The following is a 72,089-nucleotide window of genomic DNA, read 5'->3' as shown; positions in this document are numbered from 1 at the left end:
ACACAGCGAAACCAGGGCGTCGACGAAGCATATATAACATTCTGGAAGAAACCAACACAGGATCAAATGTTACGATAGAGCTTCATAAAGAAAGCAACAGAATACCAATCAAGAAGGTAATGAGACAAGGTGATACAATCTCCCCAATGATATTTACCGCGTGCTTACAGGAGGTTTACGGAGGCCAAGAATGGGAAGAGTCAGGGATAAGAGTTAATGAAGAGTACATAAGTAACCTGCGTTTCGCCGATGACTTTGCATTGCTGAGTAACTCAGGGGACAAATTGCAACACATGATTGCTAATTTAGACAAGGAGAGCAGAAACAGACAAGGAGAGCAGAGAACAGCCCTTCGGAAAAGGTAGTAGTGCACTTGAAGTTGAAAAAAAAATTCCGCCATATCCACGAAGTGAATGATGATGAGTGGGCAAAGCTCCGGAGGTAAACCTGGTAAACCATGAATCCTCTGTACATTTTGCCCACTCGATTTTATTACATCGCTCCCCCTAGCGTACGTCGCCGCACTAAATCGAACGATTGCCTTCAACCAATGACACGCGCCATATGTGACATCATTCCTATTTCATAAGATCTCGCGTCTTTCATCAACTACAAGTACCGATTTCTAGTTTATAACATCTTGCATTTTTTCATCATCAGCTACAAGTACCACCATCTAGTAAACACTACAAGAACTAAACGAGAGGTGGCTACATACAGGAGACGGTACCGCCATCTAGTGAACACTGCAAGAACTAAACTAGAGGTGGCTACATACAGGAGGCGGTACCACCATCTAGTGAACACTGCAAGAACTAAACTAGAGGTGGCTACATACAGGCTACAGGGGACGCACAGCCCACGCCCTAAGGAGCATTGCCCCTAAAACACTATGCATACTTGGGACAGGTAATAACGTGGAGCTGAACTACAAGAATAAAGTATCTAGAAATACAAGAATGAGATGGAGCACATTTGGCAAGCACTCTAAAATCATGACAGGTAGATTGCCACTATCTCTCAAGGGAAAGGTATATAACAGCTGCTTCTCGCCGGTACTTAGCTACGGAGCAGAGACCTGAAGATTCACAAAGAGGGTTGAGCTTAAATTGAGCACGACACAGCGGGCGATGAAAAGGAAAATTATAGGCGTAACCTCAAGAGACGAGAAGAAAGCAGAGTGGATCAGGAAACGAACAGGTGTTAAGAATATCATGGTTGAAATCAAGAAGAGGATACCGACATGGACCGAGCATGTAGCGGGTAGGCAGGATAATCTCTGGTAATTAAGGGTAACTGACTAGACTCCCAGAGAAGGCGAGCGGGTTAGGGGGAGACAGAAAGTTAGGTGGGCAGATGAGATTAGGAAGTTTGCGGGTGTAAATGGCAGCAGCAAGCACTGGACCGAGTTGACTGGCGGAACATGGGAGAGGCCTTTGTCCTGCAGTGGGCGTAGACAGGCTGATGATGATGATGAAGCTTATGACGGTGTAGTTTGGCATTAAGTAAGAATATGTCCTCACATTTATATTTTGTTTTTACTGATTACTCATTTGAAACAATGTTGCATATGTTAACGTTCAAATCTCTTTTCTACTCATGAAAAAAAAACAAAATTTGAGGCCTATGTCGCCTCAAAAAAATGGCTCATTAAAAATGTTCTCGGTTCACATTTGAATACAAACTGTATTCACCTGAGTGAGAAAGTGTACATGTAAAATCATGCTTTGATGGTGAGCATGTGGAATGTTGGCCAATAACTGAACGGTTTCATGAGCAGTACGAAGCTTCACAAAAATCGAAGGTATATATATTGAAATATTACAGATTACCTGGAAAGTTAGGGTTCTCTATCCTATTGTAAGGTATATATATATACCTTACAATAACTGCGGTCATCCTGACCGCAGTTCCTGGCCGCATTTTAAAGCGAAGATGAACGCCGTATGAAAGGCTTCATGCGGGATACGTGCACTATTTCTGCTGCCCTGTAGCGGCGGTCCGTCGGAAGAAGAACGGGTGCCACGCGATAATTCACAGGAGACGTTTGCTCCAAGACAGTGTAGGGGCCAATAAAACGTAATTGAAACTTCTCGCACAGTCCGGGAGTGCGAATGGGTGTAAGAAGGAGGACTTCGTCGCCAGGGCTGAAAGACACGGCACGATGAGAGGCATCATATTCAAGCTTGCGATCCTGTTGCTTGGCTTCAGTGTTGACGCGAGCCAGCTGGCGGCAATGAAGTAGACGAGACACGTATTCTTCACTTGATGATGAACATGGTTTGACAGGCGCAGAGAAGAACGAAACATCGAGGAAAGAAGAGGGGAAGCGACCGTGGACGAGGTAGAACGGCGAGTAACCGGTTGTGCGCTGTACAGAGGTATTATAGGCAAAAGTGACAAATGGCAAAATGGTGTCCCAGTTTCTGTGGTCGGGTTCGATATACATCGCAATCATATCTGACAGTGTACGATGGAAGCGCTCAGTCAGGCCGTTCGTCTGAGGATGGTAACTGGAGCTTGTTTTGTGTATAGTGCCGGCTGCCTTGAGCACTTCTTCGACGAGTGTTGAAAGAAATACTCTTCCACGGTCGCTCAGGATTACACGAGGAGCTCCGTGTCGAAGGATTATTGCTCGAAGGATGAAGTCGGCCACTTCCGAAGCTGACGCAGAAGGCACGGGAGCTGTTTCGGCGTAGCGGGTCAGGTGGTCGACAGCTGTAACTATCCAACGATTGCCCGTGACAGTCATAGGGAGCGGACCATGCAGGTCAATGCCAACTACCTCGAATGGTTGCAGGGGACACGGGAGCGGTTGTAATTGTCCACTTCGAGTTGATGTAGGTAGCTTGCGACGCTGACAAAGGGCGCATGAGGCAACGTACTTCGCGACACAGGTGGACAAGCCCGGCCAGTAGTAGTGACATCTTATGCGGTCATACGTTTTCTGGAAGCCCATGTGTCCAGCAGACATGTCGTCGTGATATGTCTTGAGGACTTGAGCCCGAAGAGAGCGAGGTAGAACGGGCACCCAGCGTTGGCCATCAGGGTGGTAGATATGACGGTACAGGACGTGGTTGCTGAGCTTGAATTGCGTGAGCTGTCGGCAAAGACGGGCGTTAGGGGGCCGGCAAGTCCCGTCAAGACGGTCCATGATGCGGCGACAGTAAGGGTCAGCACGTTGGTGAGATAAGAACAAACCACACTCGCTCGGAGAAGTTGGGTCCAAAGTAGTTAATGACGAAACATGTAGGGAAGAGACGGCCGAAAGCTTCTCGTGTGCGGAAGTGGCGGGTTTGTTAAGCGGGTCCGAAGATAGCGGGCAACGCGAAAGGGCGTCGGCGTCTTGATGCTTGTTTCCCGACTTGTATGTGATAGTGAAGTCGTATTCTTGTAAGCGAAGAATCCAGCGACCAAGGCGGCCGGACAAGTTCTTGATTGTCGAGAGCCAGCACAAGGCGTGATGGTCCGTAACCACAGTAAAGTGGCGGCCGTGGAGATAAGGTCGAAACTTTTGTATCGACCATACGACCGCTAGGCACTCCTGTTCGGTGATGGTATAATTCTTTTCAGCAGGGGTCAGTGCACGGCTCGCGTATGCGACGACTTTCTCACGTGAAGATTTGTCTCGCTGTAGGAGAATTCCACCAATGCCTCGACCACTAGCGTCTGTATGCAGGAGCGTAGGCGCGGTTTCGTCGAAATGGCAGAGGACTGGTTCGGATGTGAGTGCACACTTCAGTTGGGCAAACGCCGCTTCACATTCAGGAGACCACACAAAGGTGACGCCTGATCCGAGCAACTTGTGCAATGGTGAAGCTATTGAGGCGAAGTCTCGAATGAATCGGCGAAAATAAGAAGCGAGGCCGAGGAAACTGCGCAAATCTTTGGCTTTTTCAGGACGCGGGAAGTGTTGGACAGCGGAAATCTTGTCAGGATCGGGACGAATACCGTCCTTGCTTACGATGTGGCCTAACACTTTAATCGTCTTGCTCGCAAAACGGCACTTCTTGGTGTTCAGCTGAAGGCCTGCGTTTGCAAGGCACGTAAGAACTTCGTCCAGTCGTTGCAAGTGCTGAGGGAAGGTTGACGAGAAAATAACGATATCGTCTAAATAGCACAAGCAAGTCTTCCACTTCAAGCCTCGTAAAACTGTGTCGATCATCCGCTCGAATGTTGCTGGAGCATTGCAAAGGCCGAATGGCATGACGTTGAATTCATACAGCCCATCTGGTGTTGAGAACGCTGTCTTTTCTTTGTCATCCTCGTGCATGGGTATTTGCCAGTAACCTGAACGCAGGTCTAGGCTTGAAAAGTACTCAGCACCTTGCAGTGAATCCAAAGCATCGTCTATGCGCGGCATGGGGTAAACATCCTTGTGGGTAATCTTATTAAGTGCTCTGTAGTCAACGCAAAACCGCACGGAGCCATCTTTTTTCCTTACTAAAACAACAGGGGATGACCAAGGACTCGCTGAGGGACGTATAATGTTCCGTTGCAGCATATCGGCTACATTTTGTTCAATGATTTCACGCTCGGATGAAGAGACGCGATATGGTCGACGGCGTACAATGGAAGTGCCATCGGTCTGGATACGATGCCTAATAATGGACGTCTGTCCCAGAGATGAGGAATGGGCATCAAACAATCTCCTATGCTTTTGTAGCAATGCAAGCAACTCATCTGTCTGTGAAGAGGTCAGTTCTGGACTAATAGTCGCAGCAAGAACAGAAACGCTTGATGAACGTCCAATAGAAGGAAGGTTAGAACACGCTGGCATAAGCGAGACAACAGAGACAGGTTGAGATTCAGAAACGCAAGCCATTGTGGTGCCTTTAGGAATGAGAATTTTCTCAGAAGTCTGGTTCGTAGCGTAGAGAAGTCCGGAGCCATTGTGGAATCGCGCTAGACCTGAAGCAAAGGCTATACCTCTTGCGAGACAGCGTGCAGATGGTTGGACAAACACGTCGCCAGAGTCGATCACATTAGAAGTGATGGCAACTATCCGCTGATGACCAGGTGGTAGCTCGGTCTCTTCAGCAGCGAGCAAGCGAACGGGTTTGTCATCCGCATACAGGGCATAGTCAGTTTCCATCATATGAACAACATTTTCTTTACAGCAGATGGAAGCGTTCGCCGTAGACAGAAAATCCCAGCCTAATATAATCTGGTGGGCACACGAATTCAGCACAGCAAATTGTACAAAATGAAGAATACCAGCTATAAAAACACGAGCGGTGCACATAGCGGCAGGTCTAATGGCGTCCCCTTGAGCAGCCTGCAGTGTAGGTCCATCATAAGGGGTGGTGACTTTCCGTAGACGTGAGCACAAAGAACGATCAATCACAGACAAAGAGGCACCAGTGTCTATTAAAGCGTCCACGTACACACCTTCTATTAAAACAGCTATCGTATTATATGGACGCACTGGAGGAATTTCTGTCTTTTCGTTCGATGCAGCTTTTCCTCCAAAAGCTGCAGAGGTTAGTTTTCCGGGCGTTGGTTGTTGAATTGCGAAACAGGTCGCAATGGAGACGTGGAACGGCGGAGGGGTGAGGGTGAGCGGCGTCTAGTAGAGCGGTAGGAACTGGTTGGCTCAGATGTCGAAGTTGGAGACGGTGAGCGGCGTAGCGGCGGATCATAAGGACGACGTTGGAAAGCGTACCAGTTTGTCCCATCATCCCGTCCGTAGGTGTCGAGTCCACGACGCTCGTCCTGCTGACGCTTCCGACAGACGCGTGCAATGTGGCCCCGATAGCCGCAGTAATAACAGATCGGACGATGCGGCCGACACGGTGGGTGAAAGGGCTGGCTAGTCACACTCGGAGTTAACGAAGCCAGCGGGACAGGCGTCGAGTGTGCGGGCATCGGTTGTACCACGGGTGGTGAGCCAGCGAGGACTTGTGCGTACGTCGGCTGGAGTCGAGGTACTGGAGAGTCTACAAACGCTGGCCTGGTCATGGACGCCAACTCCTCTTTGATAACATCCCGCAAAACATTGTTGGAGGGGGGAGGTGGACTCGGTGTCATTGAGAGGCCGAAAGATTGCAGCTCTTCCCGTATAAGCGCCCGGATCATGGCACGCAATGAGGCATCAGTCGTGGTAGTGTTTTCAGAGCTGTCCGGCGGTAACCGTTGGGATTCAAGTTCCTCCAGGCGTTGGCACGTGGCAACAACGTCAGCGACCGTAGTCGGGTTTTGAATGACCAAGGCATTGAACGCGACCGTGCCTATCCCTTTCAGTAGATGACGAACTCTCTCTGATTCAGACATGGACGTGCTGAAACGGTGACAGAGAGCAAGCACATCCTCTATGTACGATGTGTAGGACTCACCGCATTGTTGCTTGCGAGAATCCAGTGCCTTCTTCGCGAGAGCTGAACGAACCGCCGGGGTGCCGAAAATTTGGCGAAGCTGTTGCTTGAAACGTGTCCAGTCCGTAATGTCCGTTTCATGATTGAAAAACCATGTTTTCGCTACGCCCGTGAGGTAGAAAGAAACACGGCGAAGCTTGGTAGGATCATCCCAGTTGTTAGTGGAACTCGCTCGATTGAACTGGTCCAACCAATCTTCCACATCTTCACCTCGAAGTCCGGCGAACGTGGGCGGCTCACGCTGGTGCGCGGTGATAATCCACGATGGATAGGCTGTGGTAGCCGGGGCCGTGGAGGTAGACGCAGAAGCGCCGGTTGGCTCGTCTTGAGGCATGTTACCGCACACCTGGTACAAACGACGACCTGAGCGCAGCTCCAGGAGGCAGATCGGGCTGGGAGAGGACGGAAGATCGTATAGCACGCTCCACCACTTGTGATGTAACGGTGAAGGCAACCTTTATTAGGCCCGGAAGACACGATGAAGCGACCACGCCCAAGGCACAGAACTCAGACAAGCTAAGTCCCCACAGCAGAAGAAGATGACGACCACTCTTGATGATGAATATGTGTAAAGATAGATGATGTGCTTAATGAATGCCTACAATATATATATATATATATATATATATATATATATATATAGTGTATGTATATTGTGTGTGACCCTCGAACCGATGTCCATATCTCTGAAATAGAAAACTGCGGATGTGGCTTCGACTCGCTGGCTCGTTTTCAAACGGAGGCGCCTGCTCTACAGCAGGAAACAGGACAAAAAGCTGGCCCTCAATGCAAATGAATAACATAAACTATTAGGCGAATTTAAAACCGAAATTTCACACCTTAGTTGTAAAACATCTCTTCTTTTCATATGAAATATCTAAATAAACCCATTAGGTACGTATAGAAGTGGCACAAAATTGAAAATAATTTTTTAAACAAGAAACGCATTCCTCATATTTAGTTGAAATGTTGAGCATGCGAAATAAATGGGGACCCTTAAACTGCGCCTTGAAGAGTTGAACGCGATAGCGATATTCTGTTGTTATGGAGTATTTAAAACACTTAGTGTGTGAAATGTTTTCGAACTTGCTAAGCACCCACTACGTTGAATTGAGGGTGCAGTAGCGTATGGGCCTTTTGTAGCGGGTGACTGGCTTTACACTATGAAGTAATTATGATAATCCGTCGTTCTGACACCTGATGGCAATGTACGCATGTACCACGTGTTATTACAATAGTTCATCTTGTATATTAACGCGATAGCGTTAAAGAGCTCACGTCACGGACAATTCGCTGCCGGCATCGGCCCCGTAAGTTGTGAGCAAAAAATTGTCTGTGTCTCCATAACCGAAAAATCAAGTTACCTATAAGCGGCGGGAGGCCACTACTTGTTCACGCGTGCGTGTGCGATCACACTGAAAAAGCCACGCATTCGAAGAACAAAAAAGTCTTCGAGGTCACGAGGCGTGGTATTTTTTTTTTGCCCTGCCACCCCTCCCTGCTTAGCTTCCAGCGCTTTCGTTGGGACGAGAGAGGAGATAATAAAACAGGGGCATGCGACAAATCTTTGTAACTTCATTCGCACTAGACGAATTCCTAAAAGTTTTGCAGCGTTGAGTTCGTGAGGCAATGAGCTTTTCTAGGAAATTCATTCCATAATTACTTGAAAAGGTGTTTTAGGGCCTTTTTAAAGCATTTTGTTTGACAAGTGTTACGACGAAAATGAGCCCATTCGCCGACGATAGCGCGCGCAGGTCCCATCTACTGTGCGCGTGTTTGTGCGCGAGCGTGGGTATTTAAAAAACCTACGAATAAGTATGCCCTTAGCGGCTGAAGGGTGCATTAGGAGCCGGATTTCGCTACAGCGTTCAACTCTTAAAGGCGAAGCTTAAGGGTCCCCCAATTTTCGAAGCATGCACACAGGACTCTTGTGTTTGTAAAGCATGAAAGTTACTTTCACTGCATTTCTAAGCTGAGGTGGTTACTTTCACTGTACTAACAAGCAGAGTAGCAGCAGAGTTCTGTGTGGTAGAACACCCGCTTGCCACGTGACTGACCCAGGGTGTATCCTTACTCAGACCCAGAATACCTTATTAGTTACGTTATTTGCATCTCTCTCAATTTTTTCGTCACGCAAAGATGACAATTTTTTGCTCTCGACCAACGATGCCGCAGCCGACACTGATGGCGACATCGGAATTTCTGCGAAACCAGTTCTTTAACGCTACCCTACGAAAATGTATTTCTGTCCATTCGTTAGCCAGCCCCACCAGTTGGATCACCCGAGAAATCGAAGAGAAACCGGAAGACGTACTGGTTGTGGTAGCTCACTGAAACAGCTCTAAATCAATAACGACGTGAACTTTTGAAGGGGACATCTCAGGAAAGAAATCAATATAAATTAGCACCAGGAGTACCCTGGATCAAGCATGGCCATCTGGGAATGAGGTTATGCAGACGCGTAATCAGCTATTTCTTACCGCGTTGTGGTGAACCCACGTGGCGTGCTCTGACAAGAGTTCAGGACGCAAACAGAAATGACGGAGAGTTCATGGTGTGCTCCACTCGCAAGGACGCGTTAACTTTAGGCAAGGTGCGCGTGAATAAAGCAACATTAACTCAACCAATGCGCCACTTCGCAATTGTTATGATTCCGTTGGCACAAACTATCCTGTTAGATTTTGCTCCAGGCCTCTGTTCAAAGCGAAGCAAAACTGCTCTCAGGTAAAGAAGCAAGCATTGGCTATAGTATACGGCATGACATGATTTATGGACTACTAGTAAAGCAATCACTTTCTTTTGACGACTGACCATAAACCGCTGATGCATTTGTTTAACCCAGGAAAAGGCATATTTACAATGACTGTGGCAAGAATTCAGAGGTGTACTCTTCTGCTTGACAATTACACATACGCATGGCAGTATAGCAGTTGAACAGTAGACTCAAATTTTGATGCTCTAAGTCGCCTGCCGTTACCGAACAAGCTGGTACGAGCACAGATAATCCGGCTGAGTATGTCCGGTACTCTGAATGCTTGAAAACGAAAGTGGTTTGTGTTAGAGGTTGGTACAATTTACAGAAATAGACCCTCTGCTGCAGCAAGTGAAATTCTCAATTAAGGCTGGCCAGAATTTTGTCTGAAGAGGATAGTTGCTTCCAGTTGCACTTGAGCCAGAAAGCTTAGCTCACTTACTATCAAGTTTTGGTCTACTGGGGACACCACAACGTGCTTCCCATGGCTCTAAACCAACGCATATTAGACTTGCTTTATGATACGCACTAAGGCATGGCAACCATAAAGAACATTGCAAGATCCATGTTTTTGTTTCCGGGTCTATACGGTGAGATCAAGCGATTTGTGCCTGGATAAACAGCTTGCGTACAGGCTGCGACAATGCCTCCAGCACAAACACCTGTACTATGGACAACGATGGGGCCGAAGAGAGCCCGGTACACATCGACTATGCAGGTACCATTACTGAACCCATGATATTGGTGCTTGTGGATCCCGAAACGAAGTAGAAAGAGGCAGTACCAATGAAACCTGCAATATTAGAAGTGACAGTGACAGTAGAGGCCCTAAGGGTCATGTTCGCGAGGTTCGGTCATTCTCGTATTTTTCGGACGGTTAATTGACTTCAGTTCAAGGGTTTCCACCTAGGGAATTTCATAGCAACAAACCAAGCCAAGCACAGCGCCTTGTCTTCCCCAATCAAATGGTTTAGCAGAGCGAACCGTAAGAAGGTTGAAGGAAAGCTTGAGAAAAGCAAACAAAATTTCGCCGCAAACCCGGACATGAGGATCTCTGTTTTGTTTCCAACGCATGCCAGTGAAGGAGGGGAAGTCTTCAGTGGAGCTTTTGCTGGGATCTCAAGAATGAACGTATCTTGACTGCATTATGCCGGTCACTGAGGCTTTTATAAAAGAGCTGTGCAACGAACTAGAACAGCGGTGGCTGGTTAAACAGCGTTTTGGCCGCAAAACTGCATTATGCCAGCCGCTGAGACTTTTAGAAAAGAGCTGTGCAACGAACGAGAACAGTGGTGGCTGGTTAGACAGCGTTTCGGCCACAACAACTAGATATCTGCTCGTCAGCAGATACTCGCTGATACGTGCGTGGGCAGCAGGCACAGTGCATAATCCAATTGGACACAACTCGGAGAAAGGAATGGCGGCATTTTGACTAAGTTCGATGGCGTGATGTTTAGGTTCACCAATCGTACGACACCGATACGTGATCTGCCCGTTAAGAACTTTCGGGTGAACGGGCAAGAAATTCCCTGAAAAATCAACCTTTGCGGCACTCAACGTGACAGCGCCATGCTCCACATCGTAAGAACTTTTAAGAAGCTAAGAAGTTGCGGCATCGGAGACTACCATCATCCTCACAAGCAGAGAGCGCGGCTCGCCCGGTTCGCGCTCGGGCTACGAGTGAACACGGGTTTGCGTGATTCCATATCAATGTGGAATAAACGACGTGTCATAGCTGTTTTGTTGAGCTAGTGTCCTACGTAGGAACAATTGGTTACCTGAAAAAATATAGCAAGATTTTCTTCAGATGAACCTTTTTCGTACGAATGTAGTAAGTTTTAAGCAATACAGTAATATGCATTCGACTAGCCAGAAAAAGGCCTATGTGCACAATTTTGAATAACTTTGAATTAGCCCAGAATTGTTTTTGTGTTGTCAAAATGGCGTCAACGCATGTACTTCGCGCACTCCGGACTTTTTTTTTTTGGCTTCGATTGGCTTTTCTCACTCGCGTTCACTTATTTTTCTTCTTCTCTTCCTCTTTTAAGACTTCACTTGTCATCCCATGCAGCGTTGTAAAGCAGACATAAAACCATCACCACAAAGCTTGCTTGCCTGCTTGCTTGTTCCTTTCTTTTTTGGCTCTCACCCACTAAGGGGGATTGGCCAAGAAGCCGGTGGTTAATGCAAGTAAATACCTATAGATTTTCTAGATTAGGGGAATATGATTACTGCGTTTTGACTGTGAAATTGATTTGGCGCAATGTAAAAAAAATAAAAAAAATAAAAAAGGGGGGGAGAAATAATAGAATTTGTTGAATATCTGTGGTGGAATCGTTATATGAAATTCTCCTGAAAGTTGAATCATTGCAGTGTATCAGCTAAATAATAAGTGGTAGTGTGACTAGTAAAATTCGAGAGCTGATGGCTGACTCAGCAAGGTAATCTTCTTGTGTTCACAAAGCAGCACATGCTCTTTTCACCCCTTGCTTCGTCTTCGTCCTCGCCGCTTTTTATTGAGAGAATCGAAACCATGATTAGAATAGAAATGCAGCAAGGAATCTTGTATTACTTCAAAGTGCATCGTTTCGGTAAAAATGGGGTGCACTTCTTGGATGAAATTATCCGTAGTATGAATTACTTTGTAATAACTGATTTCTCGTAAGTATGAAGTGATTTTTAAGCTTTGGGGGCGATTCGTTGATACTAGGTCCAATATATCTCAGGATTCAGGAGTTGCGCGCGTTGGTTCGGTTACCTGTTGGAGAAGGTTAATGTTGAGCACGAGACATCGAAAAATTGTATTGCTTCTGTATTTCTTGAAGTTGATGAAGCTTCAATGAGGCACGTAGAGCTGAGTCAAAGGAATGAGTCAGAAAGGGAAATATGTATGTTATGTCGTTCATTATTAGGTTGATCTTAGACTTTATTACGCTTACGGGTGAAGTATGTCAAGAAGAAACTTCATAAATTGTGTGTTGAGGTGTTGCCTATTTTAACGTATATAGCTTTACATAGAACCAATCGGTGTCTGGATGTATTTGGATGAGTTGACGAATTCAAGCAACTCCAACGGTTCACAGTACGCTGGCACTCGAAACTCTTTCGGGAAAAGGCACTATACCAAAAGGCCGCCACTTCTCCAGCTTTCGTATGATTGTGCAGTGTTCTCAAAAAAGAACTGGCTCTATTTTTTGTGCACTGATTTGACGTTCATAACAAGACTTGGCACTTGCACCACTAAATACCGTACTTAATTATTATAATTGAAATATTTCTGTTTCAACTTTCAAAAGGTGATGGCTGTGGCGCAGCGTTTTCCTCGTACTCTACTTTGCACATGCTCCACTATCATCCTGTGTCTTTAGCGCACTCCTTCTGTAGGATTAACAATGTGTACACAATATGTCACGAGTGACAGCCGGTTTTAGCGTACGTTGTATTGCAAATATTTGCGAAGTATTTTTTATATAATGTTCCATGAGTCAACAGAAGTTCTACTAAAATGTGCTTGCAAGGTGATCAAGTCACCTTATTCTCGTCGATTATTTTACGTATCTGATTGAAACGACTATGTTTGCCGATTGCTCTAGAGCCAGAATGCATGTTACATCGTACACCATCCAGCCGATGACGTGGGTGTCGGTCTTCACGTAGCCTATCCTCAGGTAGGTCTCTATCATCTGCACATAACAGTGAAAAAAACACTTCAACGGGCCTCTGTACGACGTCCTAATTTTCTAAGTAGACATGCGCCTATACTCACAATTTCGACACAATAAAGAGAGCCAAAAGCGAAGCGCTACGAGCCACGGGTGCGTTTTGAGATGTGAGTGCACCACATAATTAAAATATATTCCCGTGCTCCTCGGCGGGCCTTTCCCCTCCACAGCGCTTCTCTTCACTTCGAAAAATGCCCAACAACTCAAAGATACATAAAGAAGTAACAATTGGGCAGGCACTTTCCAGTTATTTCTTCCAACCTCGTGCTCGTGTTTTGGGTTGTTTCCAAGGCCAGTACAGCCCGAGTTTCGCAAGTCACCATTCTCCTTTCTTTTGACATTAGCACCTGCACTTGGTCGTATCCATTCTCTCGAAATTCGATGTCGTTATGTCTTATAGGTGCATTTTACGTGTACGTACTGTAATTTATTCATGCTGAACGTTATTTTTTGCCAACTACTAACGCGGATAACTTTCAAGCAGCGAGCCATTGAGGCCACACATGCTACACCCATTCGTGCGCGCCCTTCGCCTCTTTATCAGCGATCGTTGCGTAATACCGATACATGCGGCGCGTTTCCGATAAGACATCGCGCCGCGGACATTTCCGTGTTACCGGCGATGACTACAAAGTAAGCCTGCCAGGTTCCTTAGGCCATCACTATTCCGCTAACCACCTATCGTAGATTAGACTGGTGGGGTTTAACGTCCCAAAACCACCATATGATTATGAGAGACGCCGTAGTGGAGGGCTCCGGAAATTTTGACCACCTGGGGTTCTTTAACGTGAACCACCTATCATCCCTCCATTTGTAGATAGGTAGAGATGCTGGAAGTTGTACAGGAACATGCCTACTTAGGAAAGATAGTAACTGCAGAGCCGAACATTCAGATTAAAATAAATAGAATAATAAGAATGAGGTGGATCAGATTCAGCAACCGTCCTCAAATCGTGATTGGTAACGTGCCGCTAACTCTCAAGAAGATGGTATATAACAGCTGCGTTTTGCATTTACTTACCTACAGAGCAGAAACCTGGAGGCTTACAAACAGAGTTCAGCTGAAATTGACGATGACGCAGCAAGTGGTGGAAATGAAAATGATTGGTGTAACCTTAAAAGACAAGAAGAGAGAATAGTGGGTCCGGAAATATTACGGGGCTAAAGATATCAACTAAAATCAAGAAATGGGCATGGGCAGGGCACGCAGCACGTAGGCAGGGTAACTGCTTGCCGTTTAGTGCAACTGACTGGATTTCCAGTGTATGCAAACGCCCGAAAAGGAAACGAAGTTTGCTAGGCCGATGAAATTCGAAACTTCGAAGGTATAAGATGGCAGCAGAAAGCACTAGACCGCCTTAATTGGCAAATCATGGGACAGGCCTCCGCCCTGCAGTGTGCGTAGTAAGGCTGATGATGATGGTTTTGATAACAAAACAAGCACAGCGTTGCTTTTTCTCCAGCTACCGCTTTCAGTTAAATAAACAGAAATCTTTTATGTTGGGATTCAGCCTCCAGAAAGGACTTGACATCTCGCTCTGCACCCCTAGTTGGGTTGTCAATCGCATCTTATGTACCTGTAGCACGGACGAACTTTATGCTAATATTTAGGGTTTAGATTTCATTGAGGGGAAACCAGCAGCTCCTAAGTACGGCGAGTAAAGCGTGGCCTAAGACAGAGTACAAAGCTGTGGCGCATCATTATTATAAAAAAATGTTGCTGGAGCTAATGCTTTTGGTCAATTGGCTTGCTTTTCTTCATGGTTTTCTTCTCACACAAATGGCTTCAGTGACGTTAGGGGCATTTCCTATTCAGCAATATTTCAATGGCTTCAAAGCTCCATCTTTGCAGTGAACTGCCGGAAGCTGAAGGCAGTGATTGAGTATTTTATTTTGCTTTTATGTGCTCCTATTTTTGAGAAAATGGAATTTTACACAACATTGACATAGACCACAAGTAGCAGTAACAAGCGTCGTTTCAAATATTTTAAGTTGTTTCATGAGTTGCATATCAAGGTAAGACTCCGATGTCACTGTTTGCACTAGCAATGGCACTCCCGGTACATAAATCGCTTCACGGAGAAAATTTTCACTTCGTTCTTAAGTGCTAATCTTTTTTTAGTTTACTGTATAGCTGGCGCGTGTTTTAAATATACTATAGTAGGATGGTTCTCCATTCTATTTTTTTAAAGTTCAGTTGATGCTCAGCACCAGTCGAGTAGGTCTTTCTCATCTCTCGGCTGTTTACCGGGGCATTTGAAATAGTGAACATTTGTGAATTCTTGGCGCTCAGTTGAAGTAGCAAAAAACGCAAGTGCGGCAAGAAGGCATATTGAGGCAAATGTGATACTGCCTAATGTGATTCCAAGAGCATGTGATTAGGCTTTCTGATTTTACGATAATTTGAGGTGTGACACCCTCACTAACCGGAAAACCACGGAAGCCAGTGCGTGGGTGCGTTCTTCAACAGCCGTCCCAAAAAATCCTCTATTCGCGCTCCATTTTATTTCCACATGTGGTGTCAGCGTAAGCTCTTGTCACATGCCATAGTGATGTTATCATCAATGATCACTCAATGCTGCGCACTAGTGTGGCTCCGGGAAAACCTGCCGCGCAACGTTCTGCCTCGTCGCTATCATTCCTCCTCCTCGGGTTTTTCACACTCACACGGTCTTTGATCAGGCGCTGTGTTCTGCGTTCACTCTTTTTCACCTTCTGCGTGGCGAATACGAGCATTGGTTGCTATCTTCTTGCTATTCGGCACATAGAATGGTTAGCTCCGCGTCTGAACAGGTTCTATCACCTCATTCACTTCACTGGTTATGATAATGCCACCACCACTCAATGAAGAAGGAAGAGAAATAGCTACGCTTTGAAGCTTGCTTATTATGGGGGATCTTCTGCTCGGAAAACTAGATGCATAATCTAAGAGTCCACTGTGGCGTTCATCGCAAAAAGTGACTGTTCAACCACAGTGACAAGGAGCGCGATCAAGAACGAGGATTCACTGACGCTAACATTGCGGCTCACTTGTTCCCATGGTGGGAAACTTTTCGAGGCATTATCTTTTGCTCGCTTTCATCCTCATTCGCTCTAGAGGTTGAGGCAACGACAGCACCGCTCAACACGTAAAATAGTGCCTAACAAGAGAGCTGTAAAAACACCGTCGTAAGGCTAGGTCTTCAAGTAAACTTTTTTTTTCTCAAAGAAAGCAGTTATTTCATGTCAACATGCGCCCACAACACCCTGAGAGAGAAAACGGGCAATGGAGTACTGCCAGTATGCAGTGATTTGCAGTACATATCTTTAGAAGAACGTAATCTGCCACTTTTGGAACAGATCCATATACTGCTTCTCATTCTCATTACCAAGGACGACTTCTCAGCCAGCCATATTACTGTGTCATTTGATACCTTACGTGACACAGGCCGAGGTTGAGCCGTTTCGCTTAGCTTACGGTGAACAATTCAGCTGGCGCACCGGAGAAGATACGCGGGCTCCTGGAATGACGTGTAATTAGTGGGCTGGCGTTGACGCCAGTGAGATCGCTCACTCACCAGTCCTTTCATTCGTGATTCATCTGTCCGTTCATTCATACATAGTTCGTCAGTCCATACGCCCATCCATGATTCATCTAACCATCCGTCTGTGTTCGTTCGTTCATTTATTCGTGGTTCATTGCTGCGTACATCCATCCATCCATGGTTCGTTCAAGTTACCGTTCATTCTTCGTTCATTCACTCGAAATTCATTCGTGCTTCGTTCGTCCGTCCTTGGTTCACATTAGGTATATTCTGCCACAGCGGAGCTAAGCCACTGATAATATCTAAGCTCCTGACAATCCAGCCATTTTCCCATCATCCCTCAATAATGATGCCGATGAAACTAAATTGGCCCCGTATCTGCATGTAATCTGCAAAGTCGTCGAAAGACGATAGTCTTGCGTGTAGAGAGAGTTCACAAAACATGTAATGGATGTTCTGCGCAAGAAAATTGGTGAATGGTATTTCGGAGGCGCTGCGTTAGAGTGCCTCGAGCGTGCAGCGAAGTCGAACGAAGGCATCAAGTCACGTCACACGTGAAACATGAGCGCCATCTGGTACTTTTTTTTGGAAACCAAAGTGCGTGGACTTGAGACGGGCGTGCGTGCCCGTTTCAGAGGTGATAAGTTGTAGATTGCAAGGCGACGGGTAGGGGCCACCACCGTGTCTTCTTAGCGAAGCGTTGGAAACACTCGCCTTTCCGTGCAAGCGTTGCATGGTTAGCGCAGCGTGATAAGCGCTACGGTCCTTAGAATTACTTATGTATGTCTGTTCTAGTAAAATACTTGAGTTGCTTCACAGCTTCTTTTCTAGTAAAATACTTAATAAAGTTGCTTCACAGCTGCTGGGACCGAGGGCCGTGAGTTCATTGACGTATGCATGTGGGAGGTAGTGGCCAGATACTGCACCAGGGTGGCCAATCCTTCTCTGGTGAGGGAGTGCGTTACCGGTGGTGGTCACCGGTGAAGCCGCACCCCAGGCCTCCTAATATAGTTCCATCCCCACGCGGATTTTTTTTATCCGGTTGGTAAGTGCGCGGAGCCGGGATTTGTACCACGGACCTTTTGAGGGCGAGGCGGATGCTCTAACCACTACGGCATCGCCGCCATTGCCTCAATATTGATCATTAACTCCGTGGATGCACTGTGATTTTCATTTTGGTCGTGCAGATTCATTTGCGTCCCTACATTTGTTGTGTACACGCTTATAATCAGAAAGGCAGGTACACTTGGCGCACGTTCAAACTGACACTTCCGGCCACCGAAAGTGCATGAAATCTGATTGGGCGGTGGTGAAATCAACTGAAAGGGCCTTCTCGCATCAATCGCTCTCGGACCGATTTTTGTGGCGCCTGCTGCCGAATCGGTCACCGAGGAGAAATAGGAGCGCTGGTCAAGAAATTAAAGAAAAAACAAAAATAACGGCATATCTACGGAGTGCGTGATGATGAGTGGGGCAAAGCATATCAGTCCGCCCGCGCCTCCGGCCGTCCTTGCGTTCTTGCTTCCATCCGTCCTTGCGTCTATCTGTGCGAACGTCCATGCGTCAATTCATGTGTCCGTCCATACATGCGTCCATCCATCTGTCCATGCGTCCATCCGTGCGTCCATCCCTGCGTTTTTCCGTTCGTCCGTCTATGCGTCTGTCTGTTCGCCTGTCCATCAACCCGTGTGGGTGTGCATCTGTCTGTCGGTCCATATGTCCGTTCGTCTAGTCAACACTCTAAGTATCGCCATTTCGCATCTTTTCATCATATATTCATCATATAGAAATACCGCCATTCAGCGGACAATCCAAGCAATAAACGAGAGGGGGCATGGCTGGGCTATAGAGCAACGGCACGCGCGCACTCTCTTACGACCTGCGCTTCATGTTCGGTTTCCACCCTTCACCGCCGCTAGTTCATGGCACTGCGACCCAACCTCGCTAAACCTTGCTAAAACCAAGCAGGTTACGCCCAGCAAGTTTAACGTGGCAACTTTAGTGCTCAAAGTGCGTCCTTCTGTTACTAGTTTTTCAATGAAAAGCATTTCTTAGCGAACTTCAGCGAATTTAGGCTTATTTATCTATCTATCTGGCCGCTCACGACTTTTAGCTCTCCTGGCCTGCTCAATTATATTATCAATATTAAACTTGGTACGAAATAACATTACTTTAGGACCAGCATAAGTCACTAGTTCTAACAAGAAAATCATAATATGTATATTATGAATGTCATGATTTACATTTATTGGTCTTTACATTTTTAATGGTCTTTAATTTACATTTATTGTGCTTGGGGTGGCTTTATTCACATGTGATATTGAAAAACAGGTATAGTGTGACATGACTGCATAGCGAACTCGAGTGACAGACCCTTACGTGAAAATTATGACATGCATGTTATGTTTTTCATGGTATGACTAGTCATGACTACACGCCACGTTCATGATCGTTTCGTTAGCTTCACTTATACGAAATTTAGTATTACGGGACGTGAATGGATAACGAATGTATATGGCCGGTGCTATCACGACAATCACGACGTGAGTGTCATGTTAAACATGACTGCATGCTTCACTCATAGCATGCTCGCGGCCGTTTAGCTAGCTCCCCATATAACACATTTGGTATTACGTGACGTGAATGGACGATTAAGATAAATGACACATCCAAACATAGTAATCATGATATGCGTGGCTTGTAAAACATCACTAAATGCTACGCTCAAAGAGTACTCGCAGCCATTTCGCTAGCTCCACATATACCTAATCTGGTATCACTTGACGTGAATCAACGACGAAGGCAAATTACACGTCTAAATATGATAATCAGCCCCACCGCGGTGGTCTAGTGGCCAAGGTACTCGGATGCTGACCCGCAGGTCGCGGGATCAAATCCCGGCTGCGGCGGCTGCATTTCCGATGGAGGTGGAAATGTTGTAGGTCCGTGTGCTCAGATTTGGGTGCACGTTAAAGAACCCCAGGTGGTCGAAATTTCTGGAGCCCTCCACTACGGCGTCTCTCGTAATCATATGGTGGTTTTAGAGCGTAAAACCCTACATATAAATCAATCAAACATGATAATCTTGATATGCGTGTCATGTGAAACATGACTACATTCTATGTTCATAGCGTGCTCGTGGTCGTTTCGACATATACACATACACGAAATTTGGTATTACGTGACGTGGACGGACGACGAAGGCAAATGACACGTTCAAACATGACAATCTCGATATGCGTGTCATGTGAAACATGATTACATGCTACGCTCACAGCGTGCTCGGGGCCGTTTCGCATGCTCCGCATATACTAATAATGGTGTCAGGTGGCGTGACTAGACGACGAAGGTAAATGACATATCTCGACATGATGATCATGGCATGGAAGTCATGTACAGCATAATATATGGCCACCTGGCAACGTTGTGCTCAATTTAAAGTCACATATCGACCTTCATCTTCATGTTTTGTATGCCATCGGTCCCGACAGTACGTGAGATGGATCTGCCAATTTTTTTTGTTAAGCATGGGATTCGAGGCAAATTTTATTAGAGATTAAGGCACTAATACACGTCTCTGTAGCCTAGTCAATCACAAACAACTATCTTTTGATTTATGGTTATTGTGCGCGGGTTCCCGCCTCAATTCAAAAGAGTGCACGCGTGCAGCTTCTCTACTCCGGCCTCGTCCTCCTCCTCCTCCTCCTCCTCCTACTACTACTACTACCACCACTACTACCACTACTACTACTACTACTACTACTACTAATAATAATAATAATAATAATAATAATAATAATAATAATAATAATATTATTATTATTATTATTATTATTATTATTATTACTACACTTACTGCTACTACTAATAATATTATTATTACTACATACATACATACATACATACCATGTATACATACCACAGGCCGTGGGTCACGGACGCGCGACCCACGGCCTAAGGAGCTTTGCGCCTAAAAGGCGGCCAAGCCGCACTCACTTGTGACGTGGCAGTGCAAGTAACTGAATGTTGTAACCAACGGAACTTTAACCCACCCTGTGCCTACTTCACGTCCATATTTCGTAAAAGAGGTGACCAAGCTTGTAATTTACGTGACCAACCTCGTCATTGTCTTGCAGAGCCGGATGAACTCACTAACGCCGCTGGCATCGGTGTTTTTTTTTTTTTGGTCTTCATGGTTTACAAGACAGCGACTTGCCAGCAATGTAAGTACTACTGCTTCTTCTAGCTTCGCGAATTTGAGAATCATCGAAGTCTAGACCACCTGATAGCGTAGTGGCGTTTGCGAGCTGCGACAACACCCGGGCGACTGCATCCATCTCGCGTTCGCCCCGTGGTAGATGGCATATTCGTCGGCGTGGAGCACGTTTAGTGCAAACGACGCTGCGTTTCGGCGGCAGGGGAATTTTTGTCGCTGTAGAAAGTGGATGCTTCAGTGTGAACTAGCCGTTACAGTACCCGTCTAAATAATGTGTGTGGAACTTCGAGTATTAGAGTATTCCAGGGGGAATAATGTCAGACGTACATAAAAAATATATTGTGTGCCCTAATGCTTTGTGCATCATTGCACCGCTTTTCCTTTTGACAGTCCAGGGAATCATGCCTGTCCATTACTGTTTTCTAATACACAGTGTTGCGCACCAATTTGTTGAGAGACGCGGCAAAAAGCCGATCGAGTTGTTCCACGAGCGTTTGTAATTTCAATCCGGCCGTTAACGATGAATCGCTTTCAGACGCCGATGCGGGCGCCTCGTCACTTGGCGTAATCGACGCCGAATTAACTTGAGTGTTTTGGGCTTTTTGTTGTTCTGCTGCCGCAAAATATCTTCGCTGTCTTTCCCTTCCTAGTAGGCTGACAAGTGTCGACGCGCGTTGCGCGTCGCGCCAGCCGCGGCCGCCAGCCGCTTCGAGATGGGCCTGAAACATTTTTTTTTCCAGTTAGGTCATGAATTCAGGGGTGGCCGCGGCAGTTCAAGGAATACAGGAAGGCGTTCGAAAAGAGCCATGCTGATAGGAGAGGCAAAGGAGTCACAGAATGGAGTAGGGCAAAAGTCAAAATTGAAAGGTCTGCAACAAAGAGTGCACGAGGCTTAGCACTCTTCGCGGACGCTAGAGGCGTCAGTCCAAGCAGAACGCAAAACGGGCAGTACGAAAACTCACTCACGATTCTTGATGGTTGCGGAGAACAAATCCCACATCCTCGTCGCCATGTTGTTGTGTCCTTGGGCGGCTTCCGAATGACGGCAAAGGGACCAAAGACTGGACGCGGAGCTCGGCGCGCGCCGACAATCATTCCGCCGACACGAGCTAGTCAAACGTAACCCACGGAAGCCCAACAACAATTCGGCTGACTAGCAGCCATTTATTAAAACCACACCATGAAGCGATGCGTTCTCACATAATTGGCTGCTGACAATCACGTGTGTAGAAAACAGATTGAAGATGGAGCTCGGAGGCGAGGAAGAAGAAGTAGCCAGGGGCACGCTCTGCATATTTTTTTTATTCCTGTTCTGTCAACAGTAAACCGAAGACGTATCGGTTCTGTGGTCTCTCTGGTCCTTCTGAAACATGGTGCCGTGACCAGGAATGATCTGAAGACAGACGCACAGACTTCAACCCCTTTCGCAACAACGGGTTGAAGAACGAAGCAGCGGCGTCTGGCTCAAGGACGAACCGTCGAGAGAAGGACATCGACCGACGACTGTTGGCGACGCACATAAACAGGCAAGAGCTCTTTCAATACGTTTTAAACATGAATAAAGAGGTCCTATCGAAGAAGCGGAAGACGCTTCGAGCAAATGTGACGACGCTTACGAGCGAAATCGATAAGAAGATAGGCGAAGACGTCAATCGAGCGCAACTTATGACGCTTCTGAACCAGATGAAGAGCGTGTCACAGACGCTAAGACAAGTTAACGAACAGATTGAACCGTTCATTGAAGAAGATGACGCGGAGGCAGAATTTGAAAGACTTCTGCACTATGAGATGAAGATCATCGCTGCAACGACAACAATAGAGGAGCAATTACGGGAGTTAGAGCAAGCGACGCAACTGACTACGAGAATAGTCACAGAACAGGGAAGCTCAGTGCAAGGTACTAACCAAATCTCGGAGACCCAAGAGCTTGTTAAGTTGCCACGTCTTGAGATGATCAAGTTTGATGGGAAAGAAAACAGCATGACCAAGGTTTTGGCATCAGTTCGAGACATCGGTGCATAACAGAAAGAACATGCCGAAGAATCAAAAATTTAATTACCTTCTGGCGTCTCTGAGCGGGGAGGCTGCGTCCCTCATAGAAGGTTTGCAGTTTTTTGATCAGAATTACGAGCATGCAGTCGCTCTTTTGAAAGAAACCTTCGGACGATAAGATAATTTAAGAGATACCTACATAAAAGAGCTTGCACATTTGGAAGCAGTGAAGAGTTCTGAAGATGTAGCCGGGTTGAAGAAACTCTTCCAAAAGTTGCAAGTGTACACACAAGCACTGCAGTCGTTAGGAGTGGAAATGAATAGTTATGCTACAGTGATAGCTCCTGTTGTAAAATCTGCGCTACCGGTGGATATGAGGATTGAGATGAAGATGAAGGAGTTAAAGAAAGGTGACAACAGACCAGCAACTACGGAATTGGACTCAGCGTCAAGAGACAGCACGAGCAGTTTGTAAGAAATTATGGAGTTTTTAAACATATATATATATATATATATATATATATATATATATATATTTATTTATTTATATATATATATATATATATATATATATATATATGTATACGCAGTAGAGAAGAAACTCGAGAGGAAAAATACGACGTGACACAGTCACCGCACAGTATGAGGCGGACAAGAACATCTACGCTTCAAAGCATATCAATTAAGAAATGCATCTTCGGTGAGATGACTGGACATTACACGGAAGATTGCAGAAGAGGCATTAGTACGCAACAGAAGAAAGAAGCCTTGCAACGGGAACGAAGGTGCTTCAGATGCAACAGACCTCACCACACGGCGAAGATATGCCGCGCTAACGTACGCTGCAAAGCATGCAAGGGAAGGCACGCGACATCCATGTGTCGACCACGTATGCCTCCAGGAAAGTCAGCACAGCAGCAAAGCAGTGATGTTGAGCAAGTGCATAAAGGCGCGCAACCTTACCGGTTAGACACCAGCAAGTCCTGCAACATGCACGCACAGCAGTCTGATGAACACAAGTGCATACCACTGCAGACAGCCTTTTCGTGCACGGAGGGAGAAGACAGCGGGTGCTACGCACGGATTCTGCTGGACAACGGGAGTCAGAGGACATTCATCCTCAAAAGATTATCAAAAAACTAGCGTGCAAGGTAAAAGATTCGAAAGGATTACTGTAGGATCATTTGTAGGAGAAACGGAACTAGACATGAAAGTCGTCGAGGTCAGCGTGAGGAAGGAACCCACATCAGAGCCAGTCACGATTGAGGCACTGGAGATAGAAGTTATATCCTGTGACGTGCTACCATCGCCACCGTTGACAATAAATGAAAGAGCAAGATCGATGGGAATTTGTTTGGCTGATGGCAACAACGAGAAGACGGACAAAGAAAGAAAAATTATGGAAACTTCTATATTAATTGCAGCAGATTATTACTGGACTGTAGTCACTGGTCGCATTTGCGAGGTTCATCCAAAAGTAATGGCAATAGAAAAAATATTGGGATGAACGGTCCAAGGTCCTGTAGGACTTCATTGTGTGCCGATGAAATCATCGACGGTTATGGTACTCAAGGTCAGTGCCAAGTCGGACACAACTGTGGACGACCTGCAGAGATTCTAGGACTTGGAACACATGGGCATCAAGGAGAAACCAGCAACAAAGATGAACGATGAACCTGTGCTAGACTACGTCCGACAAACAATGGAGTTCAAGGCAGGAAGATACCAAGTGCGGCTACCATGGAAGGAAAACGTGACATTGGACGACAACAACACCATTGTAAAGAAGAGGCTTATCCAGGTGACCAAGAAATATGCAAGGATAAAGATGAGTTCCTAGCCTATGACAAATCTGTTCGAGAGTACTTCGAGCAAGAAATTGCTGAAAACGTCGAAGATGATGCTGGATCCGATATACGGAACACATTTGTATACTACATGCCACATCAAGCAGTACTTAGGAAGGACCGAACAACGACAAAAATACGGATCGTCTTTGACGCATCTTCAAGCCAGAATCCAGGTGAATCCTTCAATGACAACTTGGAAAACGGGCCAAACCTAAACCCCGACATCACAAGCTTGCTGATAAACTTTCGACATCACGAGACCGCTATGTCAGCCGACGTGGAAAAAGCATTCTTGCAGATCAAGATACATGAAAATGACCGAGACTCACTGCGATTTATGTGGTGGAAAAGAATACCCAGTGAAGATATGCCAACCCCGAAGATAAAAACGTGGAGGATGACGAGGGTTACTTTCGGAACTACACCAAGTAACTTCTTTCTAGCGGCCACAATTGATCGACATTTGTATAAATTCGAAGAAAAACATCCTGCAGTTGTGGCGCAACTCCGGAAAGGAGTCTACGTCGATGACGTTTTACTAGGAGCCGACGTATACTCGACATCGACAGAGATATACGGGATACACGGGATATTTTTCGCAATGTGGGAATGAATTTAAGAAAAAGTATTTAAAATGACGCCGAGATAAGAAAACTCTTTGATGAAGAAGGAGAGGATCTGGATCGAGGGAAAAGAAAAGAGGGACAAATCAAGATTCAGGGACTGAAATAAAATTTCGTAGACGACGTGTTGAGCTTTCCTGGCACTACATGGCGAAATGACAAGGACACGAGACAACTCTCAAAAAGAGTTTGGCAGGCCATGGCAAAGCTATATGACCCTTTAGGTTTTTTTGACACCATTTTCAGTTAGAGCAAAAATATTGCTGCAAAAAAGTTGGATAAATAAACTGAAATGGGATGACCCGTTACCAAGCCAGCATAGTGAGCTTGGAATGACTGGTCGGAAGAGCTTCTGCACTTAGATGACTTCACTGTTAACAGATGCTATGACAACAAGCAAGCTGAAGTGAAAGCATCGACTCTACACGTGTTCTCCGATGCGAGTCTAATGGCGTATGGAGCAGCAGCATACATTGTAACAAAATACTCCGATGGAAGCAATGAAGCCAATTTATTCATTGCAAATGGTAGAGTCGCTCCAATCAAAAAGATTATACTAGCAAGACCGGAGCTGTTGGCGGCCACAATATCAGTCAGATTGGTCAGCCATATAACTGAGAATTTCATCAGGAAACTAAGGAATGTGAAATTCTGGACTGACTCTCAAATTGTATTGTGCTGGATAAAATCTAACAAGGCGAATGATCTGTTTGTTCGCAACCGCGCTGCAGAAATTAAGAGCAAGTCCAATGAGAGTCAATGGGGTTATGTTAAAAGTGATGAAAAGCCTGCGTATTCGATGACAAGGAGGATGAAGATGAAACGTATGCTGGACAGTGAATTATGGTGGAAAGGCCCTACGTGGATCAAGAATGAAAAACAGATGCCTGATTATGACATCACGCAAGAATCGGACAGTAATGACAACAAAAACGAAGAAAAGACCGTGGCAAGCTTAACTACCACCACGAGTGAAGAAAAGATATTTGATGCGAGCAGGTTTGGATCATACAAGAAAGCGTTACGAGTTACCGCGTGGGTGATGCGTTATATAGGAAACCGACGAAAAGAAAGGAAAACAGGTTCGCTGACAGGAGAAGAATTGGACAAGGCAGAGTTTGTGCTGATAAAGCAGGAGCAGAAAACGCTACAAAATGCAGTGACACGAATATATGAGAACATGAATCTGTATGGCACGAACATCTTCGAAGATGATAAAGGTGTCCTAAGAGTAAAAGGGGGGCTTCAGTGGAGTGATTTGAGCTTTGATGAGAAGCATCCTATTATTTTACCAAGAGAAAGTCACTTTTCAGAACTCCTAATTCTGAACGCGCATCAAGTAACAATGCACAGTGGCGTTGCGGCAACATTGACACATCTAAGAACGAAGTTTTGGATTGTGCGTGCCCGACAGATGGTGAAATATGTGATAAAGAAATGCATCACATGTAGGAGATTTAATTCTAGACCAATGGCACAAGAAATTCCACCACTACCAGCTGACATGATAACACAGACGAGGCCATTCGACAAAGTTGGTATAGACTTTGCTGTACCGCTAAATGCTCAAGAGGAGAAAGGCGAAAAAGTTACGAAGTTTTACATTGTGATATTTACGTATGCAGTAACAAGAGCCATACAACTGGAATTGGTCAAGAGGATGTCATCGGAAGCGTTTATACAAGCATTCCGAAGATTCGTAGCTAGAAGAGAATTGTGTAAACTATTTACAGTGATAATGCAAGAGCGTTCAAGAAATCTGCGAAAGAGATGAACAAGATATTAAAGATGGAAGATGAAAGGGTTCAACAGTATACCAGTAACCTGAAAATAAAATGGAAGTTTATTGTAGAGTTAGCTTCATGGTGAGGAGGATTTTATGAAAGACTGATCAGAAGCTTCAAGACATCCATGGCAAAAACTATAGGTGCTCGACTTTTGGATGAAGAAGAAGTACGGACTGTGGTTGTTGAAGTAAAAGGAGTACTTAACATCCGGCCTCTTACTTACGTGTATGACGATCCTAACGAGCCACAACCCATCACACCAGTGGACGTTATAGGAGGCAGGCAAGCAATGAACAAGCAGGAATAAAACAGACTTGGAGAATACAGTTTGCTGAATTACTGGAATGCTAGAAAACAGGCAATGATAACATGGTGGACCAGATGAAAAAGGAGTACCTGAGGGAGCTTAAGTGTGCCCGCGGAAAAACAGAGTGTCACAAAAATGTACAAGAAGGAGATGTACTTCTGCTTGGAGATGCGCGAAAAAGAACTCAGTGGAAACTCTGCAAGGTCGAAAAGATTTTCCCAGGCAAGGATGAACTAGTGAACACATGCTTGCTTCGTACACCTGAAGGAAAATTAGTCAAGAGGCCGATTCAACTGTTCGCTCGAAGGTTGCTTCGGTTGAATCTGGCCGGCGGGAAGATGTAGAAAACAGATTGAAGATGGAGCTCGGTGGCGAGGAAGAAGAAGAGGCCAGGGGCACGCTCTGCATATTTTTTATTCCTGTTTTGTCAACAATAAACCGAAGACGTATCGGTTCTGTGGTCTCTCTGATCGTTCTGAAACAAGGTGTGCTGGTCTGCAATGACATCTTATAAAAAGCACACAACACGACAAACAGTGCGCATCCTTCTCAAAGATGATGCCACAACACCATATCATCCTTCTCAAGGATGGCGCCACACACCACAAACACCTATCGGGATGGGTGGGTGGCCCAACGCCCTGGCCAGTTCAATGTCACCAGCGAGCGCGTTGATTCGCCCTGGCAGTTCGACCCACTGCTGGTTCGCTCGACGTACGCTAAAAGTAGAAATCAACTCCTTAATGTTGCAACTCACGTGGTCCTTAAAGCTTTCAGGGGCGAAACAAAGGGAAGTTTATTGCACTTCTGACAAGAAATCAAATACATAATTCTTCTCCGACACTTATCACGGACAAACGCGGTAAACACACCGATAGAACAGCAAAAACACGTTTAGACTGTACACTACAACAGAAGCGCGATCATTCGAACACTCGTTATACAAAGGTTACGAGAGCACTGTACGGCCCGCGCGCAAAAGAGCCCATTTCCGTTTACAGACGAAAAAGGGTGTGATAATGGTCGCCGCTGTTCGGGCTCCAGACAACTAAGGGGTTAATCCGTACAGAGAACAGATTCGAGACACATCGTTATACAATTGACAGGAGGGGTTGGGCATTGGCACTTTCCGTTTGCCGGTCAGGAAACAGTGGGACGCAGTGACTGGCGTGCGCTTAAAATGGGGTTATCGGAGGCGTAACTTGCCTTTTTGCAGGAGAAAAAAACCTCGTATGCCAGTGGCGGAGAAACTTTTCGCCGCTGGCTTCACGTTCGTCTGAGAGGTGCCGCCACACCATGTGGCGGATACAAGCTACGGTCAGGAAGGCCGCTCTGACCGGGGAGCGGCTAACCTCAGCGAAGCAGCGTCGCTTTTAGACCGTGAATATTGTGCAGAGCGCCATTAACTTTGCAAAGGCGCCTTTGTTTCTGTTCAGGACTTGGGGAGGACAGATTTTGAAATTCCTCACAGTCAGGCGCCAAACCGGTTTGACCGCTGGGCACTCAAATAAGGCATGCGCCAGGATCTCATCCGCGGGACAATTGGGACAGTGGGATGTAGGCGTGATGCCAAACTTGTGGAGGTGCTGGCGGGTTGGGAGGACGTCCCAGTTTGTCCTCCATGTGAAGTCTTGGGCGGACGAAGGGATGGCACACCGGTCTGTTTAGCCTTTTCGCTTCCAGTTCCGCGACCGTCGTCTCTCCTCGGGGGTTATCTGGTTGCTGGCGATTTCTTCCACAATGCGAGCTAGCGGGGTCTCATCTACGTCACACGTAGGGGCCTCCTTTTCTAGCATGCGCATGGTGTTTGCGGCTGCCTTATAGGACGCGGAGGGAGTCTCGGCGAGTAGGGCGAGTGGCCGGTCGGCATTCAGGAACGATGCGTTTGTACTGCACCAGTAACGCATTAAGGACCTCCCCACGTAATCAGGTGCGCGAAACAAGGCCCTTGCGGTCGTCCAGGCAAGCACTTTGCTCGCCGTCAGGACATGCGTGAGCCCGAGGCCGCCCTCTGATGCTGAGAGATGCAGGAGGGTTCGATGTAAGGGTGCGGTTTTGCCGTCCCACAGGTAGGCACAGATCATACTTGCCAATTGCGTCGCAGTCTCGGTAGGCATCACTCCTATTCGGCTTACATAAAAGGGAAAGGCGCAGATGGTTGTCATTGCGGCTATGGCCCTCTCACGAAGCGTGAGATCCTTCAGTTGGAGGCATGCTATGCATCCTGTGCCCGCTAGAGCGCTCGTTGCCAGGTTAGGTCGGCGACGCCACCGCAGCAAAAGTATATGCTGAGCACCTTGACGGCGTCGACCCTTTGCAACTCTCCCAGAGCGCCGTGAGGGAATGTTCCAAATGGTAAGGCCTTGCTCTTCTTCATATTCAAGGCCGCGCCTGAGACGCCAGCATAGTGTGCGAATGTTCGCCAAAAAGCTTGCAGGCTTGTCGGGTCCCTGACGAACAGGGATACATAATCAGCGTAAGCGAGGACCTTAATGTTGGGCTCCCCCGTTAGCGGAAAGCCTCCGACGTGAATGTTCCGGTCGATGTTCACCAGCAACGGCTCAAGCGAGAGTACGAAGAAGGAGGGCCCTAGCGGGCACCCTTGACGGATCCCTCTCTCGTATACAAAGTTACTCGTCGGGGTGCCGTATACTACTACGTGGCATGTGAGGTTGCTGTACAGGATGGGGATGGTGTCTACGAAGCATGTCAGGAACCCGAACTGGTGGAGTACCTTGATTATGTATCCATGGCGCACCCGGTCAAACGCCTTTGCCTGGTCCAAGGAGACAAAGGCTCCGGACAGGGACTTGGCAGACATGTATTCGAAGGCATCCCTTGTTACGGTAAGGTTGGCAAAGATCGAGCGGCCTGGAACCACACAGGACTGCCAGGGAACGAAGATGGATGGCAAGAAAAGCTTAAGGCCGCTACTAAGGATGGAAGCAACCATTTTATAGTCCACGTTCAACAGGGCTGTGGGGCGCCACGCCGACAGCTCCTCCTGCGGGGCTCCCTCTTTCAGTAGGAGGACAATCCTCGCCTCTCGAAAGGATGCGGGTTTCAGTTGCTTCGTAACCACCATGTTCACCAGTGCGACAAGTGCTCCGTCTAGATCGTCGAAAAAAGTGGCGTAAAAGTTGGCTGTGAGACCGTCAGTGCCAGGGGCCGAGTTCGGGGGCATGCTTGTTATTGCGCCCCTAACCTCTTCTGCAGACACTTCCGTGCTTAGTAACGCAACCTCCTCTCCTCACATCCGTGGGAGGTGCTGGCAGACCTCTCTAATCTTGTCTTCTCCGCCAGTTTCTCCGTCGCTGTCGGCGTCCTGAAAAACGGACGAGAAGTACTCGAGGAAGACATTGCGGATTCCCTCTGGTTCAGTTGCGAAAGAATCGTCCGGGTGTTTCAATCAGGCAATTCGTATGCTGTCATTCCCAGTTGTGTCACTGGGGTGCGCTCCGAGGTGGTTAATGGGTGCGCCCCGCTCCCCAGGTGGGTGCGCATGCGCAGTTGAAGCAGCCGGGCATACTCGACCTCCAGGGTGTTCAGATAGTCGCGCATGCAAGTCGTCATCGTCTCGGCCCCCCTGACGATGCGTATTCTGCGCAGGATCTCATTCAGTTTAGCAGTTATGCGGCGCTTCCTGGCCTTGCCTTCGTCTTGAAGGATTTCCTTCCACTCCACTTTCAAGGTGTCCCACGAGCGTGGGGTTAATTGATTGATATGTGTGGTTTAACGTCCCAAAACCACTATATGATTATGAGAGACGCCGTAGTGGAGGGCTCCGGAAATTTAGACCACCTGGGGTTCTTTAACGTGCACCCAAATCTGAGCACACGGGCCTACAACATTTCCGCCTCCATCGGAAATGCAGCCGCCGCAGCCGGGATTCGAACCCGCGCCTTGCGGGTAAGCAGCCGAGTACCTTAGCCACTAGACCACCGCGGTGGGTGGCGACCGCTTGGGCAGGGGCGGCACGCTCGAAGGAGCCGCGCGTAATGGTGCGGGTGGCGCGGTTGCTAGTTGGGCTAAAAAGCCCTCCGTGGTTTAAGTGATGCGTCATAGGAGCCGTAGTGCCGATTAGTCGCAAGGGCAGCAGGCAGCCGTGCAACAGATAAGCATAAACAAAAATTATTGCCGTGGCTTCGGCTGGCGAAAGGAGCAGAGGGAGAAAGGGAGTAGGCGGCGCGGCCACCACTGATAGCAGAAACAAGCGTGGGGGAGGGGTGTGTGGCGTCATGTTAGAAAGAGAGGAGCATGCGCGAGGAGGTGGAGGGGGGAGGGGGGACCGTGTTGCCGTGTTGCGGCACCCGCTCTTGTGTTCGCCTTGAAGCAAACACGGAGAAGAAAGGGAGGATGCTTTGGCGAAGAGCCTATCTTTTTTCGCTTGCGCTTGAGGGACAGTGCCCTTTCTCTGTCAGCAGTGCGTCCAATTTCTGCGACTTCGCAATGGGAGGGGCATCGCTGTCACTGGAACAGACGGCTGCTTTGGAGTGCCGAGGATAGTTTTCAAGGTTCGTGGGTAGGCTCGACGGCATGCCGGGTGACTTGTCCTCGCCTCTTAAAAGGGACCTTGATCTTGAACGCTCGCGCCTATCGGTCGGGGCTGCGCCGGCAGTTTGCATCTCGATGGAGGTGCACTGGTCCGTGCTCAAGTGGCCAGTATCCGGCAGGACTTAGCGGCCACAACTTACGATGGGCACCTCCTCAGGATTGGGGGGGGGGGACAGTCGTCGGGGGTGGAAGTGGCGGGAAACTAATCTCGTCAAAACCAGAGAATGCAGGGTCGTCGTTCTCGGGGCTTGGCGCCTGTGTTCGCACTTCTTGTTCCTCGCTTTCAGGTTGCGACGGTTCGCGGGTGGAGTCGCGGGTGGATTCCGGAGAGCCGGATTCATGGCCACTCGATTCGTCCAGGTCGCCATCTGAACTAGTATTGCTCATGTCGTTTCCCACTTCGGAGCCTGCGTTCAAGGGAGCGGGGGTCGCTGACACGGTGCGAGCGTCTTCAGTCCCTCGGGTATATTCGAACTGCCAGTGGTCCGGGACATTCGTTGTCGTGTGGGGCCGAGTCCTGATTCTTAGGACCTGAATCCCTGATGTCGGTTCAGTCCCGATAGGCGGGCGAGAGGTGCTGGGGTGGTCGTTACCAGTAACTGGCCGGGTCTCGGGTGGAAGGCCGCATGCTGCCGCGAGGTACGAGCATTTGCGGAAACACTCGCGTGTGCTGTGCCGCCCGCCGCGTCTCTTACACTGCCCAACACACGCTCCGGTGTCATGCCCAAACACACCACATCTCTTGCAATAAGCGGCTGCACACGCCGTGGCCATGTGCCCCGATCCGTTACACCTTGCGCACACTCTGCGCATACCGCGGTAGTCACACATGGCACGGTGCCCCGCGATGGTTGTGAAGTTTGGGACTGGCCTACTCTTTTCCATGCGCACTGCTCTAACCCCGTTAAGCTTATCTTGTCGGTTAGGAACTGATGCAAAGGAAAAACTTCTTATCTTGACGTACTTTGAAAGAGTGTTAATCAAGACCTCCTCTGGTATATATGCTGAAAAGTGGTATACGTTAACAAACGTAACTGGGGGTCCTACCGCTTCTACTGTAACGTGCTCCCGGTTAACCTTGAAGCCCTCTGCGACCATAAGCTTTGTGGCCTGACTCGCGTTTCGGGTACACACAAGGAACTTCGCGCCCTTCATGTGTTGCAAGACTAACACACTATCAGGTCCGGCTGTCTCTTCAACTGCATCTATAAGGTCGTCAATAGACACGTGTCCATCGAGGGCGGTGAACAAAAGACAGTTCTCCCTCACCGGGAGGGTGCTTGGGCTTGCCATGTCTGAAGAGGGCGTGTCCGCTGGCCTCCCGGGCGCTCAGCCAGCGGGACAAGGGAGGGTGACTTGTTGGTCTGGTAGTGTGCAGATTTCTCTGCACTCTCGTGCATCGGGCAGTTCAGAGACCGCTCAGCGTAAGGTGGCACCAGGGCAGAAGGCCTCCGGGGCAGCAGATGGCGTCCGGGGACCTTGCGATGTCTGGCATGGGAGTGGGAGGGGGGCTCCGGGCAGGAGGTTCAAGTCTAGGGGGCGGCGGCCACTCGCGGTAGGGCACTACGACTCTGCCACAGGTTGCTTCCTTTTTCCTTGAAGGGGACTGGTGGGGCAACGTCAGCGTGACATGGCCCCGGAACGAGCTGTGCGACTGGCGCGGCGAAACGGCTTGCTCGGACTTTGATCTTAGCAGCACCCGTTCGTCCCTCGTAGTCGTAGTGTGTAACCAGTCTTACGTTTAGACCTGCTAGGTGGTGCCGGTGGGAGATTTCTCCTGTGCATTGTTGAACAATAAAAAATTCGCAGCGTGCGCGTTAACTAAAAGCCGAACTCTCCTGTCTCTCATTTCCCACTAGCAGCCATTGGCATATACGTGGAGCACTATCTGACAAGTAAGGGTTGCTACGTTTTACTCGCTGGGCGTAACCTCCTTGGATTTAGAAAGGTTTAGCGAGCGTTGAGCCCTAGTGCCATGTATACAGTGAAGTAGTATATGCCATGAAGTCGAGGAAGTTAAAAGTGGGAAGTAGACACAAAGCGCAAGCCGTGAGAAAGTGTGCGTGTGCCACCTCTCGTTTAGTCCTTGGAATGTCCGCTGGATTGCGGTGCTTCTATATGCGGAATACATGATGAAAAGATGCGAGATGGTGGTACTTGGAGTGTTGAATAGATGGACGAATGGACACACAGACAGATGCATGGACGGACTCACGGATGGCTGCACTGACGGATGGACGCATGGACGGATGCATGGACGAACGCATGGACGAACGCAGGGACGGACGCAGGGACGGACGCACAGATGGACGTGCGGACGCACGTACAGACGCACGCACGGACGGGCGAATGGACGCATCGATGGTCACAGAGATGTAAGCATGGACAGATGGAAGCAAGAACGAATGGACGGATGGATCTTCGCTCCACTCTCCATCATTCACTCCGTGGATATGCTGCAATTTTTTTGGTAATGATGTAGGACCCAGACTGCCCGACCTTCGGTCGTCTTCTCCACCATTCTGACGCCACCATTCTGTCATGCGCATGCCAGCCCTCCATGATGGCTTGCTTGCTTGGCCGTTACGATCTGGCCACTTTAAAAGATTGGCAGTGAAAACTCTGTTTAATTGGCGACCAATTTTAGAAATCATAAGAACGAAGCAAAAAACTTCATTGGTCAACTGGGGTATATAAACCATTTTTGTGTTTTCAGGATCTTCATAGTAGAATCACATTAAGGAATATTTGCAGAATCTGCGTTCAGTATTCAAAATTTATAAAACAGTAGATGACATCACCGTGTGCACTTCATGGACTTTCGGCTTTATTTTCAGCTTCGTTTTCAATGTTCGCTCGCATTACGTTTTTTTGTCAAACCATCTTTTAGAATTTCATTTTTCACCTATCGCAGCAGGGCAGACGGAAATCTACCATCATGAGTAGTGCTGAGTATAGTATAGTAGAGTAGAGCAGAATAGAAGCTTTAAGAGTGGCATACACCCACGCCAGGGAAGAGGCAAAAACCGGGTAGTTTCAAAAACAAATTCCTAATTATAATTATCAATGCTGTCTCTATAAATATGAATAAATGATATGACAGTATTGCAAACACTGAAAGCAGATGAGTAAAAACGTGAAAACTCAGTGCCGAGTATTTTAGAAAAGAATAACTAGAAATTAAAGGTGCAATTTAGGAAATGGGAAGCAGGACGAATTCTCCTCATCTCCTACTTCCTCTTCATCTTCGCTTCCATCTTCTGCTTCACTTTCAGAACATGTATGCCAGTTTACCCAGTGTGTGATTCAAAAACGTTTATGGAAGAGAACAAAGCAAAGAGAGCAGAGAGAAAAAGCCCCTCTTAAAACGAAAGAGAAGAGACACAATAAACCATAGGAAGGCAGAGAAAAAAGCGTCTTTGGCATTCCTTTATGCAGAAAAACCTTTACTGCTTCGGCGGAAGAACGTATATACCAGCTCACCCAAGCTGGACTAGGGAAGAGGCGGTAACCCACATGAAGCTGTAAACAAACTCTATCGTTCACTGTACACTATTTCCACGCATCTCACCGACTGGACACTCGTCCATGTGCAACTACTTTGACATTACAGGCGCCCTATGCCATAAGGTGTGGGAATTGAGACAAAAATCGGTGTGGGAATAAGGTGTGGGAATTGACAATAAGGTGTGGGAATTGAGACAAGTTATTGGACCCAGGCCTTAAGATTTGGCAAAGCGGTGATTATGAGGCGTGGGAGACGGCGAAATTTCCGGTTGACCTGGAATAAGGAGGTCGCCCAGCATTGGCGCAGAGTGCACTTACTCAAAATAATAGTTTATTCGCTGCGTCTTTTTTCTATATGCTTTTTTGACATTTCTGTCTCCGTATGTATGCATCCAGTCACCTTTGTCAAGATTATTTCGTCATGGCCTCCTTAACTTGTGGTAAACTAAAACTTAGTTTTATGAATGCATTTGTGTTGATAAGATGAATAACGTGAAGAGCGTGTCGAATACGTTATCAAAACCACTTCTCGTGACATGAGTGGCACAAATTGTATACAAGGAGCCGTGGTGAGGGGGGGGGAGTATTCACCACAGGCGAATGATAATTTTCAACAACCCACTGATAGAGAAAACAAGCATTGATAACTGTTTTGTCTCGGACAAGAATCACTGGACAGAAAGGGCTTGGCGCTCGGGGCACCGGCCGAGAAGTAGTAGACCACAGCGGAGACCCAGACCGACGCTCAAGGAACTCGTTATTTATTATATTCAATACATATTATACAAAGGAAATATGCCCCTTGGCGCAAGAGAAGCAGTTTCCAAAGGGGTACAGGAACCTTTCCAAAGCGGTACAGGAACCACTGTACCACAACAATATAAAAACGAGAGCCTTAAGAAAACTCGACAGAGGCAACGTTGACCTCACCAACCTAGCATCGTAGAAGTGCATCTAATTTCTATTAGACACGTAAGGGCTACACCAACCCTACATCGAGTGGCAATCATAGGTGCTTGATAGGAACATCTGTGTATCAAAAAATTTTATTTATGAGCTAAGTAACTACCTTGAAATTCTGCTTGCAGTAGTCGCCCCATTAGAGCATGCAATAGGCTATACAGGATATTCTTCCAGCGTTCTTGTGATTACGCAGAAGGCCTGGCTTTTTGTATCGAACAATATGTGGTATTATTAGATGTGCCTGGCCACGAAACTGCGAAGTTCTTGCCTTCAGAACTCTGGCGCTTATTTTTCCAAGAGCGAAGGCCCGGGCCGGTGACGCATAGTGAAGGGCGATCACCAACTTAGAAATGGTAAGCGTTGCGGCGAGAAGTCTGTCTGGTTAGCAAGAGCATGGCGTGGTTAGGAGCCCAGCAACGTTGAGGGGAGGGCTGGCTGCTGTATTGTAAGCACCGTGCGACGTCGTTGAATGTTCTCAGGTGAAGGAGGCATTGGCGAGTGACGCGTCCGAAAGTGTAGCAGACATAATAATTGGGCGATTATCAAGCACCCTCGAAGGACGGTTGCCTGGTGGTGCTGAACAAGATGTAGATTGCCGTGCAGGCTGTGAGCGTGTGGTGCAGAGAGGCCACGGAAGCCTGTACACGGCTTGCGCATACGTGAGGTGTGCGGCTACAGACTGCATGGGTTGCGCATAGACGACACAGGCGGCCATAGGCAAGACGGCAGGCACATAGTTGTCAGGTGTGGCGGGAGACGGCTCATGGTGCGCACTGGAGCTGCGTCGGTGCGGAGCAAGGCGGGCAGACGGGACGGCACCCTTGAGTGTAGGGCAGTAAAGAAATTTGGTTGGCAACTGTTGTGTCGGTGGGTGGCGTCACAATATCGGCAAAGGCTCAACGACTGGACGCGGCACACGGCATGTGCCTGCAACGGCTCACCAACACGAGTGAAATGCGTCCCTCGGAAAGTCCAACAACTACTCAGCCAGCTAGCGGCTGCTTATTGTACACAACACATCGGAGAAACGGGTACACACGTGATTGGCTGTAATTGTTCACGTGTGCCGGTAAACAATGACCTCTTTGAAAAAGACACACAACTAGGCACACAGTTCGCATACCACTCACGGGTGGTGCCACACATACTACAGTCACTTGCTCACGGACGAAGTGTCACACCTACTGAAGCAACATGGGATGGTCATGCACAGCGCCAAGACTGGACGGCGACTCGCTTCCTCGTGGAGGCTGCCGAGTCAGGACGAAGCTAGGCGTTAGGACATGAATCGTTTGGTCGTTCCCTAATCTGAATGTAGCACGTAGCCACCTCTAGATTATGACTCACTCAATCGGCGGCGTTGTGCGTATATGTCGTCGGAATTTATATAATAAAGGTGTCATTAGCGGTTTTCACAACATATCTACAGAGTGAATGGTTATGACTGGGGCGAAGCGTCCATCCGTCCGCCCGTGTGTCCAACCATTCATGCGTCCATCTGTTCGCTTGTCCGTCCATCCCTTCGTGCGTCCGTGCTTCTGTCCGTCCCTTCTCGAGTCTGTCCGCACAACCACCCGTCTGTCTATACCTGTATGCTTCCGTCTATCCATCCGGATGTCTGTCCGTCCGTGCTTTCATCCTTGCGTCTGTGTTTCTGTCCGTCCGTCTGCCTGTCCTTCCAAGCTTCCGTCGATCTGTGCGTGTGTCTGTGCGTACTTCCGTCCATGTTTGCATCAATCCGTCCGTCCGTCCGTCTGTCCATCTCTGCATCCGTTCCTCTATACTTATTTCCGTCCGTATATGCGTCCTTGAATTTGTCCATGCATGCATCAGTCTGTCCGTACTTCTGTCTAACTGTCCGTACGTTCGAATGCACGGACGGATAGACACATGGACGTAAGGACGAACGCATGGACGCTACACCCCACTCATCATCATACACTCAGTCGATATGCTGTGATTTTTCCATCTCATCGTAACTCTGAACAAGCTAACGACTTCTGAAATGGTACTCAGATTCCCTGCCCACAACATTTGAATGTGCTGTCATCAATGCTTTCAGCATTTGCTTGATGTCTGCTTCGGGCATCATGTCGGCAAGTTTAAAAGGGTCGATGACATTGTCGGTGCATCTCGTGAAGCTTTCTCCCGTCTGCTGGAAGAGGACGTGCAAGTGCTGTTGGGCGCGCTGCTTGGACAGCCAGTAGACCGTTTGCCAGCACACTTTTAAAACCAGCAAAATATTGACACTTTTATTCAGAAAAGTGAGTGACACTTGACTTGCTTGATGAAACAACTTAGGGATAGCCTTTCGCCTGTAACATTTGCTGACGAAAGTTGGCGCGAACTGCAGTTTCTGCTTGTTAACTGAGCTAAGCGTGCCCGTGTAAGTAAAGTGTAAGTGTCCCACGGGGCCACGACTGGTGTGGAAGTGGAGCGTAAAACAAATCCTAATGCATATTCGTGCATACAGTGCAAAAAAAAACACACATCGCCCTTGTGAGCGGGTTTTCTTTTTTTTTGATTTCCAGTGAGTAAGTAGTAAGTTTAAACTTCTTAAGCATTACAACAGCACCTACTAGGCGAAACTAAGGCTAAATACCGAAAACATTCACACAGCGTGAAAGTGCATTTACTGTGACGCAAGGCAAGCATCCCTTTCATTGGCGCATTGTTTCCCTCCCCAGTAATAGAACAGTGAACGAGCTTCGTCCTATACTTCGGCAATGACGGGAGTACAGATATTCCCAGAAAGCTGCAGTCAACATATTTTCTTCAATTCCTATTGGCTCAAACCACTCACAACAAAGCGCCGCATCGCCATTGTGTACGCGCCACCAACCACCTACTCACCCTATACATGTCGCAAATTGTGTCGGCTTCGTTGACGACTCCACACACAGTTGTAAAACTAGCTTCTATTTATGCCAAACATTGTGAAAACTCTTGGTGAAATAGGATCCACGTTGGTGTCATCTGCACTGCTGAAGATCTTCGGGTCCCACAACCGAGGATACCAGGGGCCGGTAACGAACGAATTGTGATGAGGGCGCCAGTCGGTTGGCATTTTCACTTATGATGGGATAGGAAGCGCGTCACTTTGCAGCTCCTAGGCGTTACGACGGGGATGAACAGCACCCTCCAACAAATGTGAAGAGGTTTGTTGGTTCTCCAAGTATGTTTTAGTTGTCAGCGACGAGGCAGCTCGAAGAAGAGTCCAGAGGCACAGGAGCGAATCGAAGCACGAGCCCAGTGAGCCGGGTATTGGCAATGCTGCTTGATTGAGGCACATCATCTTTGCGCATTACAGTTCATAATGCAGATTGAAATATCTTTCCTTATTCTGGGTTCCACTTATAGAAATGGGTGACTGTTGCGCAGTGCTATCGATGTACTGATTACTTAGTGCATGTGCAGCTCTCGTCATACGCATTTACGCTACTACTTGGGTTACCTGAAGATTGAAAAACATTTGTATTTCTTAGTAGTATTAGTAGTAGTATAGACTTCATTTCCCCAAAAGCAAAGCAGTGTTCTAGAAAGCGAATGTGAAAGAAAGCAGCTAATAGCTGCTTGAGCAGCCCTAAAACACATTCTTAATATATATATATATATATATATATATATATATATATATATATATAGTGTTTTTTTCAATACAAATATCCAAACAGGTTGTAAATTTGCATTGAACTAATCGAATATATTTTACAACAAAAGAAAACTTCTTAACAGCATAACCTTAAATGAAGGGATGTTAACAAAGGAATGAAATTAGGAGTTTTAAAAACTATATTTTACGACCCAGCTTATTAACCAAAATATATTTCTACGGTAAAGTCTGAACTTTTTGTCAAATTTCTCGAATCTCCTTATTTTCGTCGATAATTTCGCGAATCGTATTGATGCGGTTATGATAGCCGCCACACTCCGGCGAGGCCAGACTGTTCGTCACGTTGTACACCGTCCAGCCGACGACGTGGGTGTCAGTCCTCGAGTAACCTATCATTCGGTAGGTCTCCCTCATCTGCGCAGAACCATAGTACACACTTCAGAGGGCTCTTTTATTGCACTCGACACTTCTAATTTAAGTACAAATGCCCCAATGAGTTCAAGATGCTTTCAAAAATAGCAATTTCAAATGCAGCAGCGTTACGAGTCGTCGGGACACTGCGAGGTGTGAGCAGAGCACTTCAATGAAAAGCACTACCATGGCTTTCTCAGGCCTTCTCCAGGCCCAACGTTACCTTTGACGAACACAGCGACACTCGATACTATGAGCACCCGCATGAACATATTTCTTTACACCAGATATACACACGCTTTCTGCTGTTTCTCTGCTGTTCGATGAGAGACGAACGGAGTGCAGAAAAACAGAGAGTGAAACGAGCGAGGGCCGTGCTTCAATCTTCAAATGCGTGCAACTCCGCTGTTACTGCTCTATGCTGAACATTCCTTACGACTCTGTGTTCGGTGTAGGCTAGTTCCCAATTGAGACGCAATCAGTATTTTCCGACGTCTTCCTATCTAGAGGCCCTTCCTTGTCGACAATGCTCAAGAGTTTTCAAGCGCAGCTCTTAGGCGCAGGATACTGTACATTCCACCTTGGTGATGCAGTCCGTCCGCTTAATTTGTTGGCATAACCGATGGTAATGAAGAGTAAAGCTAGAAAAAATACCGAGATAATGCAATCTGAACCAAGGCATTCGTTAGGGCAGACGAGTATTATACCTCAATACATTTCTATGCTTGTAGCTCACTTGCAAAAAATACCTTCTAAAGAGTTTGCAAACCATGTGAGCTGTGCTATATCGCCGTGGTAGGGTCTAATACGGGGGTTGTCTTACAGATGCTGGGCAATGGGCGACGAAACTTCAAAATCAAACTAAAATATGTTACACATAATGTCTGGCTCCAGCGTATGGATAATGTTAACACTTCTTGCCAACGAAGCTAAAGAACAACGACATCATAGTATAGGAAAACCAGATTATAAGTTACGTATACTCATAAGTCGACTCACTCATAGTCTCATTGAGGCATGAGCCTGAATGAGTCTGAGTGGGTAATAATATTTTGGAGAGTTTAAGTTCGGGTGAGTCTGAATAAAGAAAATGCTATTGAGACCGAGTGTAGTCGGTTGAAGAAAATTTTTAGTTCAAGTAAGCCCCAAGCACAAAATATTGCTTCACTCCACCAGAACACATTTAACCAAAAGAAATTGCACGTGAACGTTCCGCACAAAGTCAGTGGTTACCGCACGGTTACCGTGCCCGTCTGTCTACCTGAACTCTTAGCGAGTACAACTGTAAACATTGAGGCCGGGAAGAAAATCATTTACATCGAAGTAATTGTGACCTTTTATGCCAAACTTCTCACGTGATCAGTCACGCCAGCTTTCATTCCGCAAGGTTTTGATGAAAAAAAATCACCCACCTTGTCTCGTAGAGTACGAGGCGTCTCGAAGCTTACAGATGCGCTAGGGTTCATAGCACTGGCAGCAAATGCGCAGTATGCGTCTTCAAGGTAGACTATGTTTTCACCTCGATGGTACCGCGCGAAAATCTCTTCCCGGCATCTCTGCAAGCAAAACAAGCAGTCAGTGTGGCGCAAGACAGCGCTTTCATGAAAAGCACTGGCAAACATTTTTTTTTCGAACTGAGCTCTTTTTTTTTATTTCACTACAATATGCTACTCCATGTTAGTTATAAGACATTTGAGCGGCGGTGCTGACGTGTACTACACAATCTTTCTTTGATATTCACCGCCAATTCTCCTAATGCAATTCGGACACCATGCTTGTTCTGGCGATGCGTGTGCACACCTGTTGCTGCATGCAGCGCGTGACTATCAACGCGTGCGCCACTGATACGGCCTTGCGAGCAGCAGCCAAGTGGGATGGTCGGCTGAAGCAACCATGACAAAAAGAAATATTGTACCTATGACACTATCGCCAGTTTTTTTATTGACTGCAGCGTGGTAATGTAAGGGTAGTGGTGTGTCACCATGCTACGTTCACTGCAGATGTTTTGCAGATGATATACGCTTGCTCATAGGAATCGAGCGCGCTGGCGTCCTTGTCGGAGAAATTTCATGTCAACCGACAATCATAAAGGCCACAAGAGCACGTTCAGTCACAACTACGTTTCTCCGAAGTGATGTTTTTAGGATACCTCTTCTCCGTACAGTGATTGGGCCAGAATGGTACGCCTATGCCGCTTGGGCAAAAGCGTTTCGAAAAATCTCAACTTCATTCGGTAGTGTACAGTGGGTCGACAACATAAAAATAAACACTATCATCGCTGCACGCGAAGCTTGTATATAGTTAGGTTTTCCGCACTTTTGAGAGCGCAGAAATATGTACCGAAAAGCTGCGCAGTCACTGAGCATTCGCATATTATGATGAGATAAAATGTTCGCATAAGTTTAAATCTAATTATTTGTTTATCATAAATAAAACGTATAGAGGGAGAATTATACAGGCTGTAATACATAGCTTGACTGCGAAATGAAGTTTTTCATTAAAAGGAGGAATTTTACGATTGCTGTTAACATTCATATTACTGAACAGTGGCCATGGCGCATTTGCGTGAGATTTCGCAAAGTACCATGGAACTGTGTGCCTTCAATTACTGAATTCCGCAGGTCACTTGCTTTAAAGCACAAATGACACAGTAAGCGTTATTCATGAAGACACTGAGTAAATGAGCGGTGGCAAAGTAACTGTTTAATCTGAGTGTGATCCCCGTTTTATCGCATATGCAATACTCCGAGCAAACGCAGCTGCGACGCCACTGCAAACCACATCACGTTATGTGACGTCATGCTTGCCACACTCACGCTTCGGCCATGCCGCACAATAGGGACCTCAAGCATAAGTTTGCAGAGCGACGACAACGTCACGCTGCGGCTCCAGCGCCAAACTCTGGGGAAACTGGGAAATAGCGCGGCAGTGGGCAAGGACGATTCAGCCTGCTTCGCCGACAGCTGATAGCGGCAGAAAGCGTGCGCACATGTTTTTCTGTTGGTGCGGGGTACATGGGCGCTTTGCCGTCAGTTTCGCTCGTTGAACGGAGATGCTTGATCTGCAAAGCTGCATTTCCGCGACGGTAAAAGCGACTCGGCAAAAGCGGAAGTGAGGCCCGAAGTAATGCGGTGTGCTACGACAGTGCAGACAGTACCAAGGAATGTGGCCCACCCGTAAAACAATCGGTTTCCAGACCAGTCGTACCAGAGCGAAACAACACAAGCGTGGATCACTAAATTTGCAAGCACAAAGTAAGTTCGATCTCTGCCTTGCTTTGCATTTTGATTGTCTCAACTATTTGTTTGGAATCGTTTGTTTCGACTGCCTGAATCAGTACGTAACGCGGCACGTTCATGCAACGACTGCAGTAATGATTGCTCGCTGTCTCCTCGCATTGTGAAGTTGCAGTTATGGTTGTATGTTAAACTAGGTACTTTGTGTCTTTGGTTTTGTGAGACATAGCTGTTGTTTGGTTTTCACGCAGGAATACGTCAAACCACAAGTAGTGTCGCAATATTGTCTATTTTTTTAACAATTCAAGGTGACGAAAAATGCAAAAATGCTTATGCGCCAAGCCCCAGCGAAACACGAAAGTAAATCGATTCACTCTTTGAAAACAAAGGTTGCTTTCTTGCTGCAAGATAAATATATATTGTCACAAGACTACATCACGCAGAAGAAGCAAGACAGACAGCGAGAAATACGACGTGATTCAGGGATGTGGGGCGCACTCTCGGTTGCCATCTCGGGTTAAGCTTGGAGTCGTGCAAATATACCTTAGCCGTCACCTCGTTTCTCTGTGTGCCCACCCGTAACATTTCGGTGGAGGTGCTGGGTAGCAAAGCACGACGGAGCTTCACAGTGGACGCCAAGTTGCCGCTTCTAACATGTATACCGACAGGGATGCTGCGCCAACAGCCATGCCTCGCTCTTCAACGGCGCCCACCTCACCTGTGGTCATTTTGACCACTCCACCCCGCGATGATGACAACTTTTCGGGCACTGACGGCGAAAACGTCGATGAGTGGATTCAATTCTACAAGCTCGTGAGTGAGTTTGACAAAGGCTGTTGGACAGTTCAAGGTGTCATTAAGGAGTGCCGACGCTTTCAAAAGGCTAAAAGCCGTCGTATTGCCAACCACTTCACCCGTCTTGCTAACACCGCTGTAACGTAAACTTGCGAGGACCTAGTTTTTAGACCCAGCCCAATCAACCCTCTGCTGACATTACGAGGGTCGCTCGACGCGAAATCGAAGGAATGTCATCAGCGCCCCACCGTGGTGGTCTAGTGGCAAAGGTACTCAACTGCTGACCCGCAGGTCGCGGGTTCAAACCCCGGCTGCGGCGGCTGCATTTCTGATGGAGGCGGAAATGTTGTAGGCCCGTGTGCTCAGATTTGGGTGCACGTTAAAGAACCCCAGGTGGTCGAAATTTCCGGAGCCCTCCACTATGGCGTCTCTCATAATCATATAGTGGTTTCGGGACGTTAAACTCCACATATCAATCAATCAATCAAGGAATGTCATCAGCTCGTTTGAGAGGCCTGACGCCGAACAATCCTCAGCCCACCTTATTCCTCATACAGAGCATTGTGCGCGAAGAATCGGCAAACGCGGGCCTTCCGACTATCTGTTCTGTGCACCGATCCGATGTCCATCCACCTACTTTGAACACCCGTAAGCACTACCGGCGTCCCGCTCCACGTACTCGAGATCCGAACGCATGGAGGACGCCTGACGACAGGCCAATTTGCTTCCGGTGCGAAAGAGTGGGACACATTTCGCATCATTGCTGAAGCACGTGACCTCACTCTCGCGCGCAAGCCCAAACCTCGCAAACTTCGAATCATCAGCCCACCCTTCTAGCCACAAACCTGCCCACCGTGATGACTCATCTCATTACGACATGGCCGCCACGATAAATGCCCAGTACAGCCGCTCGCCTTCACCGCGACGTAGATTCTCGCGGTCTCCTCTGCCACCTTGTTCTCCATCCCCGTCCTTCGCCCGACGATTACCTGCGTGAAAAAGCTCCTGGAGGTGACGCTGCTGCAACGGCTTGCCCTACAATTCCTCTGTTGACCCTCTCGACCAACCAGAACTTGATTGATGAAAAAGTGGATGGTTTATCTGCAAAAACTTTAGTCGACACTGGCGCACAAATTTCTCTTATGAGCTCGTACATTCGTGACCACTTAAAGTCTCGACTGCAGCCCCTTCACGCTGTGTTCCTGTTGCTGTTTTAATTAAGCTAGCATGGTGCAACTTGACCTGCCCTGTCCGGCTGATACGCTTAGTCTGCCCCAAATTTGTCTCTGCTCTGCTGAACATGTCCGTGTGTCACCGCGAACAGTTACCTGCATTGCCGTAGCAGCGTTGCCACCTGCACCTGATGAAGATTTCGTGCTCAGGCCCATTACATCCATCCGACTAGCAGTGTTACTTTCGCACGCTATTATTACGTTACGGGAAAACCGAGCTTGCATCCCTTTGCTGAACTTTGCTCTGTGTCCGCAAGTGCTTCCGTGTGGAATAGCCCTCGCCACGCTGACACCCTCTGAAGATTTCGTCATCTCAGCTTTGTACCGCAATGATGTGCGTCACCCCAACTGCACGCAAGCCTGTTCTTCGAAAGATAGTCTGTCTTCTACTGTGAAAAAAAATGATCGCGGTGACCTTTTACCACATCGAGCTGACGCACTCCGTCACGTCCTGGAAGTGTACTTGGGTGCATTCGACTTCTGTGGCCGTCCACTAGGTCAAACCAGCATTGTGAAGCACCGCATTAACAGTGGCGATGCATCTCCGGTACATCGACGGCCGTACCGCGTTTCTCCTGTGGAGCGTCAGATTACTCAAAAGGAAGTAGAGAAGATGCTTGTGAAAGACATCGTTGAGCCATCTTCCCGTCCATGGGCTTCCCCTGTTGTTCTTGTAGAGAAAAAGAACCACAGTTGGTGATTCTGTGTCGACTACCGACATCTGAACCGGATCACTAAAAAAATACGTCTACCCACTACCGCACATTGACGATGCCCTGAATTGCCTTCATGGCACTAAGTATTTTTCCTCCATCGACCTTCGCTCAAGGTACTGGCGAATTGCTGCCGACGACACGGACCGTGAGAAGACTGCTTTTGCGACACCTGAAGGTTTTTACTAGTTTAGGGGCATGCCGTTCGAATTATGCAATGCCCCAGCTAACTTTGGAAGAATAATAGACCCTCTCTTGCGTGGGTTAAAGTGGTCAATTTGCCTATGTTACCTCACTGACGTCATTGTATTTTCCCCTACATTTGCAACACACCTTAACCACCTTTCCTCTATCCTTTCTGTTTTTCGTAACGCAGGACTGCAACTAAACTCACCGAAGTGTCCCTTCGGACGACAGCAAATAACCATGTTAGGCCATCTTGTTGACTCCTCTGGCGTACGCCCAGATCCTGATAAAGTTCGAGCTGTGCAAAACTTCGCCGTCCCGACCAGCCCTAAGGAAGTACAAAGCTTTTTAGGTCTATGTTCTTACTTCCGACGTTCTGTAGACAACTTTACGGACGTGGCACAACCTCTTACGAACTTGCTGAAGCAGAATGTTTCATTCGTTTGGGGCGCTGCGCAGGTTTTGGCGCTCTCTAATCTCATCGCATTGCTCACCACACTACTTATTCTTGCTCATTTTGACTTGTCTGCCCCAACAGAAGTCCGCACTGATGCCAGCTGCCAAGGAATCGCTGCTGTTTTGGTTCAGAATCAAAGCGGCTGTGCCCGCGTTATCGCACATGCCAGTCATCTGCTCTTGGTTGCCGAGCGGAACTACTCGATCACCGAACGAGAATGCCTTGCTCTAGGTTGGGCGGTTGGTAAATTTGGGCCCTACTTACATGGTCGCCGTTTCACCGTCACAACTGATCCACACGCCCTCTGCTGGCTCTCTTCGTTAAAGGATCCCACTGGGAGTCTTGGTCGCTGGGCACTACTGCTCCAAGAATATGACTACTCAGTGTCTTACAAATCTGGCCGTTTACACCATGATGCTGACTGCTTGTCCCGCCGTCCAGTGGACCTTCCTGGGTCTTCAGATGAAGCGCCGCCATCTGTGCTCTCTCTCTGTTTTCTTTCAGCAACGTCCTTGAAAAACAGCGCCGAGATCCCGTCTTGCGTGACATTATTAAGAAGCAGGACTATCCAACGCCCGATTCGTCTACTAGACTGTTTGTGCTTTAAGAAGGCACATTGTACCACCACAATGTCAACACAAATGAGCGTGATCGCTCCTTGTGGTGCTTTTCTAACTATGTTCCAGTGTTATAGCCCAGCTCCATGACGACCCCCCCCTTCCCCGCTGGTCACCTTTGTCTCTCTGGGACTTACGACCACATTCAGTGTCGATTTTACTGGCCCAGGCTTTATCGCACCGTGCACCGCTACGTCGTCGCATGTGACCAGTGCCAACGTCGAAAAAACCCCTATGAGTCCTGCCGGACTCCTCCAGCCACTTGATCTTTCTACTGACCCCTTCTTTCGAGTTGGTCTTCATCTCCTTGACCCTTTGCCTCAGTATACCTCCGGAAACAAATGTACATTTGCCTACAATTACTCACGCCACAATACCACTGGGTTTTCACCATTCTATGTCTTATGAAGCCGCGATACAACTATACCTTTCCACACCATCTTTCCAACATCTGTCAATTCGCAGACTGAGTATGCCTGTGACACTATCACCAGAGCTCCCAAAGTACGAGAAATCGCTCGGAAGCACCTCGTAGCATCGCAAGAGCAACAGAAGCAACTTTACGACGCACATCATCGCGACATCTCCTTTTCCCGGGTTCGCTTCTGTTGTTGTGGACCCCAACTCGGTATACTGGTCTCTTTGAGAAGGCTTTTTCGCGGTACTCGGGACCCTACCGCGTCTTGTGCCAGGTGACCAACTCTACGTACGAGATAGCCCCGCTGATTTCGTCATCTCCCTCTCCTACACTGTCTATAGACATTGTTCAAGTCTCTCGCCTTTAGTTCTACTACTCCTCAACACCATAGAAAGCACCGAGGCGGTGCTTCTGCACCCGGGGGTCATGTTGCAAGACTACATCCCGCTGAAGAAGCAAGACAGACAGCGATAAAGACGGCGTGATTCTGGTATGATGGGCGCGCTTTCGCTTTCCATCTCAGCCTAGGCTTGGCGTCGTGCAAATATATCTTAGCTGTCACCTCGTTTCTCTGTGTGCCCTCCCATAACAATATATTTTTTTAAATTTTTCTTCTCAACATACTTTCGACTTTCATGAACTGGTGGCGCCACGATGGTCTTGACCGAAACACGGTTGGCTAAAACTAAAAATACGCGTTGCGCTCCCGCAACGTTGAGCGTTTGAGCAGAACGGGGAACGGAGCGCAGAATCGGTCAGCTGGGAGCGCCTATTCTCACAAAACTGGAGCAAAGTGTGGCGCGAGAACCGAAATTAAAACAAAGAAAAACAAAGCAGTTCAACTTGCTTCGCAGAGTGTAAAGCTAAGCTAGCTGAATCGCAGCTAAGTCAGCGGGTGATGCTCCAGCGGCGCAGAGGACAGTACTTTTAACTCATTAGTTTTTTAGGGCCATGGCCATGCAATCCGTGTTTCTTTCTTTCTTGGATGCCACGAAAGATTACAGACGACAGTACACGTCTGCTTACGCCAGCATGCAGAACAGAACAATGATCAACTGATTTTTTTAAATTATATGTCTGATTTTCGTGGCCAACAACGTGGAATGTTTATCGAGTGTGGGACGTCAATCCTCACTGCGTATGACAATTAGGCGCGTTTATAGTATGACAGAATTAGGTTACCGTTGACGATTACCATCGGTAGTGTATGGCAATGTCGCGGAATTTGGAAATGTAAATCGCGTAACGTTGGACGTTCTTGTAATGTACTGTCTGTTCCACATCCTGAACGTGGTTTTTTCTCCTTTGATTACGCTCGCGCTTAGAAGGGCGTGTTCAATTGGGCGACCTTTTTCAAACGGGACATTGCGAGGCACTGCAAGTGCAACGTGAGAATACTGCCAGCTGGATCCTGGCTCTGCACGTGCACGGAAGCGAGCGGCAGTGGGGCGCAGAGACGAGAAAACGCTTGACCTGTAATCTCAAGTTCCACTTTCCTGCCAGAGATGACACTGCCTGCCCAAAGTCGCAGCGTCAGTAGGCCGTGGCCTTGGTGCGCTGGCAGCGCTGGTCAAAAAAACAAAATGGCTACGTTTAAAGGCACACTAAAGGCAAATCTTAAATCGATGTTGATTGCTGAAATAGCAGTCCAGAAAACTCGTAGTGTTAGCTTTGTGCCAAAGAAGTGCTTATTCTGAAGTATAACCGTGTTTTAGTGGTCCGCATTGCGTTATCACACTGCAAATTACGCGCCTCAACCTGGAAACTTTCAAGTCACTGTTGCCGCGCACAACAATGTCCGGCTTTACTGCACGGCTACCGACACTACTAGCCACAAAGCAAAAGTAGTGGGGGCCACAGCAGCAACGATGATCATTGAACAATTTTCTGCCCCACTGCCTCCCAGATGGCAGGTGTGCTTGATTCAGCTGGGCCCAGCTAGATGGCAGGACCTGTTCAGTCCAACTAGGCAAAATTCACCTTTTAAACCCCTCCCTCTGAAATCCATAGCAACGTTCGACATTTTTCTTTTCATGAATGAAACAGAAACGAACAAGGGGCATTTTACAACGTCTCGTGATGCTCGGAAGATTCTTTAATTAGGGCAGCAAGTTCGAATACTACTAATCATTGTGGGCGTTGACTCTGATGTCATCACATTGCGAATGCCCTATTCGGGGCGTATGTGCTGCCATGCTTCAGCTTGATTTCTCAATAAGCAGGATACTTCCGTGGTGTCGTTTGAGACGTTGTCATATATTGAGCTGTCATTCTGACAAAAATTGTATTTGCCTTTAGTGTACGTTTAGCAGAGTCAACACGGCGCTTTCGATTGCTTGGCGCTGTGCTAATGATTGTGGGGTTTAACGTCCAAAAACCGCCGTATTGTCACATGTAAATGGGTATGAGCCATTACCTGTTGCATGAAATCGCTTGGAAGTAAAGAAAGAAGAAAACATTGCTTCCTGGTCTAGGTGCGGGCAAGACGTCGATTTGTGGCTGTTACTGTTATTTCATTCGTGCCACTGATGGAGGTGCTGGGTAAATGAGCCTCGGTTCCAGATTTTCAGCCGGCACACCGAACTACCCAAATACGGTCCTCTCTCAGGACAAGATAGCAACCTCGACTACCAACCAGGCGAGTCAAACCAACGGCGCCTATTCTTTCCCCCGCATGTTTTTCATGTGCCGCAAACACCACGCTCACTTCGTGGAGACTTTTATCACGATGTTGATGACTGTCTTGACCACTTCGATCGAGTAGCCAGCATCAACGAATGGGATGAAGTTCACAAGTTGCAGAGAGTTTTCTTTGCGTTGGAAGACTCTGCCAAAACGTAATATGAGAAACACAACGGTTTCTTTGCGACGTGGCAAGAGTTCAGCCGACAGTATCGCGATGCGTACCAGAGCGCCGAAAGAAAGGAGACAGCGCAGCAGGCTACCTAGTCTCGGAACCAATGACCTAACGAGAGTGTTTCGATGTTTGTAGAGGACATGCTTTGACTCTTAAAGTGTGCCGACCCTGCAATGTCTGAGGAAAAGAAGGTGTGGCATTTAATGCATAGGGTAAAAGAGCAGTTCTTTGCCGGACTCGTGCGCAATCCACCGACTACTGTGGCTGAGTTCATAAATGAGGCAACCACAATGGAGCATACTTTCCAGCATCGGTCGTCACAGTATAAACGCCCCGACGTCACCACTGCTGCATGCTCTATCGGGGCTGACAGCGAGAGGCATGACCTAGCAGAGTTCATAACAAGCGTCGTGCGGCACGAGCTGCGTCAACTCGAAGCAGCGGGACCCCAATCACCCGTAAATGCTCTCGCAGACCTAATGCGAAATGAGATCAGACAGGTGGTCACCCCACTCACACCAACAAGGCCTAAGACCCCTGTGCTGACTTATGCGGCGGCCCTGCGATCTCCTGCACCCCATGCTCCTGATCCCACTATGCGATTCCATGAATTCCAGGGCACCTCTTCGACTTTGCCACCCGCCTTAAGGATTTCGAGTGCACCCACTTATCATCCGTCTGCATCGCGACAGAGCGCCACAAAGGCCAGCGTGTGGTGAACGTAGGATAAGCGTCCACTCTGCTACCACTGTGGCGAAGCGGGTCACGCCTACCACAAATGTCAGTACCGCCAACTTGATCTCCGTGGCTTCTACCCGGATGCTTGGTGCACGCGTTACAGTGAGCATCCCCGCGACATCCAAGCGTACCTTACAGGACAGCAAGGTCATCGCCTTGGTCAACACCACCAATTACGATCACCATCACCTCACTGCCTCACGTCAACGAGCTTTCTCTCGTCATCTTATGCTCTCTTCACATGGCACTTAGCGAGTCCCCACAGGGGAAACTAGAAACCGCGGCTCCTAGGGGTGAAACCGCGTCCCAACAAACTTTCAAAGAGCCTCCGTCGACGCAAAACATGTCGAAGACCGTTCCTATTTTTCAGTCATTTCCAAAAGTCATGGGACTGTTTCCGCCGACATCACTGTACACGTCGATAATCACGTCGTCATTCGGTTATGAGCAGTGCCCTGGCACCCAAACTGAGAAAAGTAACTACCCCTGGCAAGGACCCCCGTTGCGCACGGCAGGGGGCCACCTCAACACGCCGACTGAAATGTGCACAGCCCGTGTTCGAGTTCGCGCTCCGACGTTCACAGGGTCTTTCCTCGTATTACCTGTGTGCTCCCGTCCACTCATTCTGGGACTGGACTTTCCTCGCGAATACTGTGCAATTATTGACCTACGAGACTTGCAGGTGTCGTTCGAGGACCCGATTCATTTTTAACCTGAGAACACCCACTTATTGAAGGCTGCCCTACGTGTATCCTCCGAATCTGTTACTCTGTCTCCCAGCAGTAGCCTCTTTATTAGCGTTGCCCCGCCGCGGTGGTCTAGTGGCTAAGGTACTCAGCTGCTGACCCGCAGGGCGCGGGTTCGTATCCCGGCTGCGGCGGCTGCATTTCCGATGGAGGCGGAAATGTTGTAGGCCCGTGTGCTCAGATTTGGGTGCACGTTAAAGAACCCCAGGTGGTCGAAATTTCCGGAGCCCTCCACTACGGCGTCTCTCATAATCATATAGTGGTTTTGGGACGTTAAACCCCACATATCAATCAATCTTTATTAGCGTTGAATGCGACCAAGACGCCTCCGATGTTCTAATTGCGGAAGGAAATTTGTCGCTACTTTTTGCGCAACAAATCTGCGTTGCCCGAGGTATTGTTCAGCCCAGGAGGAAGCAGGCTTGCCAATTAATCACGAATTTCTGCGAAATATTGCCATCTTACCAAACACACTGCGATTGCATACCTTCAGGATATTGCCGACGTCTCTGGTCCCTCAACATTATCTGCTCTTTCGTCGTAGGACCATTCCTCCATGACATTCGCAAGCACTCTCGACGTAAAGCAGGGTCTACCATCCGCACAACAGGGACGTTTTTTGAAGCTACTCGTCTCATTTCGGTACTGCTTCGCTACGACTTCGAAAGTGAACCAAACACCGCTTGCCAAGCCTCGTATCGCCACCGAGCCTACCAAGAGACTCATTCGACAACACGCCTATGGAGTCTCTCAAAAAGAACAAGACGCTATACACCAACAGGTCCAGCAGATGCTCAAGGACGATGTCATCCAGCCATCGACTAGTCCAAGGGCGTCCCCTGTTGAGTTAATAAACAAAAAAGATGGTGCCCTGCGATTTTGCGTCGACTACCAAAAGTTGAATAAGATCACGAAGAAAGACACGTATGCTTTACCACAAATAGATGACTTGCTGGACCACATTCGCAATGCTCGTTACTTTTCTTCCATGAATCTACGCAGCGGCTATTGACAAATTTCTGTTGATGAGCGCGACCGCGAAAAGACTGCCTTCATTAATCCTGACGGACTCTACGAGTTCAGTGTCCTTCCTATCGGCTTATGCTGGGCGCCAGCTACTTTTCAATGAATGACGGATATGGTTCTTTATGGGCTAAAATGTTAATCGTGTCTTGTCTACTTTGACGATGTGGTCGTCTTCTCGGACACGTTTGAGCAGCATGTCCAGCGCTTACAGACAGTTCTTCAGGTGATTCGAACAGCTAGGCTTTCTCTCAAACCTGAGAAATGCCACTTTGCTTTCGAGGAACTGAAGTTGCTTGGTCACGTTGTCAGCCACGCTGTTATACACCCAGACCCTGAGAAAACGAAAGCTGTTGCCGCATTTTCTGTCCCAACGAACAAGCGCGATCTCCACCAATTTCCGGGACTGTGCGCATATTACAGACGCTTTGCGAAAGGCTTTTCTAAAATCGCTGAACCTCTAAATGAACTTACAAAAGACAGCGTACCATTTGTTTGTGGTCAGGATCAGCGTCACGCCTTTGACACGCTAGGAAATCATCTCAAAGCCCCACACGTAATCAGTCAGTTTGACGGCAACGCTGCCACAGAGCTACACATGAATGCCAGCAATGTCAGACTTGGAGCCATATTGGTTCAATGGCAAAATGGCGTAGAGCGCGTGATTGCCTATGCAAGTAGAACATTATCATCCACAGAGAAAAACTACTCTGCAACAGAAAAAAAAATTGCAGATCCCACGTACAGTGGGAATCAATGATATGCGAAGCAAGAATTAGGAAGGTTTATATGTAAATTTAAATTTGAAACGACGTTACAAGGTGGAGGTAAATTATGCCTTACATGACTTCCATTTCATACTTATTATGTTTGGACTTGTCATTTACCTTCATCATCTATTCACGCCACCTGATACCAAATTTGGTATATGTGGAGCCAGCGAAACGGCCGCGAGCGTGCTATGAGCGTAGCATGTAGTCATGTTTGACAGGACACGCATATCATAACTATCATGTTCGAACGTGTCATTTAACTTCGCCGTCTATTGACGTCGTGCAATACCAATTTGGTATATGTGAAGCTAGAGAAACTACCGCAGGCGCATCATGAGCGGAGCATGTGGTCGTGTTGTTACATGACACATATCTCATGATTATCATGTTTGCACCAGCCACATACCTTCGCCGTCCATTCACGTCCCGTAATACTAAACTTGAAATATGTGAAGCTAGGGAAACGGCAGGGAGAGCATCATGGAGGGCCCAAATACTGCGAGGTAACGTTTACGAGCGCACGCTGGGCGCAGCGACGCTACGCTAGCAAAACGCGAACACTTTGTAGCCTGACGCCTGACGCGACCAGCGTCTGTCGGCGCAGCCCGGCGGCAAACAGTGTGAAATGCGACATGCTGCATTTCGCACCGACCACGTTACCCAGAATGCACCGTGTCTGCCTAGCTTCCTAACGAAGGGACGCCGGGCGTGCTCAAACGCGCATGCGTCAAAGCAACGCAGTGTAGTGCGTGCGTGCGAGTATATGCTAGGCAGATCGGCACCTGGCGGGGCATCGCCTGCATGACGCGACGAAACGAACGCTGGAGCACATGCGCACCGAATCAGGTCGAAGTGTATTGGTGCCTTGAGTGTGACATGCTCTTACATGACACGCATCTCATAATTATTATGTTTGCACCAGTCACATACCTTCGCCATTCATGCACGTGACGTAATACCAAATTTGGCATATATGAATCTAGCGAGACAACCCCGAGCGCATCATGAGTGCGGAATGTAGTCATGTTGCTACATGACACGCATGTCTTGATTATCAAGTTTACACATGTCATTTACATATGTCGTCCGTTTGCGTCACGTAATACTGAATTTGGTACATGTGAAGCTAGCGAGATGGCTGCAACCGCATCATGAGTGTAGCATGTAGTCATGTTGTTACGTGACACGCATCACATGATTATATTTTTTGCACCAGTCATGTCCCTTTGCCGTTTATTCACGTCCCGTAATACCAAATTCGATGTGTGTGAATCTAGTGAAACGGCTGCGAGAGTATAATGAGTATGGCTTGTAATCATAATGTCACATGACACGCATCTCATGGTTATCATATTTGCGCCAGTCACATACCTTCGTCATTCATTCGCATCACGTAGCGCCGGATTTGGTATATGTGAAGCTAGCGAGACGACTGCGAGCGCATCATGAGCGTGGTGTGTAGTCATGACTCATGACTTACATATCACACATGTCATGATTACCACGTTAGGGTCTCTCACTTGTGTACGCCATGCAATCATGTTATATCATACCAGTTTTGCAACATGTCATTGGAACAAGATCACCACAAGAGTAACAAGACCATGAATTGTAAATCAAGACATTCATGGCATAACTGTCATGATTTTCATGTTATGACTACTCATATATTCCAGATATACAATCATGTTATGCCATACCAAGTTTGGTATCGATACCATTATCCAAACAGCCAGGAGAGTTAAAAGTCGTAGGTGGATAGCTAGATAGATAGATAGATAGATAGATAGATAGATAGATAGATAGATAGATAGATAGATAGATAGATAGATAGATAGATAGATAGATAGATAGATAGATAGATAGATATATAGATAGATAGAACGATAGATAGATAGATAGATAGATAGATAGATAGATAGATACGCTCAAATTCAGCGAAGTTCGCTAAGAAATCCTTCGCATTTAAAAGAATGCTTAGCTGTTGTTTGGGCTATATGAAAGTTTCGGCCTTATTTGTACGGTTGACCATTCAGGGTAGTTAGTGACCACCATTCTTTATGCTGGCTCGCCAACCTCAAAAATCCCTCCGGTCGTCTAGCATGGTAGAGCCTTCGGCTGCAAGAATTTGACGTCGCAGTTGATCACAAATCCGGACGCAAACACCCCGATGCTGACTGTCTCTCTCGTGCGCAAATCGGAAGTACAAATGCGGACCTAAGAGGACAATATGTTTTTTTCGTCTGTATCAGCAACCGACTTGGCTCAACAACAACGCGACAGCATGGAGCTAAGCCCGCTGAATGCGCCGAGGAGGCCCGTCAACTCGCCCGACGCCGTAATCAGGCTCGCCAAACTGCGGACGCACGCCGCTACAACCTTCCACACCAAGAGGTTACCTTCCAATCAGGTGTAGAAGTTTGGGTGTGGACCCCCATCCGACAGCGGGGTCACTCTGAAAAGTTGTTGCGGCGCTACTTCGACCCTTACAAAGTTCTACGCCGACTCAGCGACGTTACATACGAAGTTCTCCCTGATGGCATCTCAAAACGTTTCCGTCGGTTTCCACAGAGTGATGTGATGCATGTGTCAAGGCTCAAGCCATATTTCTCGCGTCTTCAATCGAACGTGCACTGACCTATCATGCAAGGACTACTTACTTTTTGTCACTTTTGTTTCTTTTTGATGTGTCTTGTGTCATAAATCCTTTCTTGATTGAGTACTTCTCTGACACCAGCCCGTTTATTTTTGCCTAAGGACGCAGTTCTTAGATCCCATAGTAACGTCTTTTCTTTCTCAACTTTTTCAATGCTCATCACCAGCATGGAGATGATGATTTTGGAGGAGAGGGAATAATGTCACAGGTAAATTGGTATCAGCCAACAATTGTAGCGCGAAATCGCTTGGAAGTGGCGAAAGAAGGGAACATTGCTTTCTGGTCTGGGTGCGGGCAAGACGTCTGTTCATGGCTCTCTGTTGTTTTTTTTTCGTGGCAATATGATCATGAGAGACAACGTAGTGTAGGGCTCCGGAAATTTCGATCATCTGGGGTTCTTTAACGTGCACCCAGGTCTGAGCGCACGGGCCTACAGCATTTTCGCCTCCATCAAAAATGCAGCTTCCGCAGCCGGGATTCGATCCCGGGACTTGCGAGTCAAAAGCCGAATACCTTAGCCAATAGACGACCGTGGCGGGGCTGGCGCTTGATTGTGGCGTCGGATCGCGTTGCTTTGTAGAAGGCGAAAGTGTGTTAGGAGCGGACCGCCTCGTTCTCATCGGCCTAAAGAATTTCATACGCGTAACAGCAAAAATAGTTGCACTTTACACGGAAACATTAAACTACTTCGGCGAACCACATCAGACTTGCTTCAAGTTTCCACTTGAACCTGTCTAGCGAGACGTAGGTTTAATAAGGCAACTGCTCATGTGTAGCAGGTCACTCCGAAAGGTAGCATTTGTTGCGTTGCGTTACCACAATGCTGCAGGTAATGCAGGCTGCTGCTCCTGCTGATGACTGCATCTATCCCATCCAGTTCCGTTGTCCTGTCAAAAGTTGAATACGCATACCAGTCAATTACAGAATGGGGCTATGCCTGGGCCAGTGTACCTTCAGACAAAACAAATTCTAGTTTTGTTGGCAGCAGGAGTAATAGTTCTTTTCGTTCGCTGATTCTTGTTAATACGTTTTTAATAATAAGGCCATCTGCTTTCGAACACTCACTTGTTCATGTTGGCAGTAGTTGATATTCGAAGCAGATATATGTACTGACACTAGCCACGCTAATATTGCACGGACGTATAGAATTGGCAGATCTTACGTACCGTGGGAATCGATAATTTGCGAAGCACGAATTAGGAAGGTTGACATTGTGCTTTAAAATCAAGTACAGCCTTACGAGGGGGAGGTAAAATATGCCTTACATGAATTCCATGTCATAATTATCAAGTTTGACGTGTCATTTACCTTCGTCATCTGTTCACGTCACCTGATACCAAATTTGGTATATGTGGAGCTAGCGAAACGGCCGCGAGCGTGCTATGAGCGTAGCATATATTCTAGATTTACATGGCACGCATGCCATGATTATCATGCTTGGACATTTCATTTGTGTTCGTCGTCTATTCACGTGACGTAATACTAACGTTGGTATGTGGAGCTTGCAAAACGGCCACGAGTACGCTATGAGCATTGCTTGTAGTCAAGCTTTAGACACGCATATCAAGATTATTATGTTGGGCCGTGTCATTTACCTTCGTTGTCTATTCACGTCACGTGATACCAAACTTGGTGTATGTGGAGCTAGTGAAACAACCGAGAGCCCATCATGAAGAACCTAATATTATTCGACATAACGTTGACGTGCACGCATGGTGGGCGCAGCGACGCTACGCTAGCAAAACTTGAGCACTCTATAGTCAGACGCCAGGCGTGACCGGCGGGACTAGCGATCGTGGGCGTGGCCCAGCGGCAACGAGCGTGAAACGCAACATGCCACATTTCACCCCACTGACGTTACTCAGCTCTACTCAGACAACACTGCGTCTGCCTCTCTTCGTCATGAAGGGACGCCGAGTTTTCTGAAACGAGGCAGATCAGCGCTTGTCGTGGCATTGCCGGCGTGACGCGACAAAACTAACGCTGGTGCGTACGCGAGCCGAGTCACGTCGAAATGTATTGGCGCCTTCAATGAGTGTGGCTTGTTGTGATGTTCTTACGCGACATGAATCTCATGATTATCGTGTTTACACCAGTCACACACCTTCGTCATTCATTCACGTGACGTAATACTAAATTTGCTCTATGTGAAGCTAGCGAAACGGCCACGAGTGCATCATGACTGCACAATGGAGTCATGTTGGTACATGATAAGCATGTCATGTTTATCATGCTTCAACGTTTCATGGACCTATTCGTCCATTCGCGTCACGATATACTGAATTTGGTACATGTGAAGCTAGCAAAACAGCCGCGAGCACATCATATACGTAGCATGTAGTCATGTTGTTACATGACACGGATCTTTTGATTATCATGTTAGGGCCTGTCGTTTGTGATCACAGTACACTCTCTTTGTACCTTAGTTTTGAGGATCAGGGTCGAAATATTTTGTCTTTTTAATGGGCATTAAAGTTTACTTGATTACTTACAGGTGCTGATTCCGTGCCATAGTCTTTCCTGTATTTTGTCACCAGTTTCGTCGGCCCTCTTCATTTCTACGCTTAGGCTGCCGATGTAATCATGAGTCCGGAAGCATTTGTTTGGTGCTCATGGCAGAATTGCTAAGGCATCAAGTAGATAGAGCGATTTGCTTTTAATACAGACGAACCAACTCAGTGGTACTCACAGGCTCAAAGAAGGAGCTCACGTGGGATAGAGTGTCATACTCAAACAGAGTAAAGATCCCAAACAGCGGATCAACGGAACTATCAAACTTGTCGAGGCGTAAGCTCACTGTTAGGGTATAGTTGACTTTGGGATTCGGAATACTTAATATAGCAGAGACGGCTTCATTCTGAATAGAAAAAAGCAATAAAAAGTAATAATATTCACACTTGTTCAACAACACGCTAACTAAATAGGCACTCGTGAATGCAGTATTGATTATGACACCTTAAAATTATACCTCAATCTGTTCACTAAACATGCTACAGCCATTCCGCTTTCATAACTAGGAACATTTTACCCGCAAAACACTTCTCTTTGTGAATACAACATCAACTGAAAGTGGAACACGCTTTCAGAGAACTTCTATCTATTACAAAGCACATGTTTTGTCAAGAAAAAATTCAATGCATAACAAGAATATTGTGCTATGCCTAAAGATGCAGCATCTTTTAAAGAGCAATTTTTAGTGCAGTTTGGTGGTGCTGATAATTACTCACACTGATACTCTGAATATGTATGCACTACTTTTAGTTTAACCAGTTCATTCTTCTGTAAAATGAATGCTTATTTTAGGTAATATGCTTAATTATTAGCATTTCAATTTCCTTTAGAATTGCGCTATTGCTATTAATGCCATGCCTTTGTATAATTTGTTTATATTGCCACGATTAACTATCACGTATATACTATAACGCAATTTGCAAAGCGAAGCTTAATGCAGTGTCATTGTGTTCAACCTGTCAGTCTCTCTTAATTGTGTACATTTCGGTACTTTCTAAGTATATCCCAACAGCGATTTTGAGGCACCTAAAAGATCACTAAATTGATAAATAAAAACAAATAGAAATATATATAAATAACTAAATAAACAATTAGGAAATTCAGCAGATCTTACGTACCATGAGAACCGATGTTATGCGAAGAATAGAAAGGTACGTACGTTGACTGTGGCTTAACTTTTTATTCGTCTAAGCGGAACAAAATGAAACTAAAGATAGTATAAAAATCTGCAAGGACACATGTTTAATGGTCGCATTTTTTATATATTCACTTGTTTACACTCGCGTAACAATCTAAACAGGAACACCGGGTATTACCAACATCAGAAGCGGTGAGCTGATATATTGCGCTTGTCTAAAGGAAGAATGTAGCCCACAATAGCGCTACATAAACAAACTTCAGGTAATGGCACTTGACCAAAACTAACATTATTAACTGCCACATAAACTGACGTTCTACCAAAATCATGCCTGCGTAGTTTTTTTTTCATATAGTTCCGAGAGCCGGGATGGCTTTGTCGTTGAATGCTTGATTGCCCCGCGGAGCTCTCGCACTCGTTTCTTGCTGGTCGCACATTCATTCTTTTCCATAGCCAAAACAGTGCTGTCGATGTCACTTTTTCTTAGTGCTCCCACACTTGAATTAGCATGTCTGTACCCAACGTTCTGTGTAAACATATTAACTGTCAATCACCTATGGGGGATAGGCACATCCCCCATAGGTGATAGGCACATACCACAGCCCATGCACGCATATGGGTCTACAACGATATTACTGTGTGACTGGCGTACCTCCTTTAAGGTTTGTAAAAAAAACTGGTCTCTGTATGTCCTGGTTTTGGCTTGGGTGGTCACATACCTGAAGGTGTCAGGTACCAGAAGCATGTAGTCTATTGCTGGTGGGTTCTTTACGCGACTCGCCGAGCAGCATTGGGGGGGGATCACAAGTGTAGGTATTATCTGATGTCCTACATCAACGGTGATGACCTCCGATGAAATGCAAAAGGTTCCAGGTCAACGAGGGAAATGTTAGCACTGTGGCAGCACGCGTTGATTTGCGTTATCACCTAACCCCCTGCTCCCGCTTTCAATATGTTCTGAGGCCAAGAAAAAGTCGGGTTCCGTGGCACTCTCGAAAAGCCTCTGGATTAGCCGAAGGTCTGAAAGTTTCAGAACCTCAGGTATACACTGCGTGAATGTGGATGCTGACGACGTTCGCAGCCGTCATGTGTCAGGAAGCTTTCTTTGGGTACTCATGGCACAATTGCTAATGCATGAAGTAGCTATGGCTAATTACTTTGATTGCAGAAGAACCAATCGTTTCAGCGGTACTCACAGGCTCGAAGAAGAAGCTCTCGTAGTATGAAGTGTCGTACCTAAACAGAGGAGTGGTCCTCCTTAGCGGATAAATGGGGCTATCGAACTTGTCGAGGCAGAAACTTACATTTAGGGTATAGTATGTATTCCTAACAAGTTTTGTGAAAACTTACTGCTAAAAAATAGGTGCGACTCAAACTGTGCGTACTGTTTGGTCTACCTGCACAATTTGTTTTTGCGAAAACACTCCTAAATGTTCGCCTCAAGGTTCAACAATGTGCGAGTGTATGTGGGGGGTGGATACGAGGGGGGCAGCAGCTGGTGTGCCGCATTAGGTAAACCTAAACTGCTCTTGTAATGGGACGAACACAGCAACAACTGATCTATTGAAATCTCACAGTCTTCCCTCCTGCAGCAATGCGCTTGCGCAAAAGACAGCCACGATCAAATGATGATAACACCCTCCATCGGAAGGGTACTATCTAACCAAGAAACACAAGCTCTCTCTTGAAACACTCACTTTTTCACTGGGCACTTCTATACGCCCTGTCTAGTTATTCACGAGGCTTCCGGGTGTTTATGCGCCCTTCGTGCCTCGCGTGCTTCAACATCTCAGTGCTACAAAAACAAAACAAGGGGGGGGGGGCTTGCGCGTTTTAACAAATGTCTTTCAATATAATGACTAGTGTTTTATTTTTCACTTACACCTAGAGAATTACAGCATTCCCTTAAGTGCTTATAACTGCATCTGCAAGTCTGCTCCCGTAGACAATACCACAGGTCAGGGAAAAACTATAGAGCACTTTCCTTCTACAATGTACATACACGCGTCTGTGTTTAGTGTCGCAATCATGCTTCTTTAAATTTTCTTTGCCAGAATTGAATCACGAACTAAATAACTTACAGAGAATTCTACCATGATAACGAATCTTCCCGCTACCGTCTTCAAACTCTGCGACACCTCGTGGACATACGACAGAGCTTCAAACTTTCATCTGTCTACCTCTATTATACGCTGCTTCTTTTTCATCGGTGGCATTGGTATTTTCGCATACGACCTGCAACAGAGACTTCACAACAGCCCAGAGGAGCTCCTGCAGGAACCCTTTACTACATAGACGATTCTCTTAAAAGGAGAAACAATCTTGGACGTTGTCGTCACAATATTTGGCAAAAGAATATTTCAAGCGTTGGCACCACTACGCCCCTCTTCACTATCGGTTTAAATGAATGAAACGGAAAGGTAACAAGGGCTTATCTGAACCTGGCGAATGAGGAGAGCATTAAGTGTTCATTAGTATGGACAAATAGACTTAAGTATGAGTATAATAAAGAAGCATGGACATGCAATTCAAAGCCGATGCAACTTGGCTGCGGTGGATTCGACAAACTTATGAATACGCTACGCTACCTCTTCCAAGTCATCATCAATGTAATATTTGAAAGAATTCAAAAAATGTCTACGTATCTAAAGTCCGGAACAATGCAATCATGGGAAAGCTCACAAGACAATGTCTAAAAGTTATAGGTTTTGAAGAAAAAGCTTATGTTTCATGTTTATATAACGGTTTTGAGAGGGTTTTTATTATCGTCATGTCGTAATGACTGTTTAAAGCTCACGTGCATTGTTAGAAGAGGGGTGATTGTGCGGTTTGAAGTAACCTGTTGTTAGTCTTGTTTCGTCCTGTCTTTTCCTATTCTTATCCCCTGCCTCAAGTGTAATTTAAGTTACCATAGAATTCAAAGGGTTTTGCCTAAAGCCCGCGAGAACGAAGTGAAGTCCAGAGGGAGACAAGAAAGATTGTAAAAAAAAAAGTTGTCATGCCACACTCTTGCCATGGCTTAGGTTACCTTATTCGGTGTTAATTGAGTCGACGTGAAATATTCTTATAAGGACATATATAAATATTGTCCTTTCACAACGTGGCGCGCATTTTGAAACTTCAGAGCCATTATGACTTGTACCAGAGCGCCAACTTTTACATGCGGGCCCTTATTTTCCGCAGAAACAAAAAAATACCGAGATCCTTTGATGGTTTGGCTACCCTTAATTTTGTAGGTGATGAACAGAAAAGCAGTGCACATGTTTTTATGAACCGACGTGTACTTAGCGTTGCAGTTCTGAAGTCAAGATGCTCCAAAGATGAACCGGAGAGAAACGTTTCATAGGACCATGATGATGAAAGCAATTATTAATTATCTCTGCAACACTGGCGCTGAAACATTGTCTGCCTTTTCAGGCATGTTGTAGAGCTATGTGGCCACAATATTACTTCAAGATCTAATTTCTGGTTCACACAATATATTTCCATTCAAAGATGGCTTCTGTCTTGTTGAAAAACAGTTGAAAAACAGTTGAAATATTATAAATGGCTTAACATACAAAAACCACAATGTGAATATGAGAAATGCTGTAGTGGGTGTTTCAGAAATTAAGATCATCTGGTGTCCCGCCACGGTGGTCTAGTGGCTAAGTTATACGGCTGCTCACCCGCAGGCTGCGCCATCGAATCACGGTTGTGGCGGCTGCATTTTTTATGAGAGCGAAAACGCTGTCTTATAGTCCCGTGTGCTCAGATTTTGGTGCTCGATAAAGAACCCCAAGTGGACGAAATGTCTGTAGTCCTCCACTACGCGCCTCTCACAATCATATCGTCTTTTGAGAGGTTAAATCAATCAAATGCACCATCTAGTGTCTTTAAGGTGCACTGACGCCACATAGTACACGAGCCTCTACCATTCCTTAGATAGTTATTGCCACTAACTATGAGCATATTCTTAAATATCGTACTCCTGTCAAAACTATTTGTGACCTCTCTCACCCATATCTTGAAAAAGAGTCTGTTTCACTGTCAGTGACCAGCAATGAGTGTAATTGGATTGATTGGAATGTTGAACGAATCTTAGCAGCCAATTTCCTTATGGTACTGTCTTGCGTAGCATGAACATTTCGCGTAAGTAAACGTGGCCACTCCCGACAACGAAGCTGTTTTGATGGTGTTTTTCACGTCTATGTGAAGTAAGTGCTCAAGACCAAGCACTTGTGATGGTACGAGATGCCTGTTGATTTCTCAAAATACGCGTGCGTGCGTGACCAAATCTGCTTGATGATTTTACTAAAGCGACGTAGCCTCCCCTTTTCTCTTAACCCTTGCCAGCACACTTTTAGGCTCCTTCGCCTATCGAGCAGGCAGTCACGTTTCACCTGTGCTTGAGCCACGCCTCTCAGCACTACGCAAGTTTTCACTCACACATAAAACTTTGCACACGCAGGAAGTTGTCATCAATTACTACTTTATGTGGAACATGACGGTGACGGCTACACCACGAATTGAGTGTCGAGAATTCATATGGTTGCTCGAGCATTAGTATTATGCATAGGTATCTGCAAGTTGCCTTAGATAAACATATATATCATTTGACATTACTTCTAAGCAATTTTCTTAATCCGTCAGCGCTATTTTCCTATTTACTAATTAGGCATTTCTGCTATGTTGTCACGCAATGTGGTGTGAACGGCAGACTAAAACTATCAAAATTACCTACCATTGTAGGCTGACTCTCCTGAGGCAGGCAGGATCTGTTCCATGATGAAGATGGAACCACTTGCAATATATGTTCATCAGTAATAGTCAAGATGATTACAATGCTGAGTCCATCGATACTGTATGTGTAGAAGCATATTCGAACCCAAAATCAATATAACGCATCAGTAAGGTGCTGAACTGATAACTTTCGGTATTGCAGTAATCTATGAATTCTTTTAGAGTGAGGTGTATATTTCTACGAAGAGCACCACTCCAAATAAATTTAGTGCACCAATCGACTGTGCCTGAACTGAATCTAGGCATTCTGTTGTCTTTCAGGTTTTGATGAAACAGTTTTCAAACAATGGCAATTCAGTATGTGGCTTCAGTGCGACAAAATAAAATGGCCCTCAGCGTTCAGAAACATAGTGTGTTAGGGGGGAAGCACCTTAAGAATGACCGCGAAATGTCTGTGCGTCTATAAACCACCTCTCGGCGTCTACAGCGGGTGGTGAAACCAAAAAATCTGTGAACAAAAGGTTATAAAAAGGTGGTTAACAAGAAAAAACAAAACAACAGGCCACAATACCGGGAAAATGCAGACATTTAAAAACTCATGAAAGCTTACTACAGAAAAAAATTTAATGAAAAAATTGGAAGGCTTCTAACCGGAGCAAAATTGAAGGCCACGATTTGTGATCAGCTGCACACTACTTTTTCAACAATCGTAAATCATAAAGGCTGACAAGGTAAATCATAAAGGCTGACAAAAAGTTTTCTACAAACTTAGAAAAAACAAATTAATACTTACTGGTTCAATAGTGAAAGGTAGTCATGATATTTTGAAGGTTTGAACGTAGCATCAGGTTGGAATGCGAAAAAGTTTTTGATATCCTCCCGATACCCACCAAGTGTCATCATTATAGAGTTGAACCTCTGTAACAAGAAAAAAAAGGTACTTTTTCTCTTTCGAGATAATGAGTCAGGCCAAGTTTACGGTGGGAGTGTGGTGCCCTTAAATTTCAAATATTGAAAGGCAGTTTAACAGTTCTTATCTATCTATCTATCTATCTATCTAACTATCTATCTATCTATCTATCTATCTATCTATCTAACTGATTCCTTTATCACCCCCACCCTCTCCCGTGACCGCTTCATTGTGTACACCATAGTATGCAGTAAACTTTCTATATTATTTCAGGAGTAATGGCCACCATTTCTACCAGGTAAAGTTGCCATAATAGTGCAAAAGTGATGGCCGCCATTTCTACTAGGTCGTATCTTGAAGAACATAAAAAAAACACGTTTCGCATGACTCATTAGGCATGTTCCCAGTCACGCGTTGCCCGTGCCCGCGTATACTATGGGTCGTCATAAGTTGGTCAATTTATTTCACCCCAAAATGTTTTATGGCAAGTTCTAGAAAACTTCAGTGAAGTATTCGCATCACGAAAACGACATCCAAAAATGCTTATAAAAAACGCAGATAAACAAGTTCTGTGATTGCAAGTTAAGCCTGTGACTTCTCGGTCCATGACAACAGATTCGGGCACACTATCCCCTGCGCCGTCATAGCGCACTACAGAGGCTTTAGAAACGCGCCTTTTATATCTACCGTTTTCCTCACACACTGCTCTGGCCCAGCAAAATGTTGTCGAAATCCGGCTGTGCCAAAGTCAGGGAATGCATCACGACCATAGCTTGAGGGAATAACTCCTACAACTCGGCGTTGCTACACGTCTGCCCATTCGGCGTGTTTCCAATACGATAAGCTCAAACTTCCCCACAACCTAATAAACCGCGATGTGGTGACCAAACCGCAAACCTAAGTGTCCCTCATAGGGTTCATCTTTCATAAATACTGCTCTGTGACGCCCGCATCCATGGCCTGACTGTAGCCCCATGTTCTCTGCTTACGCTCACCCCATAATTATCGTAGCTCGGTGAAAGCAGAGATAAAATCCGCGATGGGTTCTTCTCTAGTCCGGTCGTGGTGTTCAATAGGTGACCAGTAAAAGAGCGAGGGATTGTGGTATGCAGAGTCTGCTACCAGCTTCCGGTTCGATAAGAGTAGACGACGGCGAACCGCTTCACCGCAAGCCTCATATTATTATGGTTTCGCGCGTGCGGCCGCCCGTTTATCTTCGTCCTGATAAACCATGGTCGGTTGTTGAGCCGTTGGGTGCTCCTACTCGAGCGTGAAAGGCAAATGCAGGTATAATTCCCATGGAACGAAGAAAAAAATGAGGTGGGCCGCGGCTGTGGAGAGAGCCACAGCAGCAGGTAGCTCTTGAGTACGGAACGTTGAAGCCAAAGTGTGAGAAAACCATTTTATCAAGGGTACGTGTGTATTGCACACTAAAAAAAGCTTACGCATGAATTTGCTATGAATATTACATTGAGAAATAAATTGTCGCTCAGGCGCGCCTACCAAAAATATTATGGGAACGCGTGGGCGAATTCTACCTGTCATACGACATGAGCGCCGGCCTTTGCACCCATATACTTGACAAAAAACGCGAAACATTCACCCCAGAGTAAGTTTACACGAAGCGCTGGACGAGTCCATTTGCGTTTATTTTGGTCAAACTGTGCGCCAGGACGGCACCCAAAGAAAGAAGTGCGTTAAAAAAGCGCAGGGTTTCGATTATTCGGTGCCCTCTATGTCTGACTGTATTGTTTATGTGCTGCCATGTGGTGCAGCTTGACCAAGATCAGCGTTCAAACAAGCATTTGGCTTCGACTAAGAAATGCATCTAATAGCGCGCTGAAGGCTAGGAAAAAAATATCTCAACGTGCTCAATAAGTGTTGCGCTTCATGCCGATCGACTGACGAGTACGGCCGTAGCAGCGATCCCGAAATTAACTCTTAGCACACTGCTACGGTCATCCCCATCCTCTGAGATCTTTAAAATGGTGACTTTTTATGCGCAGTATTCTATAATACAAAGAAAACTGTTTTGCGTATCGAATGATCTGCTAGCCAAACTGACAGCCCCCCCACCCCCTCGAGCAGCATAAAAGCACCACACATCGTTTTAGTGCGACAAAAAAGTTTCCGGACCGTTCATGGCTTTCGCAGCTTGTCATCGGCACAGTCACGGTTGCCAAAAAAAATTTTAGGGCACTGACATTACACGGTGAGGTGCTTTTTTTAACGGAGCCGTACAAAAATGCGCGCGTGCCGCGGCTGACCCATGTGGTGCTTTGAACCGGAAGCCGTCGTATCCCACAGTTCCCTGCGATTGCCCATTTTACCGGTCATTTATTGCTCTTTAACCAGCCGCAGAATGGCAGTCTTAGCCCATCTTTTGCGTCCAGTCAGGGACGCTCTTACCGCTGTAGCACCACTTTTTTTTTTGATAACGCTCTCACCGTTAACGACTACAGCAACCACAAAGGTTTGCTCAAAATATTATCATTGAATTTCGTCTTCCGAACGGAGACGTACCGCCAAGCATCAACGGGGCTGCATCTAGGTTGAACGGTGCATGGCTGCCAAACACCAATACAAACGGTTTTTCAAAAAATGTGTCCAATATTCTATAAAAATCACAATAATGAGGTATATGCGTGCTACTTGCGGCGTTGCCTTCCTGCGGGGGAAGATATTTTCAGATGGGTACAAACATTCATTGGGGCAGTAATCATAGAAAATAACACAATTTCCTTTTCAACCAGTTGTAATAGCCGGTCGAGTCAAACGGGCGAATTCAAGCCCTTCCTACGAATAGTCAATAACTACATTGAATTTTCAGAAAAGATGCCACTGGTAGTCGCCGCGGAGCGATGCAATGAGCCTAATTTAGCTGGCGAAACGAAAACCGACACACCAAACAGCGCATCTACAAATCACTTCGACAACGTTTTCAATGACGACGCTCTTTTCCTTGCGGTTATCCACCATCAATTTAGACGCTTCCCTTCGAAGCCGTTATCAACGCTCGCTCATTCGTGTCCCCCAATGAGAGAGAAACAGTGTCGCCTTTGAGGGTGTTGTCGAAGTGAATGGTAGATGCGCTGTTTGGTGTGCCAGCCTTGTTTTTTACAGCTAAATTAGGCTGATGGAATCGCTCCGCGGAGATTACTAGTCGCCGCTTTTCCAAAATTTCAAAGGAGCTGTGGCATTGAAGCGTCATCTGGAAGTTTATGTGTCCTCAGGAGTGTCTCAAGGGTCAGTCTTGGGTCCGCTATTGTTCCTCATCTACACATATGACATTTGCTGTCATAGTATGTCTTCTGTCATAGCATGAGAGTATGTCTTCTCAATAGTACATTAATCTGAACGCATGCACAGCGACGCTCACTGCTTCTCTCAATCCCGTGAATCAACCGGCAAACGCGCATGTTGACATGAACATCTGTACTTTGTGCTTATCGGGCTTTCTCAAGATACGTGACCAGAAATGGCAAAACCCTGTTCTTCGAAACATTATGGACCGCCTAATCTACTATTCCAGCTATCCTTCGCTCTGAATGTTAACATTGCATGAAGACATTTTATACCGGCGCAACCTTCAATCCTGTGGTACTCAGCTATTAGTAGTTGTTCCCAAGCACCCGCAACAGGCCGTGCTCCAAGAGCTTCACGATGCTTCTACTGCTAGCCCTATGGGCGTCACTCGAACATTATCATGCCGCTTCTTCTGGCCCGGTCTTTATTGTTCTGCTAGTCGCTATTTCGCTTCTTGTGACATATGTCAGCTACGGAAGATGCCTGCTTTACCTCCTTCTGGTTCGCTTCAGCCTAGTTAAGATCCTACAGGCCCATTTCTGTGTCGGCCTCGACCTGCTCGGCCCATTCCCTATTTCTACCAAAAAGACCAAGTAAATTGCCGTCACAATAGATTATGCGAATAAATATGTCATTGCGTGAGCGCTACCGAGCAACTCCACTACAGAAGTTGCCGACTTCCCTCAAGCGCCCCTCAAGAGCTGCTAAAAGATCATGGATGTTACTTTTTGTCGAAGGTGGTAGATTACCTGCTTCGTTTCTCTTCTACCGAAGTCAAGGTCACTACCGCGTACCACTCTCAAATGAACGGGCTCACCGAGCGCCAGAACTTCACTCAAACTAAGATGCTTGTCATTCATGTTTTTGACGGGCACCGTGACGTGCAACCGATTTACAGTACAATACATTTGCTTACAATTCGGCCATTCACGACACCGCCGGTTTTTCACCATTCTATACGGCCTTGACCCTGTCTTGCCCTTTGACACGTTATGCTACCTTCTGGCGTACAGTTCGCAATGACTGATTACATCCGCGATGCAATATTCTTGGTCGCACATGCCAGAGAGGTCGCTCATCATCGCCTGACAGCATCACAAACATCTCAACGGCCGCGCTACGACCACCAGCACCTAGAAACACAATTTTCTCCTGATTTCCTTGTCTTCCTCTGGACACCGAACGTTGTGTCAAATTTGTGGAAGAACTCTTTTATCCTTACCCTGAGACGTGCAAGATCTTGCGCCAGCTGTCTAACGTGACGTACGAGTTCACACCAGCCGACATGTGGTTGCTGCCTCGCGTCAGCGTTGAGGTTGTTCACGTCGCAAGACTGAAGGCTTATCTACCCGGGTTGATGCCCCGGGATTTGCACCGGGGCTAAGCTCAACCCGCCGCGAGGATGATGTTGCAGCGAATAGCACGAAAAAGCTCACTCAGCCTGTAAGATGACGACGTCTCCTATGGCCGCTTGAGCAGTAGCTATATTGGCCGTAAATACACCAGCTCAGCGCTTTAAGCCCACTGTCTTCGTGTAACAATAATAACAAGATTCTGCTTCAAAAACTTATTGCCACCTTAATGGTTCTCAGCTACAATATCACGTGGTCCCCCGTAATTAGTGTATAGATATTCTTGAAGTTCGTTGACGTATAGCCTCTTAAATTCACTGTGGTTTGCCTTCGTAGGATTTTGTCAACATTTTCGCTTTTCGGTTAACACTTTTGGGCCAATCCTAATGGTTCTACATGTCGTGATTGATGGATTGATATGTGGGGTTGAACGTCCTAAAACCACCATATGATTATGAGAGACGCCGTAGTGGAGGGCTCCGGAAATTTCGACCACCTGGGGTTCTTTAGCGTGCACCCAAATCTGAGCACACAGGCCTACAACATTTCCGCCTCCATTGGAAATGCATCCGCCGCCGCCGAGATTTGAGCCCATGACCTGCGTGTCAGCAGTCGAGTACCTTAGCCACTAGACCACCGTGGCGGGAAAATTCTACTTGTCTATACGCCTCATATTTATGATAATCATTAATGTGCCAACACTGTAGATTTTGTTCAATTTCGAAATTCTAACACGCATGAAGAACACTTTAACTGAACACTTTTCACAATGGATATTTACAACAGTGGACAAAGCTGACTGATGAAGCTCCGAGAACGAACAGTGAGAGATCTTCGTTCTCTTCGATGAGAACACACACGCATGGTTCAGGAGCTTGCGAGTAGGTGTGTCACATATTCCTCGATGACAGTTGCCTTATCTCGGCACGCCTAGGCTTCAATATCACTAGAAAAATGTGCGCCTTCAAGCGCGTTGCGCGTAGGATATCGCTGGCCTGCAGAGTGGAGCGTGACGACGAAGTGGGAGAAACGATTTAATACGTTACGGGAGCCACCGCACGAACGGCCCGATATGGACCAATGTACCTAGAAAGCAGTTTTTCCGACAGGCCAGCGCGACCAGTCGAAGACCACCGCGTAACCAAAGATTCAGACAAAAAAAAAACCCGCTGTCTTGCGCTGAACGCCCAGCACTATCACGGTAAAAGCTAGAATAGCAGCCTTCATAAGCTTCTTCTTAACACTATTTGGATAGCTGCTGCAAGCTCACTCGCATGATGCCGGATATGCCAATATTCATTGTGTAGTAGGCAGGCATTTAGTATAGTATCCTTCGTCAATCTTCAGAGAAGCGTGGTACCGGCTGCACACTTGCAAAAACATTTTTGACATTTTTGTGTGCTGTGGCTGACGACGATGATGAATCATGCCAGAAGCTTTTGTAATAGCAACAATTCACCACAGTGGATATGCGCCACTGTTGTTAGGTGAACAAGATCAAGCTTTTG

The 72,089-nt window shown here is 46.8% G+C and overlaps 1 protein-coding gene across 1 annotated transcript; it reads right to left on the bottom strand.

Moving 5' to 3' along the window:
- Window positions 1-40,024: 40,024 nt before the first annotated feature.
- On the bottom strand, window positions 40,025-65,889 carry LOC142814410 (uncharacterized). Its single transcript, XM_075893165.1, has 5 exons — window positions 65,807-65,889; window positions 65,015-65,132; window positions 59,332-59,499; window positions 41,608-41,751; window positions 40,025-40,198 (listed from the first exon to the last, which is right to left on the bottom strand). The coding sequence occupies exons 2-5, from the start codon at window positions 65,015-65,017 to the stop codon at window positions 40,025-40,027; spliced, it is 489 nt and encodes a 162-aa protein (XP_075749280.1). The 5' UTR covers window positions 65,018-65,132; window positions 65,807-65,889.
- Between the last annotated feature and the right edge of the window lie 6,200 nt (window positions 65,890-72,089).

The sequence above is a fragment of the Rhipicephalus microplus genome, chromosome 4 (assembly GCF_043290135.1).
Source record: "Rhipicephalus microplus isolate Deutch F79 chromosome 4, USDA_Rmic, whole genome shotgun sequence".
Classification (NCBI taxonomy): Eukaryota; Metazoa; Arthropoda; class Arachnida; order Ixodida; family Ixodidae; genus Rhipicephalus; species Rhipicephalus microplus.
Note: the sequence above shows the minus strand (reverse complement) of the source record. Positions and strands in the feature narration are given on the sequence as shown.

Excerpts from the sequence above, each read along its gene's own strand:
- LOC142814410 (XM_075893165.1), bottom strand. Across the intron at positions 41,752-59,331 it reads TGAGCTCCTTCTTTGAGCCT|AGATGCCGGGAAGAGATTTT; the intron begins GTGAGTACCACT and ends TTTTGCTTGCAG. Across the intron at positions 40,199-41,607 it reads CTCGTACTCTACGAGACAAG|ATGAGGGAGACCTACCGAAT; the intron begins GTGGGTGATTTT and ends GGTTCTGCGCAG.